The sequence below is a fragment of the Wolffia australiana genome, chromosome 16 (genome assembly GCF_029677425.1).
Source record: "Wolffia australiana isolate 7733 chromosome 16, ASM2967742v1".
NCBI lineage: Eukaryota > Viridiplantae > Streptophyta > Magnoliopsida > Alismatales > Araceae > Wolffia > Wolffia australiana.
The window spans coordinates 9058398-9130486 of NC_135850.1; the positions used below are offsets into that span (position 1 = coordinate 9058398).

General features: G+C 48.0%; 1 protein-coding gene across 1 annotated transcript; it reads right to left on the reverse strand.

Moving 5' to 3' along the window:
* Window positions 1-32462: 32462 nt before the first annotated feature.
* LOC144713509 (uncharacterized) lies at window positions 32463-36753 on the reverse strand. Its single transcript, XM_078588103.1, has 6 exons — window positions 35704-36753; window positions 34391-35590; window positions 34247-34330; window positions 33814-34153; window positions 33209-33378; window positions 32463-32639 (listed from the first exon to the last, which is right to left on the reverse strand). Exons 1-6 carry the CDS (start codon window positions 36751-36753, stop codon window positions 32463-32465), a joined length of 3021 nt encoding a protein of 1006 aa, XP_078444229.1.
* Between the last annotated feature and the right edge of the window lie 35336 nt (window positions 36754-72089).

The window sequence follows — 72089 nt, forward strand, 5'->3', positions numbered from 1 at the left end:
CTTGACGATGTCCGACATCAGATAGAGATAGAGACAGAGATAGAGATAAAGATAGATATAGAGATAGATATAGAGATATAGATAGAGATAGAGATAGAGATAGAGATGGAGATAATAATAGAAATAGATAGTGATATAAAGATAGAAAAGGAGATAGAGATAGATATAGAGATTAAGATACATATAGAGATAGAGATAAAGTAAAAAATTCAGAGATAGAGATAGAGATAGAGGTTAAATTGACATCGAGATAGCAGAAGAGATAGAGATGGAGATAGAGACAGAAAAAGATATAAAGATAATGATAGGGATAGCGATAAAGATAGATAGAAATAAAGACAGAGATTGAGATAGAGATAGAGATAGAGATAGAGATAGAGATAGAGATAGCAATAGAGATAGAGATAGAGATAGAGATAGAGATTGAGATAGAGATGGAGATAGGAATAGAGATGGAGATAGAGAGAGATAGCAACAGAAATAGAGATAGAGATAAAGATAGAGATAGAGATAGAGCTAGACATAGAGGTAGAGATAGGGATAGTGATGAATCGAACTTGGAGAGAGGAAAGAGGAAAGAGCCTACAAAAGAGGAACTTGGAGAGAGGAAAGAGGAAAGAGGAACTTGGAAATAGGAAAGAGAACTTGTGTGATGCCTCGGATTTTGTTGTAGGGGCAGTCTTAGGACAGAGGAAAGAGAAGAAACCTGTGGCCATATATTATGCTAGCTGTAATTTTGCTTTACAAAAATTTCGACCTTATTTGCTTTGTAGTAAAATAATAGTTTACACTGATCATCCGACATTACAATATCTTGTGTCTAAAAAGGAAGCTTAACCTAGGCTCATCCGATGGATTTTATTTTTACAGGAATTTGACATAGAAATTAAAGATAAAAAGGGCTGTGAAAATTATGTTGCTGATCATCTTTCTAGGATCAAAGTAAATAACTCCTCACTTATCCATGAAGCATCTACGGATGAGCAAATTCTGGCCATCCAGACAGGAAATGTGCCATGGTTTGCAAACATTGTCAATTTTTTGGTGACAGGAAGAGTCCCTTCAGGATGGAGCTACAATGAGAGAAAGAAGTTCTTCAAGGACATGCAAGATTAGTTTTGGGAAGAACCAGAGCTATTCTATCAAGGAGCTGATCAAATTCTTAGAAGATGCGTACCCGAAGAAGAACAGAACAGCATCCTTAAATTCTGCCATTCCAACCCAGGAGGAGGTCACTATTCGGCTAAGGTAACAGCCCATTAGGTAATGGAAAGTGGGTTTTATTGTCCAACTTTATTTAAAGATGCACATGATTTTTATTTAAAATGTTTAGCATGTCAAGCATCCATAAATATTGATAGAAAAAATCACATGCCTCTAAAATCCATTTTAGAAGTTGAAATCTTTGATTTACGGGCATTGATTTCATGGGACCATTTCCTGATTCGAATGGATATGAGTATATTTTAATGGCTGTAGACTATGTCTCAAGGTGGGGAGAAGCCATAGCCACTAGGACCAATACCAGTAAAGTTGTTACTGATTTTGTGGAGACTTACCTCTTTTGCAGATATGGATGTCCTAGGGATATAATTAGTGATGGGGGGTCACATTTTGTAAACTTTAATTTTAGGCATCTTTTGAAAAAATATGGTGTACAACATAGAGTAACCACCCATATCACCCACAAGCTAATGGGCAGGTTGAATTATGTAATAGAGAAATTAAGAAAATCCTTCAAAAAATTGTGAAGCCCAATGGGAAAGATTGGTCATACAAACTAAATGAAGCATTACGGGCCAATAGAACAGCCTACAAAACACCCTTAGGAATGTCCCCCTTCAGGTTGATATTTGGAAAACCATGCCATCTACCATTGGAGTTGGAGCATAAAGCTTCATGGGCAATTAAAAAGCGAAATCTTTCTTTAGATGAAGCAGGAAAATGCAGGTTGCTCGAGCTCCAAGAACTTGAAGAAATTAGGAATGAGGCTTATGAAAACTCCAAGATATACAAAGCCAAGATGAAGGCCTTCCACGACAAAAACATCATAACAAGGACCTTTGTCAAAGATCAAAAGGTATGGCTTTACAATTCAAGATTAAAACTCTTTCCTGGTAAGCTAAAAAGTAGATGGAATGGACCTCATTTGGTAGTAGAATCATATGAAAATGGGGCCATTTTAATTTCGGATCCTAGAACCCATAAACAATTCACAGTGAATGGGCAAAGACTGAAGCCTTACCTACATGATGATCTTCCTCATCAACCCCTTAGCGTGATCTTGGAAAAACCTGCAAGTTAGTAACATCTATAGAGCCGCATTGAAGCTTTTATTTCTATTTGTTACCTTTCTTTCTTTCTTTCGTTTCTTTTGCTTCTTTTCTTTTCTTTGGTTTCAGAAAATGCCAACCACCAATACATAAAATGGACGTGAAGGAACCTACATGAAAGAGCTCAACCCACTGTTTGCGCCCTCAAACTCCTTTTTATATTTTCCTATGCATTGAGGACTATGCAATTACTATGTGGGGGGGAGATTCAATCCGCCTTAAAAGTTTTTATATTTTCTGTGATTTTGCAATGTTTTTTTACTAAGATGGGGGGAATAAAAAATTCTTGAATTCAACATCATGCCATAACTAAACTTTGGAGAGCCCCTTTTGTCTTTTTTCCTTAGAAGAAAATGTAGGGAAGCTAGGCTCACTGAGCGCATCATGATCAGATTATAGGGGCATCAATGTTGATTTCTAGGTAGTACATGATCTTATCCCCAAATGGCGAGAGTACATGGTAGGGTGAAGGACAGATCTGAAAATCGAAAGGTGTATACCCCATAGATAAGGATTTGAGTGTTGAGTGAAAGTGTGACACCCCCAGTACACCCATATTTTGATTTAACAGAACCTATCTATGTGAATAAAAAAAAAAACTTGTAATGAAGTTGAGGTTGAGCCTCTCTTATGCAAAATTCTTTTTACAGATTGGCATGATCATTTCTTTGAATGGAAATGGAAATTCTCTAGCATGATTTTCTTTATGTACGAGCTATTTAACTTATCACTTTTGTGGATGAACATTACAAGGAAATCTATTTTTAAATATAGGTATATACACATGGGCATCGAGTTTCTCATACACAGTCCTTTGAGTTTAGATTTATGATTGAGATAATCTTTAGCTTGATTTATTTTGCTTTACCTAACGGGAACTCACATTCTTCTCCAGTTCCCCTTTTCTTTTTTTTCGCTTTTTTTTTATTTTTTATTTTTATCCAATTTCTTCTTTAGCTGTCATAGCAAGTAGGTGGAGTCCACATGAAGGGGTAATTGCAGGATGCAACCATTCATAAGGAGTAAAGGGTTTGAAGAGCCAGCACAACATGATCTTTTAGGACCCAAGTCCTTGATCTGATTTCTCTTTAAAATTTTTCTCTCTTGAATGGGTTGAACTATTTATTTTTATGTGGAACCTCTATTAGCCTTGTTGTGGTGTTTTTTATTATTTTTGATCAGGATATTGACCAAGTTGGAGCAATCATGATGAATGACACAGCACAACTTATTCAGGATTTTATATCTATCATCTCAACGGCGATCCACACGTCCATCCCCACTGTTTGCCATTCTCTCCCTCAATTTTCCTTTTGGTTATTTTTGTAGTTATGCATTGAGGATCATGCATGTTTTAGTAGGGGGGAAGCTAGTCATTTTATAAGGGAAACTGTGATGTATGCATTTAATTTCTAGGAATATTACATGAATTAAACCTGCTTTTATCCATCTTTAACATGCATATACATGAATCATACTTTTCATCCAGTGGTTTGGGAACAAGTGTAGAGAAGTTAGGCTCCTAGAACGGATCAAGAACATGTTGAGGTACAACACAAGTGATTTTGAGCGATGTGGATTCAATTTCAAATTGGGGAGGGTGACTAGTAGGTGATTAGATGATGGAAAGTCAAGGGTAGAAGCTCTATGCTTCAAAGGGGAGTGATGAGTGAACTGAGAGTCCCCATTCCATCAGCTCAAATAGCCGATCCCACTTACGTATTTCGTCTCCCCATTAGCCTACTTCCATTCCAAAATAGTGAGCAGTCATTCTCCAAGTCCTATGCACAGAATCCACCATCTCCATCCACCTCATTGTTCCACACACTTCACGCCATATCCATCACAACGTGACTCCACCACCTTGCTTCCGCTACCGAGGATATGCTTATCTCCCAAGTACGTCTATCTCCCTTTCCACGGTATCACTACGATACTGCCTCTTCGTATCTTTTCTGTCAATAATTCGCTCTGCATCATCTAAATCTCGTTCTTCTATCTCTTCTCCCTAGACCAATGTGATTGTTATGACACTCATGCTAATTGTGATAAAATATTTGAAAACCATTCAAGTCATGGAAAGTGTTTCATTTGTTGTTATCCTCCTTGTTTGATATACCAAAAGAAAAAAAAAGAAAAAAAAAGAAAAAAAAAGAAAAAAAAAAGCGAAAAAAAAAGAGTTTGAAAAAAAAAAAACAAAAAAAAAGACAAGAGGAATGAGAAGAAGACAAAGAGAAAGGAGGGGTTTGACTTGCACCATTTCTGGTTTTGACTTTCAATTCAGGGCAAGATTGTCTTTATTCTCTATATCATCACATTGGTCTCATCTCTTCTATCTCCCTCACTTCTTCTAAAAATCTTGGGAGTAGGTTATCCAAGGTAGCACCGCACCCGTTGGACCATAAATCTCTCCTTGTTCATGCTCACCCTAATTCTTTCACAAAGTCTCATTCTCCCCCATCACAACTCTCTCATAGATTCTTCTCGTTGTGTTCCATATTCTGTGCTCAACAGGAGGAGGAAATGGCTTCTTCTATTCTTAGGAAAGAGAAAAGGCTAATGGAGAGGCAAGTACTAGGTGGCCGCCACCCCGGGAGAGAGTGATCTTGCTCGCTAGAGATGTGAGGCCAGCTGCACATGAGTGGAGAGAGTTTACCTGAGGAGTATAGCGTCATACCTAGAAACAAGTACACTCCCTTCTCATCCACTTAGGCATCCAAGCCAAGGAGAAAGAAACCCCACATTCCTGAAAAGGTCGGAGCTCAAAATGTCATTTAGTGTTTTAGTTCGGCTTGTGATTGATACACTTAACACTTCCCACACTTGTTGTCTGACCTACAGGATGAAAGAGATGATAATTCAGCAAAGTACTTAGATGTTGCTAAGGGACTAGCAATGTCTAAGTAGGGGGGTATATGATAACACCCTAATTTCGGTCTTTATTTCATGTTATTAGCATGATTTATGCATTTAAAAGGCTTAAAATTAGGTTGTTATCATATATTTACACGAAAATAATGCTTCCAAGTAAATTCTGATTTTTCCCTAATTTTCTGTTAATTATATGAATTTGTAAGGATTTATTGAAGCTCGAAATAATTATTTTTGGATGAAAATGGCACACTAAAAAGTTTATTTCGACATTTATCAACATGGGAATTAATCAGGGAATTTTATAGAATTTTCTAGAATTTTTTTACGAATATTTAGGAATTTTCTGGGATTTATTTCAAGAAGAAATGCATTTATTCTATTAAAAAAGGGCATATTTATAAGAGAAAAAAATGTATTTATGCAATTTCTAGACTTTTCGGGGCCTTTTTGCAACGTTTCGTTGCAAAAAGACCCTGAAAACAGCTCTCGGTTGCCACGACAGGCGTAAAGATCCAATTTAAAATCATTCAGGGTTTATTTGCAATTGCATTATTAATTTTAGAGAAAATCAGAGGAGAGAGAGTGCCGAAAGGGCATATACACGAATATTTTTGGGCGGCGTTCGTTTACAATTGCTTGTTTTATTAAGAGCTTTCTTGAAAAAAAAACGCAAAGAGCCTCCCGCCTTGTCGACGTGGCGCAACTTTAGCCGTTGGATAAAAATCCAACGGCGATCGCACATGTGTATGTGGCAGGAGGTAAGTTCACCGCCCGTGCGGCGCATACAATGCGCGTGCACAGGCGGTGACGTGGCGACACACAAGTAGGCAAAGGAACGAAAAAACGCACGTGTGCGTGCGTATCAAAACGTACGCAAAATGCGCACTAATGAAAATTTAATTGTTTTTTTACTCTCGTCCAGTACGTGGCGCGATGAGGGAGTGCCCGCCAAAGGAGTTGAAACGCCGCAGCCAATGGGAAGTCGACACGTCATTGCGTGTATTAATAAATAAATCAATTTTAAATCCAATGGACTAAATTGGTTTAAAATTTATTTATTAATAACTTTTGATCCTGATATCCGATTGAGATGATTTTTTTATGGATTTGCTCGTCTTGATCCCCTCTTTCTATCTGTACAGTTGGATCATTCAGATATAGCCTACATTGATAGATAAAAATTAATTACTAAACGGGGGTAAAATGGTGATTTTCACCATGTGACCTAGGTATAAAAGCTGAATTTCGAGAGGAGGGGCTCATTCTTGATGGTGCTGTATCACAGCTGCAAGACAGGGAGGAGCTCTAGCTTGGATCAACCTATCTGGTACCATTTTGCTTGTTGTATTTGAACTTTTAGTGTATTTGGATGTTGTTTTAGTGACATTTCTTCTTTATTTTTCTTTATCTTGACTTGGTATGAACTTCTAAACCGCTAGGCTTGAGCGAAACGTACAAGCCCTTAGTAAGACTGAGAGGAGAGATTGAGAGATTCACCTAGCTATTCTGAGTGCACATTAATAAAAAACTCTACAAAATTAGTTTTAATTCTTAGGAAATTAAAGTTTCCCCATTTCATTTCTGAATCAGCAAACTAAAAAACCAACCAATCTGACATCAAAATCCCCTTTCAACCCCTCTAATTGACCTCTTGGATCCTTTTATTAGGATCAAAGAAGCCAATTTAGAGCTCCCAATTTCTTCTTTTCATCTCATGTCTTCTATCCCCCTCTCTAAATTCTCACTTAATTAGGGTGAATGATCCTCGTTGAAGATCAAATTCACTCTAATTAGGGATAAACTATCAAGAAAACTACCAAATCAAATTCCTTATGAGCTTCCCTTGGACGACACTCGTACTTATCACTATACGTTTTAAGTGGAGTTCTTATAAATTTTATTGCATAAGCCAAATTCCACAACGACAAGGGCTAAAAATTGCATAATTTCTACCCCTATTTTTGGCTTATCAGCGCGCCAAGCGGAATGCGTGGTGGGTGGTTGACCGCGTGCCTGAGTCTTCTGAAGGGAGGGGCAGGCGTTGAATAAGACCACCCCGGGAATGACTAAGTGGCCGACATCGTGAGTACTGGGGAGCGTAGGATCCCCGAACGGTGGAGCGCGTGGTTAGTGGTTGATGACGGCGCCCGGCCAACCCGGCTGTGGGGGGGGGGGCGCGACGCTTGCCGCAGATTTGAGGAGTCTCGCGTGAGTATTTCGTGTGACAATGAAAAAAAAACCAGTTGAAAGGCCTGCCCGAAGGGGGTGGGATCATTCGACGTTGCGGGTTCCGAGGGCAGACGTCCCCGTGCGGGCGCAAAATCAGGTGGGTGGCAACGTTGTCCGGTCAGATGCGGCCGTGAGGAGCCCCGGGTCACGGCTACCGAAGCAGGGCACGACCTAGCGATGGAGGACTGTTGTTCCCCCACAAGGGCACGTTCGGACCGGCACTCAATCTGCGGCGGCGGCGTTTGTTTCAGGCAGTGGTGCAAGCTCAGATCGGGATTCTGCTGTGGGAGGTGAATGGCCTCCAGGTGCATGAACGGGCAAAGGGAAATTCTCTAATTTTCAAGTAAAAAAAATTAAACAAGCAAGATGTCTTTTCTTAAAAGCTCTCCTTTTCCCTTGGGCATACCTTCCCCTTATATAGGGAGGAAGGGTGCCAAGAGTAGGTATCCGTCGCACGACGTGGTCCTCCTCTCTACACGTATGTCAAGAACAAAATGAAAAAACGGACAAGACCCTAAACGACGGCCCAATCCAATTGTTTGGAACATTACAATTAAGTAAAATGATAAAGAAACTTACAGGATATCACGACGAATACTTGAATCCAGGGTCGCGTACGTCGGCACGAGCAGCTCAAAGAGGTCGGGCTCGTCCAGTGTCGGTGTCGGCGTCGACGCGGTGGTCCCCCATCATCCTCTCAAGGTGGGAAGAGCTCGGCTCCGACGAGCAAATCTTGACGATGTCGTCGATGGGCGGGATCAAGTCTGGTCGTTGCCGTCATAGGTCTTCTTCGGTGATCAATGTGTCGTCCGATTTCGGTCGCCCCTGCTAGTGTACTAGGAATGTACGTTCCACTAGATCCCTTACAGCGTTAATTACTTCCTGCAGTACCGTTTCTATCTTTTCTTGCCGCATAAGGGTAGGTGGTTGAAGTGGAATGTGTGTGAGTACACACTCTCACTACTATCAATTTTCGAGTGGTTGTGAGGCTCTTCAATGAGTGGCATGGGATGATATCGGATTAAACCACTGACGTTGAAGGTTGAACTAATTCCCCAACTAGGAGGAATACTCATGACGTATGCATTGTCGTTGATTCTCTGGACTATTCGGAAAGGCCCGGCACTACGAGCATGTAGCTTCGTAGCGACCCCTGGAGAGTGTCTCTCAGGCCTCAATCTAACCATCACTAGTTCACCTTCCAAGAAAATACTGGACCTTCGTCCCTTGTCGGCGGCAGCCTTATATTGCTCGTTGAGAGATGATATGCGTCAATGAATATGCTCATGCATGCTCCTAAGTTCATTCGCAAAATCATATGCTTCATCAGAAATTTTACTACGTGCGTCTATTGGAATGAGATCTATGGGTTTCCTCAGAAGTTGACCGTAAACTACTTCGAATGTAGCTTTTCCAATTGTGCGGTTCACCGAGTGATTAAAAGCAAATTCGGCACGGGGCAAAACATGATCCCACGTCTTGAGATTCTCCCAAGACTACGGTTGACAACCTCTGTTTGACCATCCATTTGGGGATGGTACGCGGTAGAGAATTTCAGTTGGGTTCCCATGAGGACCCAAAGCGTCTTCCAAAAGTAGTTAGTGAACTTAACATCTTGGTCAGAGACGATGGTCTTGGGTACCCTGTGCAATTTAATTATATGATCAAAGAAAAGTCGGGCGACGCGAGATGCGTCGGATGTTGTTGAACATGGCACAAAATGTGCCATCTTCAAGAAACGGTCAACTACAACCATGATGGAATCATGGTTCCTAAGGGTCTTAGGTAACTCTAAGATGAAGTCAATGCTAATGTCCTCCCACGGCTTGTCGGAACGGTAAGTGGTGTATAGAGTCCAGTGTTTTGCTTGGTTAGCTTGGCCCTCGTGCATGTCAAGCATTGAGATATGATCTTTCCCACATCTTGCTTCAAGAACGGCCAAAAGAACTGCTGCTCCATTGCTTGAATGGTCTTGTTGACTCCGAAATGTCCACTCAACCCGCCGGCGTGCATTTCCCATGTTAAGAAATCACGTAGGGATGTCGGGGGTATGCAGAGCCATTTGCCGTGGAATAGGTACCCGTCTTCAATGTAGTAATCTCGTGATTTCGGGGTTACATCGTCGCGTACCTGCGCTAAGATTCTCCCAAAATTGGGACAGTCGAGGTATTCGTCACGTAATTGCTCAAATCCGAGGACTTGAGTCTTCATCATGTTCAAGATCAAGGGTCGTCTACTTAGGGCATCGGCCACTACGTTATCCTTGCCCTTCTTGTGATGAACAACAAATGTAAGGTCTTGTAAATATGCTATCCAACGTGCATGGCAATCACTGAATTTACGGTGATCATGAAGGTGACGTAATGCGCTATGATCAGAAAACAGGACGAACTCCCTAGGGAGGAGGTAGTGACGCCAATGGCGTAAGGACTGCCCTAAGGCGTAGAATTCACTGTCGTAGTTGTCGTATCTCTTGCGCATGTTGTTTAATTTCTCACTAAAGTACTCTATGGGGTGTCCTTCTTGACTTAGGACTCCCCCTATCCCGACACCGGAGGCATCGCATGATACCTCGAAGACCTTGGAGAAGTCGGGTAATCGCAGTACCGGTGCCTCCGTCATGAGCTTCTTCACTAGCTCGAATGCGTGATCCGTTGACGGCGTCCATTCAAATTGTTCCTTCCTAAGGAGGTCCGTGATTGGTGTGGTCACACCATTAAATCGCGGTATGAACCTCCTATAAAAGGTGGCGAGTCCAATGAAACTGCGAACGTCGTGCACGTTCTTCAACTTTGGCCAAGTGGTGATCGCCTCCACTTTAGCAAGGTCGGCAGCTACCCCCCTTGACGATAGTATAAACCCTAGAAAGGATACCTCGGATACAAAAAAGATGCATTTCTTTGGATGTGCGTATAGCTTCTCGTGACGTAGGGCAGCGCATACTAGTGCGCATTTCTTTGGATGTGCGTATATCATCAAAGTAAACTACAACGAACCTTCCTATAAATGGGTGGAGTACTTCATTCATTAGCCTCTGAAAAGTACTCGGGGCATTCAAAAGCCCAAATGGCATGATGTTCCATTCATACAATCCGTCTTTGATCTTGAATGCCGTCTTCCACTCATCTCCTGGTCAGATCCTGACCTGATGATAGCCACTCCTTAAATCTATCTTTGAAAAGATAGTGGTGCCAACCATTTCGTCGAACAAATCCTGCACTCTAGGGATCGGAAAACAATATTTCACTGTGATTTTGTTAATGGCTCTAGAATCACAGCACATGCGCCAGGTTCCATCTTTCTTGGGCACGAGTAAGGCTGGCACGGCGCACAGACTAAGGCTCTCCCTGATCAATCCCTTGGAGAGTAATTCTTTTACTTGCCCGTACAGCTCCTCATACTTGACCGGATCCATCCTATAGTGAGGTAGGTTCGGGAGGGATGCTCCCGGAACTTAGTCTACGGCGTGTTGGATATTCCTCAGCGGAGGAAGCTCACACGGGAGCTCAGTAGGGAAAACGTCCACGAATTCTTCCACTAGTTGAGCTACCTCGGGGTCCTTCGGCTTCGTCTCTTCCGTTGCCATAGACAGGGATAGGGCAAGCGCAAAATAGAGGGGCAAGGTATCTTCTACAGGCTCTAAGTCTTGCCTAAAGATACACCCATTGGTGATAACAGGTGTTGGCTATATTGATCCTGTCCCGACGTGGGAGTCGAAGGTGGGACATGGGTGCGGGTCGAAGGATACCAAACGAATAGGTGTTCGCTCGTCCCGATAGCTGGACATCGTGATCAAACAGCCAGGGTCATCCGAGGATGATACTACCAATCTTCATGGGTAGTACATCACAGAGCACCTGCTCATCATATGAACTAGGCGCCCTGCTGGATGCGTAGGGTCGCAACGGGTTGGATCGGGGTGAGAGGTACCGGGGTTATCTGGATATAACCGAGGGGCTCCTCAAAGTCCTCTCCTTCGGGACACTCCTCCGGGTACTCATCTACTTCCAAGTCATCCTCCGGTGGTGCATCTAGTGGGTTCCCGTGGATGTCCATATGCAAGAGGGAGGGGCATTCAATGTGGCGATGCCCAAAACCCTTGCATTTAAAGCACTACATGGGCTCACGCGCAGTCATCGGGGCCCTAGCGGTCGACACTACGGAGGGTGTCGATGGGGTCAGAACGGACACCGGGGTAGGTGCCAGTGCTGCCGAGCGCAATGTGGCTGGTGTTCCTCGTGTCCATCCGGACGCCGCTCTAGTTGCCAAACTCATGGATGAGCTAGTACTACTCGCCCGTGGCGTGACGGTAGTTGTCGTAACGACGTCATCGTGAGAGTATTCATTACTCTCTACTAAGCTATAGGCTAGGTCTACGGTGCTAGGTTTCTGCTCCAAGACCCTAACCCCTAAATCTGACCAAAGCCCGCGAACGAAAAAAGGCGATCTGAATCTGAGGGCTGTCTACAAATTTGCATCTCATGCGGTACTCCTGAAATTCCTCGATGTACTCGCTGACCCTTCGCCGGCCTTGCTTTAGATCCATCCATTTGAGCAAAAGGCGGGTCATATAGAGCTTAGGGATATATTTTTCCTTAAGCTTTCGGAACATCTCGTCCCAAGTGTGGGGTGGGTCACCACGGCGCCGGGCAGCTTCCTTTTCATTCTTCCAGAAAATTTTGGCCTGCCCTCCAAGTCGAGCTTCGGCGTAGGATATGCACAGATCATCATCCATTTCGTACCACTGGAAATAGCTTTCCCGATCTGATTCCCAATCTGCGTCATCCTTAGGGTTCCATGATCCCTCAAAGATTGGTACTTCTATGTGCATGCTCTTCTGAATCATGGCGCGATGTGCCTCACGCCGTCTCTCTTGTTCATCATCCGGATGACGAGCCGGGGGTGGCCGGGGAACCTCCCTTTGTCCTACGTGGCCTAAGTAGTCTGGGACGGGCGCGACCGGTGGGGCCGGTTGTGGATAGTAAGCTCTGGCCGAGGCATATCCCTGAGTCGGGTACACAGCTACCGGTGCTCGCGGTACCATTTGGGCGATCTGCCCTTGATACGGGAGGGGTGCATAAGCGGGAGCTAGGGGCGGCTGACTAGGTGCACCTACCTGATACATTGGTTGGGGCGTGGGTGGATACCCGGCAGGGTATTGGTGCGGCACCGTAGGGGGTGTGGGTATAGTACCTTGGGTCAGAGGCGCGGGTGCATGGGCCGCACTATAATAGGATTGGGGTCCATGGGTAGTAGGAACTGCTGGGGGGGCAGTAGCGTACACTAGTCTGTTCGGTGGTATTGGGTAAGTTGGCGCATATGGTGCTGGCAGACGGGTCTGTGCGGGGGCTACTCCGTGGCGTTGACCCGGATGCTCGTACGGAGGAGGTGCTCTTGCCTCCTCGGGATAATAATTCCTATTGTGTGGATAGGATCGTTCTTTGTGGTAATGCTTGTAGCGATACCCCTCGGGTGGTGGTGATCTCCGGCGATGACTCTCCCAGCTCCGCTGCCTGTACTGACGCGGTTAATAGGCATGCTGATCGTAGGGACATGAAGCCGCTAGTCTTGGGGCAACATACGTCGGGGCCGAAGCGGGGCTACTCGGTAGAGGCGCCTTGCCCGGGCGTTGAGGGACCCCGCCTGACGAGCTAGAGGTCTGGTGACCACTAGGCGGCGCTCTAGGACTGGCCGCGGAGGTGGAAACTCGGTCTTCAGACCTAGCCGGTTGGGTGGGAGGTGTTACCTCACCATTCTGAGTAGGGACCTGGAAGATGGGTTCCCTAACCAGGGGAGGAGGAGAAGGTATTGGTACCTCCTTGGTCTCTAATAAATCCTCATGAAAGGTCATATCTAAGGGGTCTTGGGGAGAAAAATCCCCTAAGTTGGGATCAAATTCACGATCCATGCCGTGGTCTTCCACGTCGACGTTCTGTTGTTGGGCTCAAGTACGAACCATTTTATGGTCAACCTCTTTAGAGTCAACTACGGAAATTATCTAGATGATGATATAAGATGAATGCAATGAGGTGCGTTATGCGGATGGTTTGAAATATGAAATGCGTAATGAAAAGCAAAAATTGAACGTTATACGTCTGATTGTGTTAAGCGAACGCTAACACGACGGGCTCTGATACCAATATGATGTAATACGTCAATGGCCGACATCAACGGCACGTATTACGTCACGGCTATGCACGATAAGTGTTTAATAATGCCAATGAAGGCGAGTTTAACAAATTTCCCGAGCGGTAAGGACGGTCCGACTTTGGGGTGAATGATGCAGTAAATTCTGTTGGATGAACAGATCAGGATAGACTCCAAGTGACCCTCGAAACTTGTACGACAAGCACGACGAGAGGCGGAGTCTTCCCACAACGACAGCGATTGGATCGTCAATCGCAAAGAAATCCTACCTCTCAACAACAGTGGCTAGCCTATCCGAATGTTATCGCTGGAAAGCGGCAAAGGAATACGATAGGGGACGACGGTACTAAAGAAAATAATGATACTAAAAATTTGAAGGGGGAGTCGATGTTGGAACCTGGTTATGCCTCGTCCTCCGATCGCGTTCGACCAAAACTCTAGAATATCCAATTGATTTGACGAGGGGGCGTAGGCGCGGTTGCTTGACGGTCCGGTGACAATCAGTTGGAGCTCGACCCTTGGAGAGGCCAGAATCGGCTGAATTCAAGTTGAGGTACACGACGATGTAGTCCACAGGCACGCCAAGCTGAATGTGTGGTGGGTGGTTGACCGCGTGCCTGAGTCTTCTGAAGGGAGGGGCAGGCGTTGAATAAGACCACCTCGGGAATGACTAAGTGGCCGACATCGTGAGTACTAGGAGCGTAGGATCCCCGAACGGTGGAGTGCGCAGTCAGTGGTTGATGACGGCGCCCGGCCAAGCCGGCTGTGAAGCGCGGCGCACGCAGATCTGAGGAGTCTCGCGCGAGTATTCCGTCTGGCAATGAAAAAAAAACCAGTTGAAAAACAAGGGATCATTCGACGTTGCGGGTTCCGGGGGCAGACGTCCCCGCGCGGGCGCACAACAGGTGGGTGGCAACGTTGTCCGGTCAGATCCGGCCGTGAGGAGCCCTTGGTTGCGGCTGGCGAAGCAGGGCACAACCTGGCAATGGAGGACTGTTGTTTCCCCACGAGGGCACGTTCAGACCGGCGCTCAATCTGCGGCGGCGGCGGCCGTTTCAGGTAGTGGTGCAAGCTCAGATCGGGATTCTGCTATGGGAGGTGAACGGCCTCCAAGTGCGTGAACGGGGAAAGGGAAATTCTCTAATTTTCAAGTAAAAAAAACAAAACAAGCAAGATGTCTTTTCTCAAAAGCTCTCCTTTTCGCTTGGGCATACCTTCCCCTTATATAGGGAGGAAGGGTGCCAAGAGGCCAGTCTTAGAGGAGGTATGTCTCACATGACGTGGTCCTCCTCTCTACACGTATCTCAAGAACGAAACAGAAAAATGGACGAGGCCCAAAATGACGGCCCAATCTAATTGTTTGGAACATTACAATTAAGTAAAATGATAAAGAAACTTACAGAATATCATGACGAATACTTGAATCCAGGGTCGCGTACGTCGGCACGAGCAGGTCGAAGAGGTTGGGCTCATCCAGTGTCGGTGTCGGCGTCGACGCGATGGTCCCCCATCAAATGCCTTACTCCCAAGTCGTTCTATCTCTCTTATCTTTAAAAACAATATCACATTGATATTTGTCATCTGATTTTAAATCCTTTCCATAAATATTTACTCTACATCTTCTCAATCTATTTCTTCTTTCTGATCCTCAAAGTTGAAAAAAGAAAAATCCTCTTTGAGGATAGAGTGATTGCATGACATCTGTGTTTGAGTTTCATTCAAGAAAAATTATCTGATTACCGCAGTTCATAAATCCTTTCTTATTCTCTTCTTCTATTTGCCGCCCTAAAAACAAAAAAAACAGAAAAATACAGAAAAATTACTGTGAAGAATACATTTTACAAAATTATGAAAAAAGAGAAAGGAAAAATTACTATGGGGCTTGTTTCTTCTTCTTCTTATTTGTTTCCTATGAACTACCTATCATTCCATAATAAGTGCACTCTCTACCTAGAAGAATAACTTATGAGGATCATCTTTACCTTCTTCTATGATGGAGCAGCACTGTCCGACATCGCAGAGCCGTCACTCCTGGAGCCAGCACCGTCATCGAGCACGCCACCGACACGTGTCCAGCCGACACGAGGAGCCGCAGCAGCAACGCGCAACCATGAGTTCAGATATTCGGCGTGACGACGCGCCACCTTTGTCTTCGGATCATTCTACTTATCCGTCTCTTATTTTCTTTCTTCGCGCTTCGTCTTTCATTTTGTCATTGTAGTGAGGGGAAGAGCCCATATGAGGATGTCTTCCCCTCCCTCCTACCTTAACAGGCCTTACAAGCCCCTTAGTTTCTTTCATTTTCCCTTTCTCTTTGTTGTTTAAGGGGGCCCGTTTTCATCCTTCCTAAATAAGGAGGGTTGGGCGCCCCCCCAAGACTTACTCTTGAATTTTCTATTAAGTTATAACATGGAATTTGAAGAGTCACGTTCGTGGAGGAAAGAAGAAGAAGAAGAAGAAGAAGAAGAAGAACGAAGAAGGGAGGGAGGAAGAAGAAGGAGAAGGAAGGAGGAGAGGGGAGATCCGGTCGCCGCCCTCCGTACCCACACCCGTTCATCACCTTCGCCGCCGCCCGTCGTGTCACGCCGCCGCTCGTCCTCTCGTCCTCTCATTTCCGCCCGTCGTTGCTGCCCTCACGCCATCGCCAGTCCGCTCACCGCAAACCACCATCTGCACGCCTTCCCCTGTCCACTCTGCGCACCCCATCGCTCTACGACTCCTCGCCTGTCGCCGGCCGCGCCCACACGTAGCGACCACCATTGCCGCGCACCGCGACATCTGCTGGCTGCGCGCGCTGCGCGATCTGCTGACCGCGAGCGCCACGCCTCTTGCCCGCGTGCCGTCACCCACGGCTGCATGCCTTCCCTGCCCGCTCCGCACGCTCCTCCGCTCAATGGCTCCGCACCGGTCGCCCGTAGCACCCCCACGCAGTGTCCGCCCTTGCCGCGGGCCACGCGATCTGCTGGTTACGTGCTCCACGTGTCTCGCCAACGGTGCGCGTCGCGCAAATCGTCGCATGGGCACACCGAGACTGCCGCCCTAGTGACTCCACGTCGCACGGCTACCAGCTGTTGCCGCGCCCGACGCCGCTATGTGGTGCCATGCTGTCAGATCAGTCCGTGCCCGGTGCCCACACTGCACCTAGCGGCCGCGTCGCTCCCGTGCCAGGCCCAATCACTGCGCCTCCTCATCGACCGCCCTCGGCTGTGCCTGGCTGACTGTCCGCCAACGTCGACGCTCTCCCTATAGCCGGCACCGCTCCACCATCCCGACTGCCTCAGACACCTCGCCCCCATCCGCGTCACCAACCGTCACCCGCGTCCCTCGTTGTTTCCCCCGTACTCCTGATATGAAATATCTGTCGCCAGCGCGACGAAGGTACCCCTACTCTGGTGCTCTTTTTACGTCTCTTACTTTCTTCAGTATAATTTCGATTTGCCTCCTCCGCGCTCGGGTTAGATGTAGGTGAGAGTGAGACAGGTTGAGAAAATGATGATTTCAACAAGAGTCTTACCTGGTTGGTACGAGTAGGGTGAGCTCGACGAGTGTGAGCATACTAGCGGGATATTCCTGTTCGATGATGTACTCGCCCCTCGACCCTCTCGGGCGAGGTTCGGGAGGTCTGTTTGACCTCACCAATCTCTGTAACGGCAACACCGCATCTCGACACTCGCACGTACTACACGTAGGATTTCTCGCATTCACGTCATCATTTATCCCTGTTCATCCGCATTGCTCGAACGACGCTGAATGTTGTCGTCTGATCAAAATCCTGATTCGATACCGAGTCGCTACCCTCGGTGTCGACCGGACGACGTCTTGACGACGTCTGGCATCAAATTGGTATCAAAGCCCGGCTGTGGTCGCCGACAGCACATCTCCGACTCCGCATTGCATATAGTTGCATCCGCATTACATTGTCTTTTCTAAAATTCATATAGGATCCCTAGGAATTGCCGTAGAGACGCGATCCACATGGATGGCACAACGCGGAGGTTCTACTTCCCCGCGAGGAACCAAACCGTCGCACGACGAGAGGGGCAATGTGATTGCCCTCTCAGGACCCCAACCCGCGACCCTGGTAGCCGACTCCATCCTACCGCATGTCGAGGCTATGCGTACCACACCCGATGGTACGAGTGCTCCTGGTACATCGTGATGGCGCAGCACCAGCCCCAGCCCCGGATACATCACCGTTGCCCTCGATAGCACTGGCCGTTTGTGTTCAGCCCGCTCGGCAAGCCAAAGCGACAGTACGCACGTCCGAATTCAAATATTCCGTGTAACAGACACCTTATCATTTTCATGTTTCATTTCATTCCTCATCTTTTGGTTTTGATCTGCGTCTTTCGTGTTTTCTTACGCGTCGTCATCGCATGTACAGAGGGAGGATTCGACCCTATAAGGATCTTCCCTCCCCTCCCCCCCGTTTCATCTTCGTTTTCCTTGTCTTCTAGTCGTCCTCATGTCCTTTAGGTCATAGGGTTATTTTGATTTAAAGGTCGGTCCTTTTGGTCTTTGGGCCCCCATACCCCCCCCTATATAAGCGTCGGATGGGTGCCCTAACATAGACGATGTTTTTTTTTTGAAGAAACTTATCGATGAATTTTGAAGAGGGCAGAGGTTTCGTTCACCTGATGAATTAGGGTTGTGCCCCGCGCTATTGAAGAAGGAGGTCTCACGATCGAGAAGAAAGCAGGTTGGAGGGAGAGGAAGAACGGTGGATAGAGAATATTCGCCAAGCTTGGACGCCGCCGCTCAGCCTGCTACATGCGAGTCGCCGCCGCCGAAGGTGGTCTCCCACGATCGGTTTTTGCGCCTTGACGCGCGGAGCTCCTTCCCCGCGCAGACCGGCGCCGTCTCGCGCCTGACCCCCGACCGCTCCATCCGCTTGCACCACCATCTGGGTTCCTACCCCACGCCGGATTTTCGTGGCAAATTCCCCCTCGCGCGTTTTCTCCCGACGCGTCCTCTATAGCGACGGCCGCTCGAGCTAACACCGCGATTGCACCAAACGCTGGTGTACGACGGTCGCTGCGATGCGCCGAGCTACGCTCACGCGTCGCGGTTAGCGACAACTGCCGTGGGCCCCCTCCTTCAGGTGTCCCCGACCTACCCCATCTACGACGCCCGCCGAGCCGTCAACGTACCGATCCGACGGTTAGCCGCTCCGCCTGGCTATTGCACCCACCGATCAGTTCGGTCTGCGCCACTAGAGCCCGCCAAACTGTCCCCGAACCCGCTGCCGAACTGCCCCCCGATGATCTGCTACTATGTGCCCGCGTAGAGCCCGACTGCATCCATGCGACAACTACCTCACCGGGGCCCCCTGCGCGCCACAGCGGCCGCACCGTAGCCCTGCACGCCACAGCTGCCGCCCACAGTCCCCTGCGCGCCGCAACTGTCGTACACGGCCCCCCTTTGAGCGCCACAACTGCCACCACACGACCAGCCGCCGCGCCGTGCCAGCCCGCGCCCTCGGCGTCGTGCCATCGTGCCCTGAGCACATCGTCTCGTGGCTGACTGCCGCCGCCTCCCCGCAACGTCTTGCGACCTCGGCTACCCCTCGGCGTGCACCCATGCCCCGGCCGCCCTACATTGACGACTCTCCTGCTCGAGACCGAGACGGCTTCCCCAGGGTCGACGACGAGGTACGCCGCTCGACGCCCATCTCTTATTTCTTGTAGTATATTTTCGGTTGCCTCCACCGCGCTCGGGTTAGACGTAGGTGAGAGTGACAGGTCGAGTGAAAACCACGCTCTATTGAGTGTCTTACCTGGTTTGGGTACGAGTCGACTCGCCTGTCACGTGCGAGCACCCTCCGGCGGGAGAAATCCCGTTCGGCATCGTAGCCACCTCGTCCGTCTAGACGAGGGTCAAGGGGGTCTATCCCCGTCTCCGGGCGACCCCGTCGAGCACTGAACGTCGATACCCCGTTGGCTTGTCGGCAACTGCACGTACGAGACCCCCACCCGTGCATCTCATCTTAGGTCGTCCCCGTAGGAGACTCGTGCCGTACGCGTACCCTTTAGTAGACGATGCGCACCGACGATATCGCCACCAAGAACAAACCCCTCGGTGACAGCCGGACCTCATCCTCGACGTTGTCCTGCATCACATCGGGCCCATCGGAACTTCCCAGTGCGTCCCGCGAGCCGCAGCACTCTCCACGCGGCTCACCGCGATTCCTCGACGACGCCTCGCCTAGCGATTACGATGATAGGGCGACCGTAGGTCGATGACCCCACGGGAAGTCTCCCATTGTCGAGTACACCCCCCGAGCAACCCCCACACGGGGTCGAGGACGAAGACGGGGAGGAGCACCACGCCAGCATCCGCTTCGAGAGGATCTACCGGACCAGTAGGGAGACTACTTCTGCGCCATGACTGCGAGGATGGAACGCATGGATCGTATGTTTGCCGCCCAACGGACGTCCGAGCAAGGAGCTGACGTGGGTCCGGCCGCCCAAGGGCGACCTCGTAATCCGTCATGGGTTGCTCGACAAGGACCCCAAGGGAGACTCATCCACGACCTCGATAATGATTACGAGGGTTTTGACCACTAATCAGATGGCATCCCTCCGCAGGGGCGCCTAATTAGATAGCCAACACGAGAGCCCCAGGATATGCGTGCTTGGAATATGCAGCACCCGCGGGACGACCTCGCCCGCGGGTACGAGGTGGACAAACCGGTCCGCCTGGACCCTTACGTCCGTCAATATGAACGCGACCTAGGCCCCGACTATCCGGTCTGTCGATACAACCCCATCCAGCACCGAGATCCTCGGATAGTTGACCCACTGGTGCACCGTGACGACTATTTCCGGCCGCCTCCACCACGACACTATGGGTTTGATGACGTCCCCCTACACCCACATCGCGCGATGCATATCGACCGCGCACCTCTTGATGGTCCTCCCCACCTTTGGGATGACCGCGGTTACTAACCGATCCCGCACCGTCGCCACTTGGAGCCGCGACGTGGAGACTACCCCGTGCCCGAGCGGCACTTAGACGACGAAGAGCGTCCGCGCGAGGAGCACCGTGCACGCATCCAGAGAAGCGTGCGCGTCGACTTTGCCGTCTTTGAGGGCTCTCGGAAGCCCAAAGAGTTCATCGACTGGGAGTCGAATATGAACTCTTACTTCAGGTGGTATTGCATGGATGACGACCTTTGTGTGGAGTACACGGAGACACGACTTGGCGGATAGGCCAAGATCTTTTGGGAGAACGAGTGAGTCGCCGCCGCGCGACGAGGACGACCCATCACGTCCTGGGTGGAAATGGCGAAGAAGTTAAGGAGCAAGTACGTTCCTCGGCAGTACCAGATGTCCCTCTTCCTCTCGTGGCTTGACCTCAAGCAGGGTCGACTCCCAGTGACAGAGTACATCGAAGCCTTTGCGGAATGTCAGATGTGCTGCCGCTTTGTGGAGGACCCACGGATTATCATCGGACTTTTCGCCCACGGCCTCAGACCTGTCTTGCGCAGCAAGGTCCTCGAATGCCAACCGGCCGAAGTCGACGAGGCTTACCACTTAGTGGAGCATATGGATCCTCCCGCCGACGACACCACGGCACCTAGCGCGAACGTCGTGCCCCGGACCCCACCCGTCCAGACCACTCCATCTCGTACCACACCACCCGTGACCACACGGGTCACTCTGACCACCTGGGGGCAAGGGACTGCTCCCGTCACTTCTGTGGGGTCCACCCCACTAGCTCGGGCCGCCGCTAGTGACTTACCGACCGGGAGCACCGCCGTTAGCCAAGCACACGTGACATGCGACAAGTGCCAAGGAAGAGGACACCGGGCCAATCAATGCCCTTCTTCAGCACTTTTGATCGACACCGGGGATGTCGAGTAGGATCACATGATGGAGCAAACACACCGCAAGAGGATCACTACCATGGAGACGAGGAGTACGCCCTCGAGTATGAGGAGCCCGATGGTCAGGTCGGATATATACAGATTATCGAGGTGCGCGAGACACCCTCCATGGCACCCCGCGTATCCAACAGGCCATTGGCCAACATCGCTGTCGACACTGCCGGCACCAGTAGAGCGCGACCATCACCGCGGGTTACCAATCCCGTTAGGACCCCTTCGGCTGCCCCTCAGCCTTAACCATTCGTTGATGCGGCTCTCTACACCTCGATCTTCTATATGTACGTCAAGATCAATGGCAAGGCGTGCAAGCTGATCGTGGAGAGTGGTAGTTGCATCAACGCCATCTCTGACGCGATGGTCACCGGACAAGGGTTGGCCACGATCGATCACCCTACCCCTTACGACGTCTCGTGGATTGACGCTTCTTCACTACCAGTGAAGCGTCAATGTCGCGTTCCATTGAGGGTGAGCGCCTACGCCAAGGACGTGCTCTGCGACGTACTCCCCATGAAAGTGGGAAGTATCATCCTAGGCCTTCCTTGGTTGTATGACCACGATGTCACCTTAGCCGGGCATGCGAACACCTGTTCGTTCATGTACTAGGGACGACGGGTTACATGGCACCCATATGCCATGAAGCCGGCGGGCAAGCCGGCCGCGACCAAACACGTAGGGTTATTGGTCGTTATAGGGCCCTTGTTCGCCCGTGACCTGGGCCGTGAGGGTGACGACACGCCCTTGTGTCTCGCTGTCACCCTCGACATCCCTGCCGACCCCCTAGTTACACCTCGTTCACCATAGGTCGAGGCTCTCATATCGGAGTTCGGAGATGTCTTCCCGGATGAGTTACAAGGTGGATTGCCCCCGATGCGGAACATACAACACACAATCGACCTAGTACCCGATGCGTCACTACCGAACTTACCGCATTACCGCATGGAGCCGCCAAAGTACGAGGAGTTACTACGGCAGGTCAGCGAGCTCTTAGAGAAGGGCACTCTTAGCCCATGTGCGGTTCCGGCACTCTTAGCACTGAAGAAGGATGGCACGTGGCATATGTGCTGCGATAGTCGTGCCATCAACAAGATAACGGTCAAATACCTTTTTCCCATTCCCTGAGTCCAAGACTTATTCGACATGATGGCAAGATCTACTATCTTCTCCAAGATAGATTTGAGGAGCGGATACCATCAGGTTCGGATTCGTCCTGGCAACGAATGGAAGACCGCCTTTAAGATAAAGGAAGGTTTATATGAGTAGAGAGTCATGCCATTCGACCTCTCCAATGCACCTAGTACTTTCCAGCGCCTCATGAATGAGGTACTAAGCACGTTCATAGGGAAATTCGTAGTCGTCTACTTCGATGACATTCTCGTCTACAGCCGATCGACACACAAGCACCTCGACCACCTCCGGCAGGTTCGTACCATCCTGCGGCACAAGCAGTTATACGCTCACCCCAAGAAGTGAAGCTTCCTCACCTCAGAAGTCGACTTCCTTGGGTTTATCGTCTCCGCTCAAGGCTTTGCCGTGGACTCGGAGAAGGTCTGGGCTATCACGTCGTGGCCGACAACGGCCAATATGCATGACGTTAGGAGTTTCATAGGTCTCGCAACCTTCTATAGACGATTCATACGGAACTTTAGTTCCTTCACAGCTCCCATCACCGACTGCCTCAAGGCGGAGTCGTTCACTTGGACACCAGCAGCAGAACGAGCTTTCCAGCAAATAAAGCTCATGATGACACAGGCGCCGGTACTTCGCCTTCCTAACTTCGGGAAGGTATTCGAGGTCACATGTGATGACTCGGGCATCAGGATTGGAGGCGTCCTCAGCCAGGAGGGTCGCCCTGTCGAGTTCTTGATGTAATACGATTTGCCGAGATCGATCGGCTCGTATTACACCACAAGAATGTGTTGTACAAATTTGTGAATTATACGAGAATGTATGTCGTCTTGTAAAATGTAGAATGAGCAATAGCTAGACCAGCAGATAAAGAAGTAAGTCCACGACGGTCAATGATGGGTTTGATCCTAGGATCAGACTCCCAATGACCCGAAGACCCACTAGACGTCTGAGAAGGTGAGGGGCGTTTGACGGCCCAGAGGAGTTCAGCGTCTAAGTTGTGGACTAAACCTTTACGACAAGAAGATCCCTATCTCTCGACAAGCTGGCTATCCTATCAGTGATTATGGAGAGGAATCCCGGGCAGCGGATGAGATAGTGGAAGACAACACTGAAAGCGGTAATAATACTAGAGAATAGGGGAGGAGAGATGGATAGGCACCTGATAGGTCGTTAGTCCACAGCGTTAGTATACGTGCCCGCGTCGGTGGCGGAGCATGGGACGGGCAACAACTTAGGAGTCCGCTCGGACGATGGGCTTGACTTGAGGATGGGGTATGTGCCAGGCAGGCATGGGAGCACGGCGAGTGCCCTGCGCTCTGAATGGCGAGTGCCCTGCGCTCTGAATGGCGAGTGCAAGGACGTGAAGCGCCTGCGGGCAGGCAGGCACGTAGAGCACGCGCCGGCGAACGGATGCGTGGCACGCGACGCATGCAGGCGTGTGGGTAAGCAGGCGCGCGGTGATTGGCGGGCTCGGCGTGCGGCGTAGGCAGAAGGCCGGGCGAAGAGGTGTGCGGCCGCAGGCGACCACGCGGGTGTGCGGCACTGGCGGGTGAGCGGGCGCGCAAGCGCGCGACTGAGGGTAGCACGCGGGCGCACGGGGCAGGCAGGCGTGCGGGCACGCAGGCGTGGCGGCGGGCGATAACATGGCGTGCGCCGTTGGCAGAGGGGCGGGCGTGAGGCGCACGCGCAGCCTCAGGCGACTCCACGGTAGATCCACGAGCCTAGCTGCCGAGCGGGGAACACCTATGGAGGCAGCCTGGTGAGCGGGCGCCGGCGGTTCGCTGGGATGGGCGCACGATGGTGGTGGAGAGGACATCGCTGGCGGGGATGGTGGCGGCGATTCTTGGTGATAGGCGAACACTTCTTGGTGGAATTTGGCAGCAATGAGACCCAAGAAGAGGGTCTTCTGGGTGTTCTTGATTAGTAACCGATCCAAGAAACGTTTAAGAACGTGGCCTCTTGATGCTTCTCGTCGACCTTGGTGGTAAACTCAATTTTGGGGTGTTTTTTACTGGTTATTTTTCAGTTGAATTCGTGTGAGGATTGAGCTTATGCAACGAAATTTATAGCCTCACAGCCTTTGGCAAGCAAGGGTCGATCCACAGGAAGCAGAGAAAACAGCAGCAAATTCTTTTCTATTAAATCAGTCTATTCAGTTCTCTAATTCCAAGTGTTAATCTCTGTAGAAATTTTCTTCAGAATAATTTGTAGAGAATTCCTTAAAAGTATTGATTCAGCTAATTCTTCAGTCAAATTATCTGCAGTTAAGTTTTACGGAGATATCTTGGCAAAACTCAATTGAGTAGAACCGTCAGCAGAGAAATTTTCTTTGTTGACGGTTCGCTTACGCCCTGTGAGGCAATTGAGCAAACACCCTGCAGGTGTTTGTGCACGCGCGAACGCCTGCGCGCGGGCGAGCCTGCGCGCGGCGCTGCTGCGCGCGGGCGAGCCTGTGCGCGGCGTTGCTGCACGCGGCGAGCCTGCTCGCGGTGCTGATTCGCGCGGGCAAGCTTGCTCGCTGCTTGGATTGCTGGCAACCTAGGCTGAGGCCTGGGTTGCTAGCAGTTGGAAATTCTGCAGGGAAGGATTTCACTAGCGGATGCGAGAACAATGAAACTTTTGCTAGACAGAATGGAAAACTTCGAATTCTTCTCCACAAGCTCTTTTTGATTCTCCACAAAAATTCTTCTCCTCAAGCTCTTGTCATGAAACATCTTCATCTTGGCTTTATAAATCTTCGAATTCTCATAAGCCTCATTTCTTAACTCTTCCAACTCATTCAATTGAAGAAGTCTATGCTTGCCGGCTCTATCCAAATCTAGGTTGAGTTTTCTAATAGCCCAAAGGGCCTTGTGTTCTAACTCAAGTGGTAGGTGACAAGCTTTGCCAAAGATAAGGCGGAAGGGAGACATGCCGAGAGGGGTTTTGTAAGCTGTCCTATAAGCCCATAACGCCTCGTCTAGCTTCCTAGACCAATCTTTCCCATCTGGACGCACTATTTTCCTCAAAATTTTCTTCACCTCTCTATTGCACAATTCAACTTGTCCATTGGCTTGAGGATGATATGTGGTAGTGACTCGATGATGGACACCAAACTTTTTGAGGAGATTCCTAAAGTTGTAATTTGTGAAGTGTGAACCTCCATCACTAATGATCACTCGTGGGCATCCATATCTATAAAAAATGTATTTTTCAATAAAATTGGTCACTACCTTACTGTCATTGGTTTTGGAGGGAATGGCTTCTACCCATTTGGAGACGTAGTCAATAGCCATCAAGATGTATTCATAACCGTTAGAACTAGGAAATGGACCCATAAAATCAATTCCCCATAAATCAAATATTTATACTTCTAAGATGGGTTGTAGGGGCATTCTATCTTTCCTATTGATATTGATGGATGCTTGGCATGCTAAACAACTGTTATAAAATTTCTGCGTGTCATGAAATAATGTAGGCCAAAAGAAACCCGATTCAGCAATCTTATGAGCTGTTACCTTGGCCGAGTAGTGACCCCCTCCTGGTTTTGCGTGGCAGAATTCTAGGATGCTTCGTTGCTCGCTCTCGGGGACATCGTCGGAGAATTTGATCTTGTCCTTGGTGAAACAGCTCCGGATCTTCCCAAAAATAAAATCGCGCATCCTTGAGTAGCTTTTTCCTCTCGTGGGAAGTCCAACCTGTAGGAATTTGTCCTGAAACTAAAAAATTGACAATATGTGCATACCAAGGAACGAATGTTCCTTGTGCAGTTAGGACAAATTCATCAGGAAATGCATCATTAATTTGTTCAGGTGGGGTGCCTATGATTCGTGAGAGATGGTCGGCTACTACATTTTCACACCCTTTCTTATCTTTAATTTCCAAATCAAATTCCTGTAATAAAAGCACCCATCTAATCAATCTCGGTTTAGCCTCTTTCTTCGTTAACAAGTATCTAATAGCTGCATGATCAGAATAAACAGTTATTTTACTACCTAGTAAATAAGACCTAAACTTTTCTAAAGCGAAAATAATGGCCAGCAGCTCATTTTCGATGGTGGTGTAATTCAGTTGTGCGTCCACTAAGGTCCTGCTGGCGTAGTAGATCACCACGGGTTTCTTATCAATTCTTTGGCCTAACACTGCACCTACTGCAAAATCAGAAGCGTCGCACATTAGTTCAAAAGGAAGGGTCCAATCGGGCCCTTGCAGGATAGGCGCATTAACCAAAGCTTCTTTCAATTTATAAAATGCATCTTTAGCCTCTAGTGTTAGTTCAAAATCATTATTTTTAGACGATAAAAGGTTTGTAAGAGGTTTAGAAATTTTAGCAAAATCAAGGATAAAACGTCTATAGAAACCCGCGTGGCCGAGGAAACCCCTAAGGGTTTTTAGGTTGGTTAGAGGTGGAAGGCCCTGGATGATTTCGATTTTGGCCTTGTCCACTTCCCATCCACGGTTGCTGACCGTGTGTCCCAGCACTACTCCCTCCTGCACCATGAAATGAGATTTTTCCCAACTTAGGACAAGGTTGGACTCAATGTACCTCTTCAATACTTTGGTGAGGCTTAGGAGGCAGTTCTCAAAGGTAGATCCAAATACTGAAAAATCATCCATAAATATTTCTAAACATTCGCCTACTAAATCATAAAATAGGGCATTCATACATCGCTGAAATGTGGCGGGGGCATTGCATAACCCGAAGGGCATACGCCTAAAGGCATATGTCCCTACGGGACTCGTAAATGTTGTTTTCTCTTGATCATCAGGATGGATGTTTACTTGGTTGTATCCTGAATAACCATCAAGAAAACAAAAATATTGCTGCCTTGACAGTTTTTCTAGTATCTGATCTATGAAGGGTAGTGGGTAGTGATCCTTCTTTGTCGCCTTATTTAACTTCCTGTAATCAATGCACACCCTCCACCCTGTGGTCAATCTTTTCTGCACCTCTTCCCCTTTTTCGTTCACTTCTACAGTAATTCCAGATTTCTTTGGTACCATGTGTACAGGACTCACCCATCTACTGTCGGATATAGCATAAATTATTCCTGCATTCAACCACTTAATCACTTCTTTCTCAAGAACTTCTCTCATGTAAGGGTTGAGTCTCCTTTGATGCTCTCTTCAAGGTTTTGTTTCCTCTTCTAAAAATATCCTATGTTCACAGATCAAAGATGGAATTCCTCTAATATCATCAAAGGTCCAACCTATGGCATTTCTATGCTCCCTAAGTACCTCTAGCAAGTCCTTTTCCTGTTCAGAGGATAGTGATGAAGATATGATTACCAGTAGGATTTTCTGCTCATCTAGATATGCATATTTGAGGGATGAGGGCAAAGGTTTCAATTCTGGCCCTACCTCTACCGAAGGGGGGTCTATGATCTCTCCCTCTAGCTCTCTACCCTCTACTTGTGACAAGTATTCTTTAACCACATCCTCTCCTTCGTCTTCTGCACACAATTTTAACTCCTCATTGCTTCCTACAGGACACTTCATCATTTTCGATATATCCAGTTGAACTCTCTCCTTTCCAATTTTAAACTCAACCGTCCCCTTCTCCCAATCCATAATCGTTTTTGCCGTAACCAAGAATGGTCTACCTAAGATGATAGGAGCTAAACTAATGTCTCCCGATATCTTTACAGCTGTCACTATAAAGTCTACAGGGATTTCACAATTCTCTACAGTGATCATGACATCAGTTAACCTTCCCTCGGGTTGCCTAACAGTGCCGTCAGCTAAGAGTAGGTCCATATGAATTTCCTCCAACTCTCCAAACCCACACTCCTCATATAATGCCGTCGGAATGATACTTATGCTTGCTCCCGTATCTAATAAAACTTTAGAGAAGGTGTTTCCTCCTATTTCGCATGTAATGAAAGGGGCTCCGGGGTCTCTCATTTTGATAGGGATGGCATTAAGAATACTAGAGGCATTTTCAGATAATTTAACCACTTCCCTAGGCTTCTTAATGGTGCAAGAGTCCTTAAGGTACTTCTTTAGGGAAGGTACACACCTAAGCATATCTTCGACAGTAACAGTCATGGTGGCTTTTCTAAAATTCTCTAGCAATCGGTTTTCATAATCAAATATCGGTTTTTTTCTATTTAAAGCGGAAGGGTAGGGAACATGCTGCCCACTCGTGGAAGGTAGAGGCTCCTCCACGTAGGGGGGGTCCTCTCCTTCCTCTTGTGGTTCGGTTCCCTTCTTAGAATTCTTTATAGAAGTCCGATAGGGATCCCGAAGTTCTTTCCCATTTCTCAATTTTGAGATGGCTAGAACCTCAGGATCATCTCCATTCGTCTCCTCATGAATGGAATGCTGCACATGATGCAAGTTGCATGGATTGATGGACGGTTTCGTGGAAAGTTTATAAGATGTGCAAGGAGAATCTAACGGTATACCTTGGTGTTCAGGTTGGACAGGTCTGAGGCTCTCTAGCATCTTCCTCATCTGCTCTTGAGCATCCAGCATTTGCTTCGTTTGAAACTCCATCATCACTTGCATCGGCATCTCCATTTCAGCCCGCAACTTTTGATTTTGCTTTTCGATCATATCTGAAATGACGGGAGTTAATGTAGAGAAATCAGGTTGAGTTTGAGATGAAACCTGATACTGTTGTGGAGGCCTGTGCTGGAATTGTTGTCTCTGCTGGAACGGGGGTTGAGCTGCTGGCTTATTTCCTTGGTGGAACGCCTCTCCGTTTTGGAAATTTGACCGCTTTTGACCCGCCCACGGTTGTTGCGGCTGGTTGAAAGCCTTCACCTCTTCTTCCATGGCTTGGCAAGCTCCATCTTCATGTTCCCTGCTAAAACAGAGAGAGCAGATCTTAGCTTTAATGATGGGAGAGTTACCTAGGAAGACATTCTTCAAGGTAGAGGTGAGCTCCTCCAATTTTTGGTTGGTCTCCCTTAGGCCCGCTTGTAACTCTCCCTCCTTGGCGTTGACCTGCAGAACTCCTGCTCTCTTGGGCTGCACATTCCTCCCATTCTGATTGGCTCCAATCTCCTGCAAATCAGTTTCTGCAACTCTCTCCAAAATATCAAAAACTTCATCCTCATATGCAGTATAAAATGTTCCACCCGTGGCGAGGTTTACCTTGTTTTTCATAAAATCAGAGAGACTCATAAAATATCTGAGCTAGTTGACATTTTTCAATTCCATGGTGAGGGCACTTCCTCAACAGATCATTGAACCTCTCCCATGATTCACTAAACGCCTCACCATCATGAGGATGGAAGTTGTGAATTTCTCTTCTATAAAAGTTAGTTTTGGAGAGAGGGTAAAATTTCTGCAGAAATTTTCCCTGCATCTCTTCCCATGAATTAAAAGTGATTCCTAAATTGCGGTACCAGGAAAATGCTTTATCTTTTAAGGTTAGAGGAAAATATTTCATTTTTAAAATTTCTGTAGATATCCCTAGAACGTTTTGAGATGAACACCTAATGTGGAAATCATCAAGGAATTCTAATGGGTTTTGAGCAGGCAGTCCATTAAATTCAGGTAAGGAATGAATTAATGCATTGTCATATCGAAAGGAAATACCGTCACCGATGTTCAGATTTACATCGGTTTGACACAAGTTTCCTGACGGTGTGGACCTATCCAGCATAGTCCTCCTCCTCTCATTCTGCTGGTGCATCTCTTCAGCCATATTTCTCTACTGAATTTCTGGTTCTGTCACTATCGAATCCGGAGTGGCGTCTCTAATGTCTTTCTCTGCAGACTTTTCACCAGCTCCTGAGCGTGTTACTACCATAAATCTACAGCAAACGGTTAGAATAACAATGAGCTGAGGATTGTCAAGTCCTGCAGCTCTAGAAAAATCAACAAAAATGACTGTAGATTTAGAGAAATGACAGTAGATTCACAAAAATGACTGTAGATTCACAAAAATGACTGTAGGTTTAGAGAGATAACTGTAGATTCAGAGAAAATAAAAATTTCTACTGTAATACCGTGCTCCCTGGCAGCGACGCCAGTTGATAAACTCAATTTTGGGGTGTTTTTTACTGGTTATTTGTCAGTTGAATTCGTGTGAGGATTGAGCTTATGCAACGAAATTTATAGCCTCACAGCCTTTGGCAAGCAAGGGTCGATCCACAGGAAGCAGAGAAAACAGCAGAAAATTCTTTTCTATTAAATCAGTCTATTCAGTTCTCTAATTCCAAGTGTTAATCTCTGTAGAAATTTTCTTCAGAATAATTTGTAGAGAATTCCTTAAAAGTATTGATTCAGCTAATTCTTCAGTCAAATTATCTGCAGTTAAGTTTTACGGAGATATCTTGGCAAAACTCAATTGAGTAGAACCGTCAGCAGAGAAATTTTCTTTGTTGACGGTTCGCTTACGCCCTGTGAGGCAATTGAGCAAACACCCTGCAGGTGTTTGTGCACGCGCGAACACCTGCGGCGAGGCTCGCCTGCTGCGGCGGCTGCTGCGCGCGGCGAGCTCGCTGCAGTGCTGCTTGTGGCGAGCTGTCTTGGCGTTGCTGCACGCAGCGAGCCTGCTCGCGGTGCTGATTCGCGCGGGCAAGCTTGCTCGCTGCTTGGATTGCTGGCAACCTAGGCTGAGGCCTGGGTTGCTAGCAGTTGGAAATTCTGTAGGGAAGGATTTCACTAGAGGATGCGAGAACAATGAAACTTTTGCTAGACAGAATGGAAAACGATTCAATCAACTATGGGATTCGAAATCAAACGTAACCAAAGGAACAACAGAAATTGGAAATGCTGAAGACACAGCTTGTGATCTTCAGCCCAACCTGATTGTCTTAGAAGGGAGAAGAAGATTGTACCAAACCAGAAACGCTCACGCCTCCTTGTGTCACTCCTTCCGGCAGGCGGCGATCGTCGTGCTCCAGCTACTCCTCGGCTTGCTTCTCTCCCAGCTCCAATGCTCATCAGCCTTGGAGGGTCTGCAGAAATCCTTTCTCTCCAAGCCCTAGCTTTCTTGAGAGAAATTCTGGACAACCTAAACTCCTCTCTCAAGAGAGTATTTATAGGTTTTCTCTTAAGTCATGCCCAGGGGCATTTTCATAATTTTTGCCACTTCGAATTTTTGCCCACTTCTCTTGATCCTCCTCTCTTCCTTGATCTTCTTAACCTGTTTCTGAATGTTCACTAGCCATAAAATGTTAAATATATTCCACTTGATTCAAAGAATCAAGTGGGGTTAGTGATTTCATAAAACAATACATATGCATGAACTTAGCATGAATTCACAAGATAATTGTAATGAATTTAAACTTAAGAACTTGATTATTTGATGACATATTTTAGAGTCATCACTTGGTGGGATCATGATGATCCTGTGGAAGGCGGGCGTTGGCGTCGAGTCTTCGGCTTCGGGCTCCCTCGGAGTGGTCTCGACGAGGAGTCTTCAGCTCCAGGCGCGGGCGACTTTCTTGAACTTCTTTACTCGTACCGGAGTAATCTCGATGGCACGCTTGAACACGTTCCCCACGGAGTGGTCTCGACGTGGGAGATCATGGGCTCTACACCACGGAGTGATCTCGACGTGGGCGCAAATAGCCAATTTTCCTGTACTCTCTAACTACGATAAAGGAGACAAGTGTAGGTAATTTTCCTTTCACAAATGACTCCAAACGTTCCTTGGGCATGCTATCCCCTTATATAGTGAGGATAGGTGCCAAGTGAACGTGGGGGAGGATGAACCGTCGCGAGACGTGGTTCGGCCTCTCCTTACAATTTGAAAATAAACTGAAATTTAAAATGGAAAAGACGAAAACGAGGCCCAACAGTGGCCCAGTCCATGAAATCCAAAAACACAAACAAAACATAAACCAATGCAAGTAAGATAGAGATGCTTACGTGGGGTACTTGAACCCTAGGTGGTGAGCATCGGCGCGAGCTGCTCGGTGAGGTTAGTGTCGGCCGGACGTGACGTCTTCAGGATGGTCCTCCATCATCCTCCCGGGGTGGGGGGAGCTCGACTCTTGCGAGCAAAGCTCCGTGATATCCTCGAGCGGTGTAATCAGGTCTGGTCGGAGGCGGCGGAGATCGTGCTTGGAGACCCACGTGTCGTCGGATGATGGCCGTCCCTGCCAATGGACTAAGAAAGAACGACCTACCCGCTCCCCCTCAGCGTGAATTACCTTCTGCAATATTGTTTCTATCTCGTCTTGTCGTACAAGGAGGGGAAACGGAGATGGGGCTGATTGACTCTCACTTTCATTTCTACTAAGGCTCGAATGGCTGTGAGGCTCAATGATTGGTGGCGAAGGATGGTATCGGGATAAGTTACTAACGTTAAACGTCGAACTAATCCCCAAGTTGGCGGGATGCTCACAACGTAGGCGTTGTCGTTGATCTTTTGGGCTATCGGGAAAGGCCCGACGCTACGAGCATGGAACTTCGTAGCGACCCCTGGAGAGAACCTCTCAGGCCTCAATTTGGCTAGGACGAGTTCTCCCTCAGAGAACGACATGGACCTACGACTCTTATCTGCGGAGACCTTGTATTGCTCATTCATGGATGCAATGCGTGAATGAATGCTATCATGCATGTTCTTAATATGCTCAGCAAATTCTAATGCAGCATCTGAGATTCTATGTTTGTCGTTTAATGGCATGAGGTCAAGGGGTCGACGTGGGAGTTGACCATAGATTACTTCGAACAGCGCCTTGCCTGTGGTACGATTGACCAAGTAGTTAAAGGCGAACTCCGCTCGAGGGAGTACTTGATCCCATGCGGCTACGTGGTTGCCGACTATAGATCTCAGTAGATTGCCGAGGCTGCGGTTGACAACCTCGGTCTGGCCATCCGTCTGAGGATGGTATGCTGAAGAAAATTTAAGTTGTGTGCCCATAAGGACCCACAACGTCTTCCAGAAATAACTGGTGAATTTTACGTCTCGATCCAAGACGATGGTCTTGGGTACTCCATGAAGCTTGACGATGTGATCGAAGAATAGGCGTGCTATCCGTGAGGCGTTAGAGGTCTTCGAGCACGGAATGAAGTGAGCCATTTTTGAAATTCGATCTACCACGACCATGATGGAATCGTGGTGTCACGCGGTTTTGGGTAACCCCAAAACAAAGTCTAGACTAACGTCTTCCCATGGTCTCTCCGGGACCGGTAGGGGAGTATATAGCCCCGTGTTTTGCTTCGTGAGCTAATAAAATTTTCCGACGTCTCTCTTTAGTGATGGCCAATAAAATTTCTCCTCAAGTGCGTGGATTGTCTTGTTAATTCCAAAGTGGCCACTAAGTCCACCAGCATATGTCTCGTGGATGAGGAAATCCATGAGCGAGGTCTGAGGGACGCAAAGTCTTCTACCGTGGAATAGGTAGCCATTGTCGATGAAGTACTCTCTCGATCTGAGGGTGGCCTTGTCCATGAAGGAGGAGTAGACTTTGGAGAAGTCTGGGCACTCGACGTAATCATCTCGGATCTTCTCAAACCCAAGAACTTGGGTCTTCACCATATTATGGACTAAAGGTCGCCGGCTCAAGGCGTCGACGACGACATTATCCTTCCCCTTCTTGTGTCGTATGACAAAAGTGTAATCCTGGAGGTAGGCGATCCATCGAGCATTGCGATCGCTGACCTTCTTCTGATCGTGAAGGTGTCGAAGGGCTCCGTGATCCGAGTATAATACAAACTCCTTGGGGAGTAGGTAGTGGCGCTAATGGCGCAAGGACTGTACGAGAGCGTAGAACTCTCGGTCGTAGTTATCGTACCGCTTCCGAGTATCATTCAGCTTCTCGCTGAAGTACTCGATAGGATGTCCCTATTGGCTGAGCACTCCCCCGATCCCGACTCTTGATGCGTCACACGCGACCTCAAATACCTTGTTGAAATCTGGGAGCTTGAGGACCGGGGCCTCTGTCATGAGTTTCTTAAGAAGCTCGAAGGCCTGTTCGGCGGACGGTGTCCATTCAAACTTCTCCCCTTTGAGGATGTCCGTGATGGGGGTGGTGATTCCACTAAATCCTGGAATAAACCTTCTGTAGAAGGTGGCAAGTCCGATGAAACTACGGACGTCATGGACGCTCTTCAGCTTTGGCCAAGAGATGATGGAGGCGATCTTGGCCGGGTCGACGGCCACTCCATTTGCGGACAAGATGAAACCGAGGAAGGAGACCTTGGTAGTGAAGAAGGTGCACTTCTTCGGGTGCGCATATGATTTCTCTTGGCGTAGTGAGGCGCACACGTGACGGAGGTGTTGTGCATGTTCCTCCCTGGACTTACTGTACACTAGAATGTCGTCAAAGTATACGACGACAAATCTTCCGATATATGGACGAAGCACTTCGTTCATCAAACGCTGGAATGTACTAGGGGCATTTGACAAGCCGAAGGGCATAACGTTCCACTCAAAGAGGACATCTTTTATTTTAAAGGCCATTTTCCACTCGTCCCCAGGCCTTATCCTGACCTGATGGTAGCCGCTCCGCAAGTCTATCTTAGAAAAGATAGACGTGCCTACCATCTCATCAAATAAATCTTGGACTCGAGGTATAGGAAAACGGTACTTCACCGTTATTTTGTTGATGGCCCGCGAGTCACAGCACATCCTCCAAGTGCCATCTTTCTTTGGGACGAGCAGGGCCGGCACGGCACATGGGCTAAGGCTTTCCCGAATTAAGCCTTTAGCTAGGAGATCTTTGACCTGGGTGTACAGCTCTTCGTATTTAACTGGGACCATCCAGTAGTGGGGAAGGTCAGGGAGAGTGGCCCCCGGGACCAAGTCAATGGCGTGCTGAATGTGTCGCAAGGGAGGGAGCTCACTCGGCAGCTCGGCAGGAAATACATCCCCATACTCCTCAAGGAGTTGGGTGAACTCCGGAGGCGGGGTCTCGGGCTCTGTCTCGGTAGTCGTGTCCGATAGGGTCACGGCGTAACATATGGGGGATGTCTCCCGGTCATGTTCCAATTCGCGCCGGAAGATGAAACCATTAGTGATAATGGCGGCGGAGGTAGTGCGGGGTGCAGCCATTGTGGATTGTGCGGGAAGGATGGTAGCCGTACCGAGGGATACCATATAAGCCTATGACCTCCGTAGATAAAAGAGCACGTGTTTGCTCTTCCCGATAGTTGTACGTCGTGATCGTACAACCAAGGTCGTCCGAGAATGATACTACAAATTTTCATTGGTAGTACGTCGAATAGGACCTTCTCATCATACATGCTCATCTTCAGGGGCACGTCACACTGCGTCTTCACCGGGATGGTCGATGCGTCAATCCACGACACATTGTAGGGAGTGGGGCGAGGAAGCAAAGGGAGTCCAAGGCGAGTGGTTGTATCCTCGGAGATGCCATTGATACAGCTACCACTATCGACCATTAACTTGTAGGTATGTCCACCAATTTTGACGTACGTGTAGAAAATTGACGTGCGCTGAGCGACGTCGACTGGTCGAGAGGCCAAGGTGGTACTAGGCTGGGCGAGGTTTTGCCCGGGCACATTGGGAGTGCTCCTAACCCCGGTGGTATCCAAGGTAGCGACGGGGTATGTCGATGGCATAGTGATTGGCGTGATTTGGATGTACCCAAGTGGGTCATCCAATTCCTCGCCGTCCGGGCACTCGGCGAGATAATCGTCCACCTCAAGATCATCGTCGGGCTGCTCCTCCACCGGTTGCCCATGGATATCCATAACCATGAGGGTGGGACAGTCGGTCCGTCGATGCCCAAACCCTTTACACTTAAAGCATTTAATCGGCTCGCGTGGAGCATTCGGGGCTCTAGCCGTGGAGATGGCCGATGGTGTGGGCGGCGTAGGTGCCGGGACTGGTGTCGCTGGCTGAGCCGAGGGTCGGGGAGTGGCGGTACTACTCCTGCTCCAAGTGGCGGTGGTACGGGTCGTCGATGACGTTGCGGACGAAGGAGCAGGTCGGGGCGCCGAGGAAGTAGACGACACTACATCGTCGTGGCTAAGCTCGTTGCTCTCAACGAGACTATAAGCGAGGTCGACGGTCGAGGGGTTCTGTTCTAACACCCAAACTCCTAGGTCGGGGTGGAGTCCATGGACGAAAAATGCGATCTGAATTTGTGGGCTGTCCACAAATTTGCATCGCATCGTATACTCCTCAAATTCCTCGATGTAGTCGAAGACCTTACGCCTTCCTTGCTTAAGGTCCATCCATTTCAACATGAGTCGCATCATGTAAAGCTTCGGGATATACTTATCCTTCAGCTTTCGTGACATCTCATCCCATGTGAAGGGTGGATCTCATCGTCGTCTAGCCGCTTCCTTCTTGTTCTTCCAAAATATCTTCGCTTGACCTCCAAGTCGAGCCTCAGCGTAGGCTACGCACAAGTCATCATCCATGTCATACCATTGGAAATAACTTTCCAGGTCTGACTCCCAGTCAGTATAGTCCTTCGGGTTCCGTGACCCTTCGAAGATGGGCACCTCGAGACGTACGCTTTTCTGGATCATGGCACGGTGCGCCTGATGGACGACCATCCAGCAGATGGCGGCTCAGCGACGACGACGCCACCCGAGGATGCCACGATGATGCGCCACCAGCCACGCCGAGGCGCTCGAGTCGACGTCCGTCATCCGGGGTTTAAGTACTCCGGGTAAGCAAGGCTTTACCATTTTATTATTTTCATCATCATGTTGTATTTCTTTCCGAATTATGGATTGGGCCATTATCGTAGGGGCCCGTCCTCGTCTTTAATTTTATATTTTAGAATTGTATTTGAATTTGTAAGGAGAGACCGAACCACATTTCACGACGGTTCGATCTCTCCCCACGTTCTCTCGGCACCCCTCCTCCCTATATAAGGGGAGGGCATGCCCAAGGAATATTTGGAAGTTTTTGAATTGAAATTATTTCAAGAATCTTCCCCTTATCATAGTTATAGCGTAGGGGGTTTGGCTAGCCCCATCTCTTCGTCGAGACCACTCCGAAGAGTAGAGCCCACGTCCTGTCCGTCGAGATCACTCCGGGCGTGACGTGTTCAACCGTACCGTCAAGATCACTCCGGTACGTTATAGATATTCAAGAAGCTGTTGCTGCCAAGAGACGAAGAAGGCACCCGTCGAGACCACTCCGGACGCCAACGGAATCTTGCGACGACCACGGCCGAGCGCTGCATCGGGAAACCTGTCTCCGCCGTGGAGACCCGCCCGCGACCCATCAAGAATCCACCCCGCCAAGGTTCTTGACTCTCTTCCTCATTTTCACCTTCTCATCCCTCCATCCAACCACCTTCTACCACGTTTCTTGGCTCCCGTACCTCGTCCCCGCCCTCCTTCCCTCGTTCTTGAACCCCTCGCCCTGTTCCCTGCCTTCTTGATCTCCACCATCACCGCCCAACCATCTTCTTGATTCCTCCCTTCACCGCATAACCCCATTCTTGATCCACCCACACCAATTCTTGATCGCCTACGCCACCCTTCTCCCTCGCCTCTGCCTTCGCCACCTTCTTGCCCCTTAACCCACCATTTCTTGATTTCCCCCACCTACACCACGTCCGGACCACCCCGACCCGTCGCAATCCACAACGCCCGCTCGCCGCTCCCGTCGCAGCTCCGGTCCGCCCGTTGCCGCGCTGCGCGCGCACGATCCCGCACGCGCCCCGCCTGGCCTCGCGATCACGACCTCCCCCGTGCGCGGGCGCCGTCCCGGCCCTGTCCGTGCTGTGGCCTCACACCGCACCGCGGACCTGCCCGTGACGCGGGCTCGTGCCGCCCCACGGTCTGGCCGCGTGCCCCAGCCTCATTCCGCGCCGCGGTCTCGTCCCACGCCGCGGACTTGTCCCGCGCCACCTCGCTGATACTGCCCGTGGATCCACTCTGTGCCGCCAACCTGTTCCGCCAAGCTGATTTGCCCCGCATCGCGGACCCTCCCCGCGTTGTGCCGTGACTCAGCGCGACCCAACAAGTCCAATCCAGTCCTCCCGACCGGCCAACGTCTCGCCCATCTTGACACGCCGTGGACTAAGTGCCGTAAAAGGTCAGCCCGTCTCCTCTCCATCCTAATCCAGTATTATTATCATCTACAGTGCTGTCTCCCGCTATCGCGTTCTCTGCCACGACTTGTCGAGCATCGCCAGAATAGGACGAGCCACCATTGACGAAAATAGGAACTTTCTTGGGGTAAAAGGACTGTCTTCTGGCCACTTAAATTCCGAACTAGACAGGGCCGTCAGACGCCCCTCGCGTCGTAGACGTCTAGTTATCCCGAAGGTCATTGGGAGTTTGATCCACGGATCACTCACCCGTGGTGTCCGTCATAGTACTCGTTCTTATTCCCCTGATTCTTAACTGCTTGTTCATTTACATATCATTTCTTACTCTGATTCAGGCCACATCATCATTTTATCCTGTGACGTGAAATGCGCCGCTCAATCCCGGCCGTCGGCCTTTCACATCAGCGCCTCTCTATGTCGCTCATGCTCGTCCTCGTGATGACGAGCAGGTGGGCGACGAGGTGCGTCCCGTAGGTAGGCAAGACCAGGTGGATCCTCATAGTAAGCGTCTCGGCGGGGTGCTGGGGGATAGGGTGGCCGTTCCTCCGGGTATCCGTCGTGAGGTGGTTGCCTCGGTGGTGACGGGGAAGGTGCATGGTATGCACGCTCCGGGTGAGGGTGGTACGCTGGAGCTCTCCTGGGTCGTAGTAACTCGTCGGGAGGGTAATCCCGTCGAGGGGCGCGATCATAATCCGCCTCGTATCTTGGCAGTGCTCGGGGCGGTGCCGGGGCCTCCTCGTAAGGGTCCGGAGCGTGAGTGGGTGCAGCCCTATAATGGGGCGGGTAGGCGGAACTATCACCATAAGTGATGACGTCCGGTCGTCAGGCGGGAGCTGGCTGCCATGGGCTGCTCGGTCACGATGAGTAATGCGGAGCATTACGCACTAGTATGCGGTTGGGATTGTGCACCCCGTCTTCGGGGTACTCGGAGTAACCCTGACGCCGAGAGTTCCGAGGCTCGGGAGGGCAGTAGTTCCTATCCGAAGGATAGGAACGGTCATCGTAGTAGCGAGGTGCTGGCCTCTCCTCCCGAGGAGGAGATCTTCGGCGATCATTGCGGTCGTACTCCCAGTCTTCAGCGTGGTGGTAGTGAGGTGGTGGCGCCTCGGGGTCTCGCGGTCGATATGTCAGGATGGGAGGCTCCGGCATTGGAGCCTTGCCCGTGCGTTGGGGAACCTCGATGGCCGAGGGGCTGTCATAGGGTTCGACCACCGATGCCCTACGAGTTGGCCGGTGGTAGAAGATTGCTGGTCTTCGGATGCTCGAACTGCCGGTGGCGCCGCTTCAGTTGGAGATCTTGGAACCTGAGTGGCGGGTTCCCTAGGTGGAGGAGGAGGTAATGGTACCTCCTCGTTCTCCACCGGCTCTTCTTGCAGCCATTCGCCTAAGGGATCCTCCAAGAGAGGGTCATCTATGACGAGATCATGTTCATGATCGTCGTCGCGTCCAAGGTAGTCGGTTTCCTGACATTGGGCTCGCGTACGAACCATCCTATGGTCAACCATTCACGACCTAAAAATGCCTAGGGGTATGCACGTGATGGTTGATGTTATGAAATGAATCAATAAGATGCGCGCAATATGATGTAAATGATTTTCAAAATATGACGTGCACAGTTCAATAAAATTTTCTAATGATATGCTACCGACTGTGTTAAACGAAAGCTAACACAACCTTGCTCTGATACCAATATGATGTAATACGATTGGCCGGGATCGATCTGCTCGTATTACACCACAAGAATGTGTTGTACGATTTGTGATTTATACGAGAATGTATGCCGTCTTGTAAAATGTAGAATGAGAAATAGCTAGACCGGCAGATAAAGAAGTAAGTCCACGACGGTCAATGATAGGTTTGATCCTAGGATCAGACTCCCAATGACCCGAAGACCCACTAGACATCTAAGAAGGTGAGGGGTGTTTGACGGCCCAGAGGAGTTCGGCGTCTAAGTTGTGGACTAAACCTTTACGACAAGAAGATCCCTATCTCTTGACAAGCTGGCTATCCTATTAGTGATTATGGAGAGGAATCACGTGCAGTAGACGAGATAGTGAAAGACAACACTGAAAGCGGTAATAATACTAGAAACTAGGGGAGGAGAGATGGATAGGCACCTGATAGGTCATTAGTCCACGGCGTTAGTATACGTGCCCGCGTCGGTGGTGGAACCTAGGACAGGCAACAACTGAAGAGTCCGCTCAGACGATGGGCTTGACTGGAGGACGGGGTATGTACCAAGCGGGCGTGGGCGCACAGGGAGTGCCCTGCGCTCTCGGTGGCGAGTGCTAGGACGTGAAGCGCCTGCGGGCAGGCAGGCGTGTAGAGCGCGCGGCGGCGGACGGATGCGGGGCGCGCGACGCGTGCAGGAGTGTGGGTAAGCGGGTTCACGGCGATTTGCGGGCTCGGCATGCGGCCCAGCCAGAAGGGCGGGCAAAGAGTGCACGGCCGCGGGCGACAACGCGGGTGTGCGACGCGGGCGGGCAAGCGGGCGCACAAACGCGCGACAAAGGGCAGCACGCGGGCGCGCGGGACGTGCAGGCGTGCGGGCATGCAGGCGTGGCGGCGAGAACGTGGTGTGCGGCGTTCGCAGAGGGGCGGACGTGAGGCGCACGCGTAGCCTCAGGCGACTCCGGGATAGATCTGCGGGCCGAGCTGCCGAGCGGGGCACACCTGTGGAGGTAGCCCGGTGAGCGGGCACCGGCGGTTCACTGGGATGGGCGCACGATGGTGGTGGAGAGGACATCGCTGGCGGGGATGATGGCGGCGATTCTTGGTGATTGGTGAACACTTCTTGGTGGAATTTGGCAGCAATGAGACCCAATAAGAGGGTCTTCTGGGTGTTCTTGATTAGTAAGCGATCCAAGAAACGTTTAAGAACGTGGCCTCTTGATGCTTCTCGTCGACCTTGGTGGGATCATGATGATCCTGTGGAAGGCGGGCGTTGGCGTCGAGTCTTCGGCTTCGGGCTCCCTCGGAGTGGTCTCGACGAGGAGTCTTCAGCTCCAGGCGCGGGCGACTTTCTTGAACTTCTTTACTCGTACCGGAGTAATCTCGATGGCACGCTTGAACACGTTCCCCACGGAGTGGTCTCGACGTGGGAGATCATGGGCTCTACACCACGGAGTGATCTCGATGTGGGCGCAAATAGCCAATTTTCCTGTACTCTCTAACTACGATAAGGGAGACAAGTGTAGGTAATTTTCCTTTCACAAATGACTCCAAACGTTCCTTGGGCATGCTATCCCCTTATATAGTGAGGATAGGTGCCAAGTGAACGTGGGGGAGGACGAACCGTCGCGAGACGTGGTTCGGCCTCTCCTTACAATTTGAAAATAAACTGAAATTTAAAATGGAAAAGACGAAAACGAGGCCCAACAGTGGCCCAGTCCATGAAATCCAAAAACACAAACAAAACACAAAACCAATGCAAGTAAGATAGAGATGCTTACGCGGGGCACTTGAACCCCAGGTGACGAGCATCGACGTGAGCTGCTTGGTGAGGTTGGTGTCGGCCAGACATGACGTCTTCAGGATGGTCCTCCATCAGTTCTTCAGCGAGAAGCTGAATGACGCCAAGTTGCGTTACTCCACGTACGACAAGGAGTTCTATGCCGTCATACTGGCCCTACGGCATTGGCGGCACTACCTCCTATCTTCGCAGTTCATCCTCTTCTCGGACCATGAGGCACTCAAATATCTGCACTCACAGTAGAAACTGAGTGACCGACACGCCAGGTTGGTCGAGTACCTACAGGACTACACGTTCGTCATCAAGCATAAGAAGGGCAAGAACAACATCGTCGCCGATGCCCTTAGCCGGAGAGCCCATGTGCTAAACGTCATGAAGGTGGCAGTCTTAGGGTTCGAGACCGTCCGAGATGGGTACGACAACTGCCCCGATTTCAGCTCAGTCATAGCCAAGGTCTGACGAGGCCCGTCCCAGTACTATAGAGACTTCGTCATCATGGATGGATGTGTCTTCTACAAGAACAGATTATGCATGCCACGCATGTCGCTGCGTGAGTTCCTCACTTGGGAGTGTCACGCCGGAGGACTTAGCGGCCATTTTGGCCGCGACAAGATGATTGCGGCCGTAGAATACCAGTTCTACTGGCCTTCGCTGAAGCACAATGTCGCCAACATAGTTGCCCAATGCCGCGTATGTGCCTTGGCCAAGCAGGTCAAGAAGAGCGCCGGGCTGTATACCCCGTTACCGATGCCCAAGCATCCGTGGGATGACGTGAGCATGGATTTCATCTTGGGATTTCCTCGCACCACGAGGCACCACGACTCCATCATGGTAATCGTGGATAGGTTTTCGAATATGGCCCACTTTGTGCCTTGCGCGAAGACATCGGACGCCATGAAGGTCGCCCAGCTCTTCTTCAGGGAGATTGTGCGCCTCCACGGTCTGACATCCTCGATCATGTCCGATCGTGACGTACGCTTCACAAGCTACTTCTGGAGGACCTTGTGGAGTCTCTTGGGCACGAAGCTTAAATTTTTTACTGCCTACCATCTGCAGACCGACAACGCGTGTGCAGACCGACAACGCGTGGGCGACAACGCGTGTGTCGTCGAGATTCCCCCCACTTGGGGAATAGGCCCAACATTCAATGTGGCGGACCTAGCTCCGTATCGGGCCCCTTCTCACCCCCCAGACCCAGCCTCTCAAGACCCCATCAGCGTGAGTGAGTTTGCCGTGACCACTCCCCCAATTGTTTCACCCGATAGGCACGAGGCAATCGATTGTGTACTACAGGAGGTAATTGACCACGCAGGTGAGGAGATATCGAGGAGATTCCTGGTGCGCTGGGCAGGATGGACTTGCGCGGACGACACGTGGATTTCAGAGTAGGAGCTCTAGTGCCTTCGGCCAGATCTACTTCCACCGCTGCCGTTCATCCACCCTGACTCGCCGGAGTTGAGTCCTTTCCACCCCAGGAGGATTGATGGCGCAGCACCATCCGACACCGCAGGGCCATCACTCGTGGAGCTAGCACCGTCATCGAGCCCACCACCGACACGTGTCCAGCCGACACGACGAGCCGCAGTAGTGACGCGCGACCCCGAGTTCAGATATTCGGCGTGATGATGCGCCACCTTCGTCTTCAGATCGTTCCACTTATCCATTTCTTATTTTCTTTCTTCGCTCTTCGTCCTTCATTTTGTTGTTGTACTGAGGGGAAGAGCCCATATGAGGACGTCTTCCCCTCCCTCCTACCTTAACAGGCCTTACAAGCCCCTTTGTTTCATTTTCCCTACCTCTTTGTTGTTTAAGGGGGCCCATTTTCATCCTTCCTATATAAGGAGGGGTGGGAGCCCCCCCAAGACTTACTCTTGAATTTTCTATTAAGTTATAACGTGGAATTTGAAGAGTCACGTTCGTGGAGGAGAGAAGAAGAAGAAAGAAGAAGAAGAAGAAGGAAGAAGAAGAAGAAGGAAGAAGGGAGGGAGGAAGAAGAATGCGAAGGAAGGAAGGCGGAGAGGGAGATCCGGTCGCCGCCCTCCGTACCCACGCCCGTTCGTCACCTTCGGCCCCGCCTGTCGTGTCACGCCGTCGCTCGTCCTCTCGTACTCTCATTTTTGCCCGTCGTTGCCGCCCTCCACCGTCGTCAGTCTGCTCGCCGCAACCCGCCGTCCGCACGCCTTCCCCTGTCCACTCTGCACACCCCACAGCTCTACGACTCCTTGCCGGTCACCGGCTGCACACGCAACGACCGCCGTTGCAGTGCGCCGCGACATCTGCTGGCTGCGCGCGCTGCTTGATCTGCTGGCCGCGAGCGCCGCGTGTCTTGCCCGCACGCCGTCACCCACCGCCGCACGCCTTCCCGGCCCGCTCCGCGCGCTCCTCCGCTCAACGGCTCTGCACCGATCGCCCGTAGCACCCCCACGCAGCGGCCTCCCTTGCCGCGCGCCGCGTGATCTGCTGGTTGCGCGCCCCGCGTGTCTCGCAGATAGTGCGCGCCTAGCGAATCGCCGCCTGCGCACGCCGAGACCGCCACCCCAGTGACTCCACGTCGCCCGGCTACCAGCGGGTGCCGTGCCCGACGCCGTTGTGTGGCGCCGTGCCGTCAGATCGGTCCGCGCCTGGTGCCCACGCTGCACCTAGCGGCCGCGTCGCTCTCGTGCCAGGCCCAATCACCGCGCCTCCTCACCGACCGCCCTCCGCTTTGCCTGGCCGATCGTCCGCCGACATCGACGCTCTCCATGTAGCCTGCACCGCTCCACCATCCCGACTGCCTCAGACACCTCGCCCCCATCCGCGTCACCAACCGTCACCCGCGTCCCCTGTTGTTTCCCCCGGACTCCTGTTACGAGATATCTATCGCCAACGCAATGAAGGTACCCCTACTCTGCTGCTCTTTACGTCTCTTGCTTTCTTCAGTATACTTTCGATTTGCCTCTTCCGCGCTCGGGTTAGACGTAGGTGAGAGTGAGACAGGTTGAGAAAATGACGATTTCAACGAGAGTCTTACCTGGTTGGTGATGACTCTCAAATATGTCATCAAATAATTAAACTTTTTAGTTTTCATTCATCAAAATTATAATGTTAATTCATGCTAATATCATGCATATGCATCATTTTATGAAATCACTAACCCCACTTGATCCTTTGAATCAAGTGGAATATATTTCACATTTTATTGTTAGTAAACATTCAGAGACAGGTTAAGAAGATCAAGGAAAGAGACGAGGATCAAGAGGAGCGGGCAAAAATTCAAAGAAGCAGAAATTACGAAAATGCCCCTAGGCATAACTTAAGAGAAACCTATAAATACTCTCTTGAGAGTTGATTTTAGGTTGTCCAGAATTTTCTCTAAGGAAGCTAGGGCTTGGAGAGGAAGGTGTTCTGCAGACCCTCCAGTAGCTGATGAGCCATTGGAGCTGGGAGGAGAGGCAAGCTGAAGAGTACCCGCTCAAGAAGATCACCGACTCGCCAGACAGGACGTGACACGAAGCCGGAGTGATTGAGCTGGTTCAGCTTCGTATTCTTCTCCCTCTTGGACAACCTCGGTTGGACTTGAAGCAACCTGCAAGGTTCTTCAGCAATCTCCAACCAGAGTTGTTTATGTTTTAGTTAATCCAAAGTTTTTTGTGTTCAATTCATCCTACTTCTTGTTTTCCCTCAAAAAATCTATAGCCCTCTACTGAATTTGCACTAGAATTTCTCACACGCCGCCAGCAATCAAACCGCCAGCGACCCAGGCCTCAGCCTAGGTCGCTAGTGGCTCAAGCTGCTAGCAGCACTGCGTGCGCAGCAGCTGCCCGCGCGCAAACGCTGCCTGCAACAGCGTAGTGCGTAGCAAGCCCGTGCGCAGCCGCCACTTGCAGCAGCGGTGCACGCAGGCTCGCTTGCGCGTAGGCACGCCCACGTGCAGGCACGCCCGCGTGCAGCAGCTGCCCGTGCGCAGCTGCCGCTTGCAGCTGGCGTCAGCGCGCGCAGCAGCGCGCGCCGCGCGCTGCAGCCTGCTGCACACACGCCGCCAGCAGCCACGCCAGCTCGCGATGCACAAACACCGCTGGTGTTTGTGAAATTGCCCAAAGGGCAAGGGCAAATCCTCGATCGCGAAATCCTTACTGAATATTTGCTGCACCGAGACTTTTAAAGAAAACTTTGTCGTTTGTACTGAAGATCATTCACCAGCGTTTATACTTGAGTATTGAGATTTAAAAGAACTGATTTGATAGACAGAATTCTTCTGCTGTTTTTTTTGCCGTCTCCCTGTGGATCGACCCTCACTCGCCCTAAGTTGTGAGGTTATAAATTTCATTGTATAAGCTCAATCCTCACACGCATTAACTGATAAATAACCAGTAGAAACCACTAAAATCGAGCTTATCAGTTGGTATGAGTCAGGCGAGCCCGACGAGTGTGAGCATACTAGCTGGATATTCCCCTTCGACGACGTACTCGCCCTCAACCCTCTCGGGCGAGGTTCGGGAGGTCCATTTGACCTCACCAATAGCGACCCCGTCATCTCTGGAACGGCAACATCGCATCTCGGCACTCGCACGTACTACACGTAGGATTTCTCGCATTCATGTCATCATTTATACCTGTTCATCCGCATTGCTCGAACGACACTGAACATCGTCGTCCGATCGAGATCCTGATTCGATACCGAGCCGCTACCCTCGGTGTGGACCGGACAATGTCTTGACGACGTCCGGCATCATTCTACCTTCCACATTTCTTCTTGAATCTTGAGAGTAGGCTATATAAGTAATCTTCCTCCGACTTTCTTAATTTAGACTTTGCCCATTCTCCTTAAACCACCCTTCTCATCTCTCTTGAACCTTAGAGTAGATCGGAAGCCATTTCTCAACACACCTTGTTACCTTGTGCTCATAATAAGAGGCGAAGAGTGCATACTCTCTATTTCAGGTCTGATAAAGCTTGTAGGGACATCACTACTTAGGTAGCCCTTTCTCATGTGAGAGAGTGAACCAAGAGGGGTGAGGCCCAGTTCAATGTGTGAAGTGAGAAACTCTTTTTTTTTATGGTGTTGAACCTAGAGAGAAGTAAGCTGCCCTATTATGACCACCAGCTCTGCTCAGACCATGAGGGAAAAAGTTCATGTATTCCTGCAAAGGTTTTGACCTACATTGTCGAAGGAAAATGCTCATCTACATATGTGATTGATAAACCTAAAGCTTCATGCAGATACCTTCCTGGTGTAAAGCAATAGGGGAAGTCCAAAGAAAATCTAAGTGGATTGCTAAGGGACTAGCAATGATCTAAGTTGGATGGTATTTGATGAATCGAAAATGATAGTAATATCTATGTGGAATTATAGCGAATTTATCTACTTCTTTATCTTTATCTGGATATATTATCAACATTTATGTTAAGTTGTGAAAAATCATGAAATAAAATCACCTTTTTCTAATTTGGAGTTAATTATTGTCATTTGTGCGACTAACCCCACTTAACTCATTGAGTTTAGTGGAATGAATCTCACTCTCTTCTTAGTTTATGCGGAATATGCAGGAATTCGGTGAAACTTTCATGAATAAAAGGCATAATTAAATGAAAAAGAAGCTATTAGGACCAAAAGAGCAGACTCAACCACAACCCTGGAAAAGAAAGGAGGCTCAAATCAAGATGGCTGGCTCTACTCTAAAGGCCCACTAAGGAAGCTCCACTAAGCCCACTATGAGAGGCATCTTGGGCCAAAGAAAGGATGGCAGGGGGAAGGTCCAGTCATGATTATTTATGACCATTTTAGGTGCTTGGATGTTGGTTGGAGGACACCCTTGGACGTGGATCCAAGCCAGAGAAGAAGATCCAGCCATTCAATTCATAAAACATCCAAGGGTGGAGACTTAAAGATAGCACATTTAAATGCTAATTAAGGAAAGAAGTCTTGAACGTCCAGGGGGTATTTCAAAGGTCTCAATGCTGATTGGAGGACCATAGTGGACGTGGATCATGACCCTGAAAAGAAGATCTGGCCATCCATTGTATTAAAAATCCAATGGCTCTCCTTTGCTCTCTCTCCCTATATAAACCCCTTCACCCTATTGTAAAATTCATCTTGTGATTCAATCCAAAGTAATGTTTGGTGGCCTAAGTGCAATTGAGTCATAGATCCATTCACCTCAGTGAGTGCCAGGCTGAGCAGGAAGCATCCAGGGCTGAAGAAACTGGTGGAAAGGAAAAGAAGATGTCCCTTGGACCTTGGCGGGTGTGACAAAGAGGTTACCTTCTTATTTCTCATTTTTCATTATTTTCTGTTTGTCTGTTGTCTTTTTTTAGTCTTAAATCAGCTAGCCAATATCCACACGGTTTCAATGCATCCAATCACGCTCTAAAATTCATTCTACAACTCATTCTAGAGAGAATTTAGTGCAGTCCATTTTTCTCTCTCCTCCACCAAGCCACTTTCCCCATTTGGCATTCGGACTTAGCCAAATTATGACCAAGTCCAGAGCACCAGACTGTTTGATTTCCTATTTTGTTATGGCTTTAAAATACTCCTAAAAAATCCCATAAGAATTATTTTCTGCCTACTAATATTATTATAATATTATAATAATATTCTAACTTTCTTTCTTTTATATTTTTATTTAGTTAGTTATTTATCTTCATATGTAGTAAACCTACTTCTAAAATTATTGAAAAATATATAACTAAAGCACAAATTCTTAAGGAAAAACCCCTGCTCCCTATGGATCGACCATTACTCTCCCTACGCTAGTAAGGTTATTATAAATTTTTGTTGTTTTACTTCGGATAAACCAATGACACTAATTAGTGAAGTTAGCTCATCACTAATTACTCTAAAATCTGAATTATCAGATAGAGAAAGAGATACGGATAGAGATAGAGATAGGGATAGAGATAGAGATAGATATAAAGATAGAGATAGAGATAGAGATAGATATACAGATAGATATAGAAATAGAGATAGATATAGAGATAGAGATGGATATACAGATAGAGATAGAAATAGAGATAGAGAAAGAGATAGAGATAGATATCGAGATAGGGATTGAGATAGAGATAAAGATAGAGATAGAGATAGAGATAGAGATAGAGATAGAGATAGAGATAGAGATAGAGATAGAGATAGAGATAGAGATAGAGATAGAGATAGACATAGAGATAGAGATAGAGATAGACATAGAGATAGAGATAGAGATAGACATAGAGATAGACATAGAGATAGAGATAGAGACAGAGATAGAGATAGAGATAGAGATAAAGATAGAGATAGAGATAGAGATAGCGATAGAGATGGAGATAATAATAGAAATAGATACAGAGATAGAGATAGAGAAGAAGACAATGATAGATAAAGAGATCAAGATACATATAGAGATAGAGATAAAGTAAAAAATAAAGAGAAACAGATAGAGGTAGAGATGAAATTGAGATCGAGATAGCGATAGAGATACAGATAGCGATAGAGACAGAAATAGAGATAGAGATAGCAATAGGGATAGAGATAAAATAGAGATAGAGATGAAGTTAGAGACAGAGATAGAGATATAGATAGCGATAGAGATACAGATAGCGATAGAGACAGAAATAGAGATAGAGATAGCAATAGGGATAGAGATAAAATAGAGATAGAGATGAAGTTAGAGACAGAGATAGAGATATAGATAGCGATAGAGGCAGAGATAATGATAGAGATAGAGATAGAAATAGAGATAGAGATGGAGATAGTGATCAAATAGAGATAGATATAGAAGTAGATATAGAGATAGAGATAGAGATAAAGATAGAGATTGAGATAGAGATAGAGATAGAGATAGAGATACAGATAGAGATAGAGATAAAGATAGAGATACAGATAGGGATAAATATAGAGATAGAGATAGAGATACATATAGAGATAGCGATACAGATAGAGATAGAGATAGATATACAGATAGAGATAGAAATAGAGATAGAGATAGAGATAGAGATAGATATACAGATAGAGATAGACATAGAGAGAGAGAAAGAGATAGAGATAAATATAGAGATAAGGATAGAGATAGAAATAAAACCAGAGAGAGAATATGAGATTGAGATTGACATATAGATATAGCTAGAGATAGAGATTGGGATAGAGATAGAGATAGAGATTGAGATAGAGATAGAGATAGAGATAGCAATAGAGATAGCGATAGAAATTGAGATGGAGATTGTTTTATCAATGGTACTGATAGAGATTGAGATAGAGATAGAGATAGAGATAGAGGTAATAATAGAGATATAGATACAGATTTAGATAGGGATAGGGATAGAGATAAATATAGAGATAGAGATAACGATAGCGATAGAGTTATAGATAGACATATATATAGATATACCGTAAGAGATAGAGTTAGTGATAGAGATAGAGATAGAGATAGAGATAGAGATAGAGATAGAGATAGAGATAGAGATAGAGATACAGATAGGGATAGAGATAGAGATACAGATACAGATAGAGATAGAGATAGAGATCGAGATAAAGATAGAGATAAAGAAAGGGATTGAGATAGAGATAGAGATATAAATATAGATTGTGATAAAGATAGAGATAAAGATAGAGATAGAGATAGAAATAAAGATTAAGATAGAGCTAGAGATACGGATACTGATAGAGATAGAGATGGAGATATTGATAGAGATAGATATACAGATTCAAATAGATATACAGATAGAGATAGAGATAGAGATAGAGAATTAAATAGAGATAGCGATAGAGATAGCGGTAAAGATAGAGATAGAGATAGAGATAGAGATAGAGATAGAAATAGAGATAGAGATAAAGATAGAGATAGAGATAGAGATAGAGATAGAGATAGAGATAGAGATAGAGATAGAGATAGAGATAGAGATAGAGATAGAGATAGAGATAGAGATAGAGATAGCGATAGAGATAGAGATAGAGATAGAGATAGAGATAGAGATAGAGATAGAGATAGAGATAGAGATAGAGATAGAGATAGAGATAGAGATAGAGATAGAGATAGAGATAGAGATAGAGATAGAGATAGAGATAGAGATAGAAATAGAGATAGAGATAGAGATAGAGATAGAGATAGAGATAGAGATAGAGATAGAGATAGAGATAGAGATAGAGATAGAGATAGAGATAGAGATAGAGATAGAGATAGAGATAGAGATAGAGGTAGAGATAGAGATAGAGATAGATATAGAGATAGAGATAGAGATAGAGATAGAGTTAGAGTTAGAGATAGAGATAGAGATAGAGGTAGAGATAGAGATAGAGATAGAGATAGAGTTAGAGATAGAGATAGAATTAGAGATAGAGATATAGGTAGAGATAGAGATAGAGATACATACAAAGATAGAGAAGGGGGAAGAGATAACCATTAAAGAGAGGTGTTTTGGGCTGGTGTATTGGGCCTCGTCCGCATTATATTTTTCCTTTGATTGTAATCATTAAAGAGAGGCCAAACCACGTGTCGTGGCTGTTTGTCCTCTCCACGATCTCACTTGGCACCTATCCTTATTATATAAGGGGATAGCATGCCGAAGTGAAGGTTGATGCATTTGTTGAAGGAAATTTTCAACTTTTGTCTCCACCTTATCGTAGCTAGGATTAGTGTGCGGAGAGGAGTGGCTAGCCTCGCCCACGTCGAGATCACTCCGTGGTTAGAGCTCGCACCGTCATGTCGAGATCACTCTGTGATGAAGTCCCTCTATGTTCTGTCGAGATTATTCCGGGACGCTTAAAGATTCAAGAAGTCGTCCTCTCTTGAAGCTGAAAGCTCCGTCGTCGAGATCACTCTGAAGGTGGTGGAAATTCGAGAAGTGCTGCCAACATCCATTCCCTCCAAGATTGTCAAGAAATCCATCAAGAACATCCCAAGAAGGTCAAGGAATACAATCTCCTTGGAGGATTCTTGGTGGTTAACTTCCAAGAACCCCTTCAAGGAGGTTTCTTGGCATCGCCCTGCTGTCTTTCGCTGAGTGCCAGCCCCCTTCACATGCACGCATTTGCGTGGCCGCCCCGCTGTCTGCTCTGCCCGATTGCGCACGGGCGCCTTGCTTGCGCGTGCCGCCGTCGCCTTCCCTTCACGCATCCGCATGGCCGCCCGCCACCCGCTCTGCCCCGCCCGCATGCAGGCGCTTAGCCCGCGCGCGCCGCCTCGCCTCCTCTGCACATCCGCGTGGCCCCTCTGCAATCCGCGCTGCCCCGGCCGCACGCAGGTGCCCTGCCCGTGCGCGCCGCCTTGCCTCCCCTGCTCGCCACCGCGTGGCTGCCCCCGCCGTCCGTGCTGCCTATGCCGCATGCCGGCGCCGCTCTCGCGCGCGCCCGGTGCCCACACGCGCACAGCCCTGTGCGGGCCCGCCCCGGCGTCCGTACGCGTCTAGCCCGCCCACACCCAGCAAGCGCCCGCGTGCGCCTCTGGCGCCCACCAATGCCCAGCCGCCAAACGTCCGCGTGTGCACGCCCTGCGCACCACGCCTTGCGACCGCCCGCGATCGTCCACCTGTGAGTCGCCGCTCACCTGCTAGGCGCCGCCCGACGTCGCTTTAGTAAACCACCATGGACTTTCGTCGACAAGTGGACTCTCGTCAAACAGGTTCCTATTCGACTCCCCTTCTTTAATTGCCAATATTATTACCTACTGCAGTGCCGTCTTCCCCTATCGCTTCCTCTCCCAGATTTTCACCAACTTATCGATAGGATAGACACCTTTGTCGAGAAGTAAGACTTTTCTTGCGGTAGAGGGTTAATCGTTGGTTCTAGACGCTGGACATCTTTGGGCCATAAAACGCCCCTCATTCCTTAGACGTCGTAGTTGGTCCCAAGGGTCATCAGGAGTCTAATCCTATCAATATCTTCCTTAGTGGACAACGTTGATCCTCCTCCCTCTTCGGAGGCGTATCCTTTGCTCATTAAATGGTTTTCTCGACGTACATTCATTTTTTAAAAAAGAATTACAAACCCACTCATCTTTATCCTGTGACGTAATACGAGCCGTGCGATCGCGGCACGTCCATCGTATTACATCAGAGATAGAGACAAAGATAGGGATAAAGATGGAGATATTGATAGAGATAGATGTAGAGAAAGAGATAGAGATAGAGATAGAGATAGAGATAAGATAGAGATAGAGATAGAGATAGAGATAGATATAGATATAGAGATAGAGATAGAGATATAGATAAAGATAGGGGTATAGATAGAGATAGAGATAAAGATAAAGATACAGATAGAGATAGAGATAGAGATATTAAAAGAGATAAAGCTAGATATAGAGATAGAGATACAAATAGAGATAAAGATAGGGATAGAGATAGAGATAGAGACAAAGATAGAGATAGAGATAGAGACAAAGATAGAGATAGAGATAGAGATAGAGATAGAGATAGAGATAGAGATAGAGATAATGATAGAGATTGACATAATGATCGAGATCGAGGTAGAGATGAAGAAAGATAAAGAGTTAAAGTTACAGATACACATAAAGATATAGAAAGCTATAGAGATAGACATAGAGATAGAGATAGTTAAAAATATAGATATAAATATAGAGATAGAGATAGAGATAACGATAGCGATAAAGATATAGATAGAGATAGAGATAGATATGTAAATAAAGATATAGATATAGATAGAGATAGGAATAGAGATTAAGATAAACATAGGCATACGGATAGAGATATCGATAGAGATAGAGATAAAGATATATATATTGATAGAGATAGAGATAAATATAGAGATAGAGATAGAGATATCGATAGAGATAGAGATAAAGATATATATAGTGATAGAGATAGAGATAGATATAGAGATAGAGATAGAGATAGAGATAGAGATAGAGATCGAGATAGAGATAGAGACAGAGATAGAGATAGGGATAGAGATAGAGATAGAGATAGAGATTGAGATAGAGATAGAGACATAGATATAGATAGAGATAGGGATAGAGATAGAGATAGAGATTGAGATAGAGATAGAGACATAGATATAGATAGAGATAGAGATACAGATAGAGATAGAGATAGATATAGAGATAGAGATAGAGACATAGATATAGATAGAGATAGAGATAGAGATACAGATAGAGATAGAGATCGAGATAGAGATAGAGATAGAGATAGAGATAGAGATAGAGATAGAGATAGAGATAGAGATAGAGATATAGATATAGATATAGATATAGATAGAGATAGAGATAGAGATAGCGATAGAGATAGAGATAGAGATAGAGATAGAGATAGAGATAGAGATAGAGATAGAGATAGAGATAGAGATAGAGATGGAGAAAGAGATAGAGATAGAGATGGAGAAAGAGATAAATATAGATATAAAAATAGAGATACAGATAGAGATGGAAATAGATGCAGAGATAAAGATAGAGATAGAGACAAAGATAGGGATATAGATAGAGGTAGAGATAGAGATAGAGATAGATATGAAGATAGAGATAGAGATGTTGATAGAGATAGAGATTGAGGTAGAGATAGGGATAGAGCGAGAGATAGAGATAGAGATACAGATAGACTTAGAGATAGAGATAGGGCTAGAGATAGAGATAGAGATAGCGATTGATGGGGGACCATCGCGCATTAAGGAAATACCTTCCATGGTTTTTTGTTGTTTGTTTTGTTGGTTTGTTTCCTATTTTATGTTTTGCCTTCTCACCTTCCTTAACTGATATGGACCCTCCATATAAAGAGAAGGGAACCCCTTGTATTAAGGAAGAAGAAGAAAGAATCAAAAATGTGATTTTTACCTTTTTTCTGATTTTTAGTGTTATTTTTAGTTTTCGAGTTATTTATGAAAATGCCACTCTGAAGTTAGGAGAGAGAAAGGAAACCCTAAAGTTTGCCGGAAACCACCGCCGTCATCGCCGGAAACCGCCACCGTTGCCAGAAAACGCCACCCTCACCGGAGCTCCATCGCCGGCTCCTCAGGCCCCTCAGCGCCGCCACCGACCCCGCCGGGCCATCGGTAGCCGTCAAGGGCCGGCGGCGACCCTGCCAGGCCACCAGCAGCCGCCTAGGGCCGCTAGCGGCTCCCAGTGGCCGCCCATGGCTGCCAGCGGTGAGTGCGGCCACTAAGGCCGCCCGAGCCGCCGCGGCCACCCGATCCACCGCGGCCGCCCGAGCCACCGCAGCCGCCCGCGCCACCGCGATCGCCCCGCCACCATGGCTGTCCGCGCCACCGCCGACGCCCGGGCCAACGCGGCCGCCTAAGCCTTCGCGACCGCCCGCGCTTCTGCGGACGACTGCGGCGCCAGGACCAACCGCGGCCGCCAGAGCCACCGCAGCCGTCTGAGCCTCTGCGGCCGCCTGCAAAGCCTATAGCCGCCAAGAGCGACCTCGGCCGCCTGTGCCGCTGCGGCCGCCCTCGCTTCCTCACAGCCTGCGGGGTCCGCCGCCACCGTGCTCGACTGCGGCCGCCCAAAGCTGCCGCGTCCGTACGAGCCACCACGTCCGTTGCAGCCTCCGCGACTGCCAGCGCCTTCGCGGCCCCTTGGCCATCCCGCTGCCATTCTCTCAGGCGCACTCGTCCAATCCGGTGGCCGCCCCGTGGTCGCGCCTCGATCAGTCCCAGCATCCAATCTCCGCTGATTGCAGCGCCGGTCGCACCTCCTTGCCCTGTGGTCGCCGCACCTTGTTGCTCGCCAACCACGATTGCTGAAGAAGAGAGCCACCCCCAAACCCTACCGTTCCTGGTACGCTCTTTGACTTTTCCCATCGACGTTATATTATTTCTTTCAGTGCCTCTAAAGGTTTTCTCCACCGCCGGGGTTAGGCTAGTGATAGAGAGGATTCACGCTCTGAGCGTTAGGATTTCCTTCGAGACGTCCTTGGTTGGGACCGTCGACGGTGTGTGCAAAAGCGGCAGTAGCCGAGCTCACACCGCCGGCCTTCAACCCGATATCCGGATCATCGGGAGCCTAGTGGCATTCCCAGGTCGTGCTTGCCGTGGCCTAGTGGGTGCTGGTGGCGCTTGTCGACACCGAATTCATACTTCTCATTGATTTTATTGACGCATCATCATTAACATGACATCATCAATATTCCTCTCTGCTCTATGATATGATCGCCTTAGCCCCCCCTCTTGTATAACACGAGTCGTTCGGTCCGAGAGCCCAATCGTGTTACATCAGTGTTAAAAAAAGAAATAGAGATAGATGTAGAGATAGAGATAGTGATAGAGATAGAGATAGAGAAATGATAGAATTAGGGATGGAGATAGAGATAAATAGTGATAGATAGGGATGAAGATAGAGATAGAGATAGAGATAGAGATAAAGATAGGGGCATAGAGAGAGGTAGAGATAGAGATCAAGATAGAGATAGAGATATTGATAGAGATAAAGATAGAGACTGAGATAGAGATAGAGATAGAGATAACGATTGAGATAAAGGTAGAGCTAGAGATAGAGATAGAGATAGAGATACAGATAGAGATAGAGATAGAGATAGAGATAGAGATAGAGATAGAGATACAGATAGAGATAGAGATAGAGATAGAGATAGAGATAGAGATAGAGATAGAGATAGAGATAGAGATAGAGATAGAGATAGAGATAGAGATAGAGATAAAGATAGAGAGAGATAGAGATAGATATAGATATAGAAATAGCAATAGAGATAGAGATAAAGAAAGAGATAGAGATCGAGATAAAGAAAGAGATAGAGATAGAGATGGAGATAGAGATAAATATAGATATTCAGATTGAGAAAGAGATAAAGATACGGAAAGAGATAGAGATAGAAACAGAGATTATAAAGGAGATAATCATAGATACATAGATAGAGACAGAATAAGAGGTGAATATAGAGATAAAGATAGAAATAGAGATTCAGATAGGGATAGAGATAGATATAAAAATACAGATACAGATGCCAATTGAAATAACGATAGAGATAGATATTGAGATAGAGCTATAGATAGAGATATAGACAAAGATATAGATAGAGATAGACATAAAGATAGAGCAAGAGATAGAGATAGAGATGGAGAAAGAGAGAGAGACACAGATACCTTTAGAGATAGAGATAGAGATTGGGTAAGATATATAGTAAGTTATAGAGATAGAGATAGAGATAGAGATAAAGTTAGAGATAGAACTAGAGATAGCGATAGATATGGAGAAAGACAGAAAGATAGAGACAAGGGTAGAGATAGAACTAGAGATAGAGATAGAGGTAGAGATAGAGATAAAGATAAAGATAGAGTAAGAGATATAGGTAGAGATCGATATATAGATAGAGATAGAGATAGGGATAGACATAGAGATAAAGATAAAGATAGAGATAGAGATAGAGATAGAGATAGAGATAGAGAGAGAGAGAGAGCGATAAAGATAGAGACAGAGCTAGAGATAGAGATGGCGATAAAGATGGAGATAGAGATAGAGATAGAGATAGAGATAGAGATAGAGATAAAGATAGAGATAGAGATAGAGATAGAGATAGAGATTGAGATAGAGATAGAGATAGAGCTAGAGATCTAGATAGAGATAGAGATAGAGAGAGATAAAGATAGAGATAGAGATAGAGATCAAGATAGAGATAGAGATATTGATAGAGATAAAGGTAGAGATAGAGATAGAGATAGTGATAGAGGCAGAGAGAGAGATAGAGATAGAGGTACAGATTGGGATAGAGATAGAGATGGAGATAGCGATAGATATAGAGATAGAGATAGAGATAGAGATAGAGATAGAGATAGAGATAGAGATAGAGATAGAGATAGAGATAGAGATAGAGATAGAGATAGAGATAGAGATAGAGATAGAGATAGAGATAGAGATAGAGATAGAGATAGAGGTAGAGGTTGAGATAGGGATAGCAATAGAGATAGATATAGAGACAGAGACAGCGATATGAATAGAGATAGAGATAGAGATAGAGATATAGATATAGATAAAGAGAGGGGTATAGATAGAAATAGCGATAGAGATCTAAATAGAGATAGTGATGGGGGACCATTTAGTTAACGCCAAGATGGGACGACTCCAGCCACACCGACCTGCTCGCGCCGATGCTCGCCAACGGGGGTTTAATTACTCCGTCGTAAGGATCTTATCTTTTCTTTTATTCGTTTTGTATTTGTTTTGTTTTCGTTCTTGGATTTTACAGACTGGGCCGGTGTTTTGGGCCACGTCCGCATTATGTTTTCATTGATTGTAACCGTTAAAGAGAGGCCGAACCACGTCTCACGACGGCTCGTCCTCTCCATGATCTCACTTGCCACCTATCCTCATTATATAAGGGGATAGCTGATAATTCAGATTTTGGGGTAATTAGTGATGAGTTAACTTCACTAATTAGTGTCGTTGGTTTATCCGAATTAAAACAACAAAAAAATATAATAACCTTACTAGCGTAGGGAGAGTAAAGGTCGATCCACAGGGAGCAAAGGTTTTTTTCTTAGGAATTTATGCTTTAGTTATGTATTTTTTAATAATTTTAGAGGTAGGTTTACTACATATGAAGATAAATAACTAATGAAATAAAAATATATAACAAAGAAAAATAAAATATTATTATAGTATTATAATAATATTAATAGGCAGAAAATAATCTTTTTGTATTTTTTAGGAGTATTTGAAAGCTAAAACAAAATAGGAAATGAAACAGTTTGGCGCTCTGGACTTAGTCAAAATTTGGCTTAGTCCGGATGCCAAATGGGGAAGGTGCCTTGGTGGAGGAGAGAGAAAAAAATGGACTGTACTAAAATCACTCTAGAATGAGTTCTAGAACGAATTTTAGAGCGTGGTTGGATGCACTGGAACCGTCTGGATATTGGCTAGCTGATTCAAGACTAATTAAAAGACAAAAGACGAACATAAAATAATAAAAAAGGAGAAATAAGAAGGTAACCTCTTTGTCACACCTGCTAAGGTCCCAGGGACTTCTTCTTCTCCTTTCCACCAGCTTCTTCAGCCCTGGATGCTTCCTGCTCAGCCTGGCACTCACTAAGGTGAATGGATATATGACTCAATTGCACTTAGGCCACCAAACATTACTTTGGATTGAATCACAAGATGAATTTTACAATAGGGTGAAGGGGTTTATATAGGGAGAGAGAGCAAATGAGAGCCATTGGATTTTTAATACAATGGATGGCCAGATCTTCTTTTCAGGGTCATGATCCACATCCATTATGGTCCTCCAATCAGCATTGAGACCTTTGAAATACCCCCTGGACGTTCAAGGCTTCTTTCCTTAATTAGCATTAAAGGTGCTATCTTTAAGTCTCCACCCTTGGATGTTTTGTGGATTGAATGGCTGCATCTTCTTCTCTGGCTTGGATCCACGTCCAAGGTTGTCCTCCAATCATCATTTAAGCCCCTGAAATATTCATAAATAATCATGACTGGACCTTCCCCTTGCCCTCCTTTCTTTGGCCCAACATGCCTCTCATAGTGGGCTTAGTGGAGCTTCCTTAGTGGGCCTTTAGACTAGAGCCAACTGTCTTGCTTTGAGCCTTCTTTCTTGGCCCAGGGTTGTGGCTGAGCCTGCTCCTCTGTTCCAAATAGCTTCCTCTTCATTTAATTATCCCCTTTATTCATGAAAGTTTCACCTAATTCCTGCATCTTCCACATAAACTAAGAAGAGAGTGAGATTCATTCCACTTAACTCATTGACTTAAGTGGAGTTAGTCCCACAAATGATAATAATTAACTCCAAATTAGAAAAAGGTGATTTTGTTTCATGATGTTTCACAACTTAACATAAATGTTGATAATATATCCAGATAAAGATCAAGAAGTACATAAATTAGCTGAAATTGCACATATATATTACTATCATTTTGGATTTATCAATAGCATGCCCAAGTGAAGGTTGAGGCATTTGTTGAAGAAAATTCCAAATTTGTCTCCACCTTATCGTAGTTAGAGTGTAGAGATGTGTGGCTGACCTCGCCCACATCAAGACCACTCCGTGGTTAGAGCCCGCGTCATCACGTCGAGATCACTTCATGACAACGTGTCAAAACGTTCCGTTGAGATTACTCTGGGACGCCTAAGGATTCAAGAAACCACTCGCATTGGGGAGACATCGCCGACCGTCCTCGTCGAGACCACTCCGGGTAGGCGCCGTCGACATCTCCCTCACAAGATCTCCCCTGCTGTCAACAAGAACCCGCTCCAGATAAAGAAAACGCCGCTTCTTGAGGTTCTTGGTGTGGTTAGCCCTCAAGAAACCCATCGTTCTTGGACGCCCTCGCGTCACCAACCCCGTTCTCCATCTTGCATCTGATAAACTCAATTCTGGGGTGATTTTTTACTGGTTATTTAGCAGAAATGTAGTGTGAGGATTGAGCTTATTCAACAATAATTTTTACCTTACAGCCCTAGGGCAAGTAAGGGTCGATCCACGAGGAGCAAGGAATACAGCAGAGAAGAATTTGGTGTTCAATTGGTATGTTCCGGTCTCTATGTTCACTTTAATCCAGCAATGAATTTATCTTCAGAGTTGTCAATGGGTTCCCTCCAAAGTGTGTAATTGCTCTTCAGCAAATAAGGATTCCCCTCTTAATATTTCTCAGGTAACATAGTCTCTTAGGTTGTTTATTTCACTCGCAGGTTCACACCTGTGAAGAAAACAAAACAACGAACACCTTGTGTGCGTGCACACAAGGTCGTTCTGCCCAAGAGAGGGACTGCCGTGGGATGAGCCTGCGCACAGCTATCGCCGCACGCGGAAGCAACTCGCGTGCGGGAGCTGTGCACTGTGCCTCTATAGCAGCTATCGTGCGCGGGAGGCTGCCTACGGGCGACCGGCCTGCGCACGACCTGCCCGCACGCGGACGCTGCCCAGGCAGTTGTTCGCGCTGCGGGTTGAGCTGCGCAGATATCGCGCCGCCGCGGAAGGGACCTCCGCACGGTGCTGCGCGCGGTGCCTCGCAGCAGCTACCGTCTTGCGGTAGTCGCGTGCAGGCGACCTGCCTATGCGCGACCTGCCAGCGCGCGGGCGCTGCTCAGCGGCCGTCTGCGCGGTTGCCTGCGTGCAGGTCCCGGTGGGCGGCAGATGGTGCGCCCGCCACCAGCTGGTGGCCGCTGTGGGTTGCTGGCGACCTAGGCGAGCCTGGTCTGGCTGCTCCACTGGATGTTGCTCAAGGATGCATATTCAAAGAATCAAGAGATAACTGTATATTTTTAGGATAAACTAGAGGAAGACAGATTCGACAAACCTAAACTTTACAAATCAAATCAAAACAAAACAATCTTCAGTTGGAAAACATTGGAAGATCTGGTGATTCTTCCAACCCAACCAAAACTGTCTGAAAAGGAGAGGGATTACAGGGCTGAAGCTTGAGATTTCCCTACGCCGGGTGTCACGTCCTTGCGGCGAGGTGGAGGTCTTCAATCCAAGCTATCTTCAGTCTGATCTTCCTCTTCAACTCCAAAAGCTCATCAGCTCCTGGAGGGTGCAGAAATCCTTCTTCTCCAAGCCCTAGTTCCCTTAGAGAAAATTCTGACAGACCAAAATGAACTCTCAAGAGAGTATTTATAGATTTCTCTTAACTCATGCCCAGGGGCATTTTCGTAATTTTCCTTCTTTGATTTTTTGCCCGCTCCACTTGATCCTCGTCTTCTTCCTTGATCGTGTTAACCTGTCTCTGAATGTTTACTAACCATAAAATGTTAAATATAATCCACTTGATTCAAAGAATCAAGTGGTGTTAGTACTTTCATAAAATGATGCATATGCATGATACTCACATGAATTAACACGATAATTTTAAGGAATTAACACTCAAAAGATTAAATATTTGATGACATGTTTGAGAGTCATCAGCATCCCATCACCACTAAAGCGCCCCATTGCACCTCCTCTGCCGCCAGCACTGAGCAACGCCAGCGCTTTGCTCCACCTCTGTCATGCACTGCCTCGTCGTCCACCCTCCGCAGCCTGTCATGCCGTTCTCTGCCCGCCTGCCACCGCGGGCAGACCCCCGTCCGCCCGTGCAACCTCGCCTCAGCGCGCCCTAGCCTCTGCCCGCACACGACCTCGATGTCTGCTCTCTGCAATGCGTCGTGCCCGTCCCTCCACCCGCCTGCCGTCACGGCATCTCGGCATCCTGCCTATAAGCCAGGTCCTGCCTCGCAGGCTGACCCCTCTGCCTGTACGCAGGCCACCGTTTGCGCGCATCCGGCCACGCCGCCGTGCGCGCTAGCTCCCTGCCCGCGCACGTCGTCCCTACCGCGCGCGTCGGATCTTTGCCACGTCCGGGGCCTGCCCACCTGTCAAGGGCCACACGTGAGCCCCTTGCTCGCGCCTGCCGCTGCCGCCCACCTGCCATCGCGCGTGAGCCCTCACCCGCGCACGTCCTGCGGGCAGTCTTGCCCGCTGATTCATCTTTGTCTCCTGACATCCTAAACAACTTGCTGCGCCGTGGACTGTCGCAAATCAGGTACCTATTTGTCTCCCCTCCGTTATTTCCAGCATTATTATCTACTGCAATGCCATTCCCCCTATCACTTCCTCAGCCGAATTTACACAAATATTCTCTATACGATAGCCACCTTGTTGAGTGATAGGACTCTCTTGCGGTAGAGGATCTTAGTCGTTGGCTTAGGCGGTGAACATCTCTGGGCCGTCAAACGCTCCTCACAACTAGACGTCGTAGTTGGTTTTCAAGGGTCATCAGGAGCCTAATCAGATCAATATCTCGTCTTAGTGGACAACATTGATCAAATTCCCTATCGGAATCGTCTTATTTTCATCACTAAAGGGGTTTCTCAACGTGAATTCATTCATATTAATTACGAACCCAATCATCTTCTCATGTGATGCAATACGAGCCGTCAATCCCGGCATACCATCGTATTACATCAGATAGAGATATTCGTAGAGATGAAGATAGAGATAGAGATAGAGATAGCGATATAGATAGAGATAGAGATAGAGATAGAGATAGAAATAGAGATAGAGATAGAGATAGAGATAGAGATGGAGATAGAGATAGAGATAGAGATAGAGATAGAGATAGAGATAGAGATACAGATACAGATAGAGATAGAGATAGAGATAGAGATAGAGATAGAGATAGAGATAGAGATAGAGATAGAGATAGAGATAGAGATAGCGACAGACACAGAGGAAGAGATAGAGATAGAGATAGAGATAGAGATGAAGATAGAGAGAGAGATAGAGATAGAAATAGACATAGAAATAGAGATAAAGATAGGGAGAGAGATAGAGATCAAGATAAAGAGAGATAGAGATAGATATAGAGATATAGATGGAGATAGCTATAAAACTAGATATAGAGAAAGAGATAGAGATAGAGATAGAGATAGAGATAAAGATAGAGATAGAGATAGAGATAGAGATAGAGATAGAGATACACATAAAGATAGTGATAGAGATAGCGATAGAGATAGAGATAGATATATAGATAAAGATTGAGATAGAGATCGAGATAGAGATAGAGCTAGCGATAGATATAGAGATAGAGACAGAGATAGAGATAAAGAAGAACATAGAGATAGAGATAGAGATAGAGATAGAGATAGAGATAGAGATAGAGATAGAGATAGAGATAGAGATAGAGATAGAGATAGAGACAGAGATAGAGATAAAGAAGAACATAGAGATAGAGATAAAGAAGAACATAGAGATAGAGATAGAGATATAGATAGAGATAGAGATAGAGATAGAGATAGAGATAGAGATAGAGATAGAGATAGAGATAGAGATAGAGATAGAGATAGAGATAGAGATACAGATAGAGATAGAGATAGAGATAGAGATAGGGATAGAAATAGAGATAGAGATAGATATAGAAATAGAGATAGAGATAGAGACACAGATAGAGATAGAGATAGAGATACTAATAGAGATAGAGATAGAAATAGAGATAGAGATAGAGATAGAGACAATAATAGAGATAGAGATAGAGATAGAGATAGAGATAGAAATAGAGATAGAGATAGAGATAGCGTTAGACATACAGATAGAGATATAGACAGTGAAAGAGATAGAGATACAGATAGGGACAGAGATAGAAATAGAGATAGCGTTAGACATAGAGATAGAGATATAGACAGTGAATGAGATAGATATAGAGATAGGGACAGAGATAGAGATAGAGGCAGAGATATAGATAGAGATAGAGAAAGAGATAAAGAGATATATAGAGATAGAGATAAAGATAAAGATATAAATAGAGATATAGATATAGATAGAGATAGAAATAGAGATTGAGATAGAGAGTAAGATAGATGATAAAGATAGAGAAAGAGATAGAGATAGAATTAGAAAAAGATATAGGCACACAGACAGAGATTTAGATAGAGACAAAGAGAGAGAGATAGAGATAGAGATAGAGTTATAGATAGAGATAGAGATAGAGGTGTAAATAGAGAAAGAGAAAGAGACAGAGATAGATATAGAGAGAGAGAGATAGAGATAGAGATAGGGATAGAGATAGATATAAAGATAGACGTAGATATTGAGATAGAGATAGTGATATAGATAGATATATAATTAAGATAGAGATAGAAATTAAAATAAGATGGAGATAGAGATAGAGATTAAGATAGAGGTAGAGAAAAATGATAGAGTTAGAGATAGAGATAGAGATAGAGAAAGAGATTGAGAGAGAAATAGCAAGGATATAGAGAGAGAGATTGCGCTACGGATACAGATAGATGCAGACATAGAGATAGAGATAGAGATTGAAATAGATATAAAGATAGAGATAGAAATAGAGATAGAGATAGAGATAGAGATTGCGATGGAGATAAAGATAGAGATAGACATAGAGATAAAGATAAATATATAGATAGAAATAGATATAGATATAAGGATAGAGATAGAGATAGAGATAGAGATAGCGATGGAGATAGCCATAGAAAAATAGATAGAGATATAGATAGAAATTGAGATAGAGGTAGAGGTAGAGATAGAGATAGCGATAGAGATAGAAATAGAGATAGAGATTAAGATAAAGATAGAGATAGAGAGAGAGATATAGAGATAGAGATAGAGATAGAGATAGACATAGATATCGAGATAGAGATTGATGGCGCGGCACCGTCCGACACTGCAGGACCATCGCTCGAGGAGCCCGCAGCGTCATCGAGCCTGCCGCTGACATGCGGCTAGCGGACACGACAAGCCAAAGCGACGACGCGTACAGTCGGGTTCAGATATTCGGCGTGATGACACGCCACCTTCGGATCATTTTTTTACTCGCTTCTTATTTTCTTTCATAGTGTGTTTTCTCATCTTCATTGTACCGAGGGGAAGTTCTCATATGAGGATATCTTCCCCTCCCCCACCCCCTTAGGGGCCTTCATGAACCCGTTTTCTATTTTCATTTTACCTTTTCATTTTGTAGTTAAGGGGACCCATTTACCTTTCTCCTATAAAAGGGAGGGGAGGGTTCCCCTCAAAAAACTCTTGATTTTCTTGAAAAAAATAACATTTGGAATTTGAAGAGTCATTCGCTTTCAGGAGAGGAAGAAGAAGTAAGAAGAAGAAGGAAGAAGAAGAAGTAGAGGAAGAAGAAGAAGGAAGGAGAATGGAAGGAGAGGAGAAGAGGAGAAGAGAAGGCCGCCGACGCCGTCGCCTCCCGCCAGCACGCCGCCGCCCGTGCTTCACGCACACGCCGCCTTCACGCCCGCCGCCACCATTTTCTCGCCCCCGGACGCCACGTCTACGCCACCGCCCACTGCCTTCCCCGCCGTCCCCTGCTGCTTATCGCGCCGCCGCTCGCCAACTCCACGCTGCCGCCTACCGTCCCGCGGCCGCCACAGCTGTCGCGCCAGGCACCGCGCAGTGCCCTGTGTCGCGCTGTGTCCCGCTCGCGCAAGCTGACCGCTACCGCCCACGCCCGCATTGTAGACCGCGCCTGCCCCGCATCGCCCGCTAGCGAACAACCCAGCACCCCTCGACCGCCTCCGTGCTGGGGCCACACCTTGCACCGTGCCCCCAGCTCCTGAACCACGACCAGCTCAGTGCCTCTCTCTGTGCTACGCCGGCTCAGGCCCGGGCGCCTCTCTCTGTGTCGCGCCCCGTCACCAAACTACGCCCCGAGCTGTGCATTCCACTGCGCCCGCGCCCAATCCCAACGCTGCGTTGTGCCCGGTCCCAGCGCTGCGCCGCGCCCGCGCCTTCTGCCGCCTCTTGCGCTGCCGCTTACCCGTGCCACCACGTCGCCTTCATCCGTGCTACTCAGCCGCCCACGCCCTCGACATTACTCCCCCTCTGGCTCGTGTGTTACGAGATAGCTGTCGCCGGACATGACGAAGGTACCCTTCCTTACTGCTCTTTATTTCTCTTACCTTTTTCAATATACTTTCGTATTGCCTCCTCCGCGCTCGGGTTAGACGTAGGTGAGAGTGACACAGGTTCAGAAAATGACGACAATTTTTGTGAGAGTCTTACCGGGCTGGTACTAGTCTGGCGAGCCCAACGAGTGTGAGCATCTAAGCGGGATATCCCCGTTAGGCAGCGTAGTCGCCCTCGACCCTCTCGCGCGAGGTTCGAGAGGTCTTGTTGACCCTACCCTAGGCGACCCCGTCGGATCTCTGGAACGGCATCCCTGCATGTCGGCACTCGTATGTACTACACATAGGGTTTTCACTTTTTCCGTCTACATCCATATCCATCCATCTGCATTATCGGACGACTCTCGCCATCATCGTCCGATAAAGACCCTTATTCGATACCGAGCCACTACCTCGGTGTCGACCAGATGACGTCTTGACGACGTCCGGCATCAGAGATATAGATAGAGATAGAGATAGAGATAGGGATAGAGATCGAGATAGAGATAGAGATAGACATAAAGATAGAGATAGAAATAGGGATAGAGATATAGATAGGGATAGAAATAAAGATACAGAAAAAGATAGCGATAGAGATAGAGATATATAAAGAGATAGAGATGGAGATTACATTAAGATAGAGATAGAGACAGAGGTAAAAGTAGAGATAGAGATAGAGATAAATATAGAAAGAGAGATAAAGATAAAAATAGAGAGAGATAGAGATAGAGATAGAGATATAGATGAAGATAGCAATAGAACTAGATATAGAGATAGAGATAGAAATGAAAATAGAGATAGACATAAAGATAGAGATAGACATAGAGATAGAGATAGATATAGAGATAGAGATACAGATAGAGATAGAGATAAAGATATTGATAGAGATATAGATAGAGATTGATGTGAAACGACGACGGCCAGGATCGATTGGCGCGTTTCATGTCACAGGATTATGATGCGAATGTATGGGATGTAAGCCGAATGATGACAAAATACGAATGAGCAGATAAGGACTTGACGGATAGCGACGTCGGCCGTACCGATCAACGAGGGAGGAGTGATCCTTAGATCAAACTCCCAATGACCCGCTGGACCTACTAGACATCTACTAAGTGAGGGGCGTCTAACAGCCCTGGAGCGTTCGGCGTCCAAGTCGGATGACAGTCCGTCTACCACAAAAATCCCTGCGCTCGACAAGGTGGCTAGTCCTATCCGATGATGTTCGAGAATATCGCGGTCGCGGACGCAATAGGGGAAGACGAGACTGTCGAAGATAATAATACTGGAGTTTATGGAGATGAGACGAGACTGACCTTTGTATTGCTTAGTCCAAGGCGTCCAAGGCGTCCAAGTCGTCGAGCGGATGTTTAGTGTCGGATCGTGCGGGCGAGTGTCGTTGACGAGGACAAAACCGGGTGTGGACGGTGCGGTCGTAACTACCAGCAGAGAGCTGAGTCCACAGGTGGCGTGTAGCAAGAGTCAGAGCAGAGGGCGCACAATGCGCGCGCTTGGCTGGCGCACCGTGCAGCCGTGCGGGCGGGCAAGACAGCGAACCAAGTATCGTGGGAATTGTCGTGTGGGTGGGGCAGAAAACTAAGATATCGGTTATGGCGTAGAGGGTGGGAGTCAAGAAATCAAGAAAGATGAGGTCGATCGGAGGGCGAAGGGGAGGACGAAGGGGAATCAAGGAGATATGGTGAGATCAAGAAATCAAGAAATCAAGAAATCATGAAATCAAGAAATCAAGAATTCAAGAAATCAGGAGGAAAGAAAGGTGGACGATCAAGAAAGGCAAGAGGAGGCAGTTGGGAATCAAGAAACGATGGGGAAAGGAGGGTGGGCGATCAAGAAAGGCAAGAGGAGGCGGTTGGGAATCAAGAAACGATGGGGAAAAGAGGGTGCGCGATCAAGAAAGGCAAGAGGAGGCGGTTGGGAATCAAGAAATGAAGGGGAAAGGAGGGTGGGCGATCAAGAAAGGCAGGGGTAGGGGGAGGGCGATCAAGAAAGGCAGGAAGAGGTGGTTGGGTGATCAAGAAGGGCAGGGGAAGGGGAAAGGGCGATCAAGAAAGGGTAGGGGAAGCGGTTGGGCGATCAAGAATTTCAAGAAAATGGAGGATGAGAATGAATGGCGTTCACGAATCGGCAGGAAAGATCAAGAAATGGGGTTAGATGATCAAGAAGCGAGGGTGAAGGGGTGGCATCCAAGGAAATTTGGGCGAGATGGGCTAGATGAAGGCGAAGGGGGGGGGTGGATGTGGTGGAAGATGGACAGGGAGGGGATCAAGAACCTGGCTGGCGTCGGGTTCTTGATGGTCGGGGCAATGCTCCCTCGACGGAGTGGATTCCCAGCTTGGTCGAGGCGTCGATGACGTTCAGGAACCTCCAAGAATTCCCGGAGTGATCTCGACGGAGACTCTTCTCAGCCCTGAAGGACAGCGACTTCTTGAAAATCTTTAACCCGTGCCGGAGTGATCTCAACGGCACGCTTCAGCACGATCCTCCCGGAGTGATCTCGACGGAAGAAACGTGGGCTCTACCCACGGAGTGATCTCGACGTGGGGTGGGGCTAGCCAAACCCCCTACACTAGAACTACGATAGGGGGAAGATCAATTGCAACTCAATTTTCAACAATGACTTCCCAAACGTTCCTTGGGCATGCCATCCCCTTATATAGGGAGGATGGGTGCCAAGAGAACGTGGGAGAGGACGAACCGTCGCAAGACGTGGTTCGGCCTCTCCTTACAAATTCAAAATACAAATGAAAAAAGGAAATGAAAAACGAAGGACGGGGCCCAACACTGGCCCAATCCCTAAATCCAGAAATATAAGTAAAAACAAACATAAATGAAAATGCATACTTACCCGGAGTACTTAAACCCCGGGTGGCGAGCATCGGCGTGCGCTGCTCGTCATGGCTGTTGTCGTCTCATCGCGTCATCCTCGAGATGGGTCTTCGTCTTCGTGGCGTCGTCCTTGGGATGGACCTCCATCAGAGATAGAGATAGAGATAGAGATAGAGATAGAGATGGAGATAGAGATGGTGAAAGCGATAGAGATAGAGATAGAGATAGAGGTAGTGATAGAGATAGAGATAGAGATAGAGATAGAGATAGAGATAGAGATAGAGATAGAGATAGAGATAGAGATAGAGATAGAGATAGAGATAGAGATGGAAATAGAGATAGAGATAGAGATAGAGATAGAGATAGAGATAGCGATAGAGATAGAGATAGAGATAGAGATAGAGATAGAGATAGAGATAGAGATAGAGATAGAGATGGAGATAGAGATGGCGAAAGCGATAGAGATAGAGATAGAGATAGAGGTAGAGATAGAGATAGAGATAGAGATAGAGATAGAAATAGAGATAGAGATAGAGATAGAGATAGAGATAAAGATAGAGACAAAGATAGAGATAGAGATAGATAAAGAGATAGTGATGGCGAGGACGCCAACACATCGCCGTCGAACGCGTCACCACGAACAACTGGAGTCAAGACGCTTGCTATGGCCCCGACGGCAAAGTCAACCAAAGTCAACCCGCCACGAACAATCGTAGTCAACACCAACGTCAACACGCCGCAACTGTCGACTAGCACGTCTCCACCCGTGCACGTCCCTACGCGCATCTTGACACGACGCCAAAGGCAGATCCACAACTGCCCTTTGGCGTGACACGACGCACGTCTTTACTTTCTCATCAATTTCTCTTTCCTTCAAGGCCTATATATAGGCCATTGTTTTCAAGAAACATTAGGTAGTCATAATTTCAAGAATTGAGTTTCATTTAAACTCTTCTTGGAGAACTGCCCTGCCTCCCTCTACCCTCAAACCCTAGCCATCGTCACTGCCACCGCCCCCGCGGCCGTCGCGTTGCCGGTCACCACCTCTCCCCATCAATCTTCTTCTCTTCCTCCTTTCTCCCACTCTCTCTCTCTCTCATGCCTGCCTTAGGCACCCTTCCAAGGCCACCCAAGGCAGCCACCCAGGGCTGCCACCTCAGGTTGCCCCGTGCTGCCTAGGCCGCCACAGCTAGACCGCCCAGGCTCCGCCCAAGGCTGCCCCTGCTAGGGCCGCCCAAGGCCTCCCCAGCCAGGGCTGCCCAAGGCTGCCCAGGCCACCCCAGTCAGGCTGCCCAGGTCACACGCAAGGCCGCCCTTGCAAGGGCCGCCCAAGGCTGCCCAGGCCGCCCCCGCCAGGCAGCCTAAGCCCTCCTAGGGCCGCCCCTGCCAGGGCTGCCCAAGGCCGCCAAGCCCGCCCCTGCCAAGGCCGCCCAAGCCACGTCCTAGACCGTCGCCCAGAGTGCCCCAGGCCATCGGTCATCGTCGACACCGTCCGACACTTCGAGCCGCGCGCGCTACTCGTGCTCTTGGTGGGCTCTGCCGCACTCCACGCGTGCGCCGACGCTCCATGCGCTCAGCGCCCGTGCACGCTGCTCCGCGTGCTCCGTGCGCCCCGCGCACGCGGGTATTCGCCTACGCATGACTCTGCGACAACAACATCTAGTCTCAACCAGGGTCATTCAACGCCCGGATTCACCCAGCTTCATCACGATCTGAATTTCCCACAACCTCTTCACGCACTACGGTGCCGAGGTACGCCTGAACTCTTTGGTGTCGAAGTGTCCTCCGTTCAGTGTTTTCTCGAGAAGTTTCCACCGCCGTCAGAATTAGATTTGGTTTAGACTTCTTCTCCCTCTTTCTCGAGTGTTTCCTCGCAACGCGAATTCGGGTATTGATTTCAGTGCTTAGGCATCGTCGCGGTGGGGGAAGACAGTACCCCCGCCCTCGATAAGGGTCGGAGTTGCACCACCAGATTTCATCGGTTTTAAAGTTTGAATCCGACCGTGTGAATTTCTGTGGACTGTTTTATCCCTCCCTACAAACCCGTCTATCACCCTTTACCCGTCGTCAACCCATACGTCTCCTCAGTCGCTCTTTTTCTTTGTCGTCCATTCCTTAGTCGTCCATTTCGTAGCCGTCCTATGTCAAATTGGTATGAGAGCCTAACCTGTCAGCCCAGTCGTTTCCACCATCGTAGACCTCTCCATTCATCATTCGTCAGTCCCATTAGATGCATTTGCGTTCAGGCAAATGAGTCTCTGCTCTGATGACAGACCAACGCCAAGACGGTCGTGAGGTGTCCGTCCCCGTCCATGAGTTTTCATCATCTGCCCCACCGACCTCCTCTCAAGGGGACATCGATCGTGTATTAGACGCTGTCCAGAATGGTTTTCGTGATGTCAATACACGAATTACCAATATGGACAACCGTCTAACCAGTTTGATCAATGCGGTGAGTGAACAGACTTACCAACTCTAGAATAGAGCTCTGGATCGACATCGTCGTGATCGCGAGAACCACTATCCACCTGATCCTAGATCTCGAGACCGTGATAGGAGTCATCACAACCAGGATGATCCTATACGACCCGAGGATAGATCCAGGAACCAAAATCAGTATCATCCCGAGCGAGACGATCAGATTCCTCCTGAGATTCGTATTCGGTCCGTGATAGTAATCGTCTTCCACGGAACGATTACTATTTGCCCGAGCCTAGGACCCCAGGTCAGGAAAGGAATCGTCCCCCACGGAACGATCCCTATCCACCTGTGGATAGAGCGCTGGTGCATGATGGAAATCGCCCACTACTGGACGATTACCATCCACCGGAGGTGAGGATTCCAGAGCGCGATAGGAATCATCCCCCTCGGAATGATCCTTATCCGCCTGATGATAGATATCATGGATGGAATGGGAATCGTCTGGACAGGAACGATCCTTTTCAACCAGAGGATGTGGTTCCCCCTTGTGATCACCGCCATGCGGATCACGACAGC

Bases quoted from the DNA above. Each gene is read 5' to 3' on its own strand.
- LOC144713509 (XM_078588103.1), bottom strand. From the start codon at position 36,753: ATGTCACGAAAGCTGAAGGATAAGTATATCCCGAAGCTTTACATGATG. The intron at 35,591-35,703 runs GTACTACCAATG...CGGAGGTCATAG, and splicing joins ATGAGAAGGTCCTATTCGAC to GCTTATATGGTATCCCTCGG. The intron at 33,379-33,813 runs GTGGACTTAGTG...AATTTTCTTCAG, and splicing joins CATCCACGAGACATATGCTG to CATACCATCCTCAGACGGAT.